This window comes from Phyllobates terribilis, unplaced genomic scaffold (assembly GCF_046119375.1).
Source record: "Phyllobates terribilis strain yellow unplaced genomic scaffold, ASM4611937v1 Scaffold_5__5_contigs__length_657084704, whole genome shotgun sequence".
Taxonomy (NCBI): Eukaryota; Metazoa; Chordata; class Amphibia; order Anura; family Dendrobatidae; genus Phyllobates; species Phyllobates terribilis.
The window spans coordinates 294,253,172-294,325,260 of NW_027362765.1; the positions used below are offsets into that span (position 1 = coordinate 294,253,172).

The 72,089-nt window shown below is 44.0% G+C and overlaps 1 protein-coding gene across 1 annotated transcript; it reads right to left on the bottom strand.

The window, feature by feature from the left end:
- Window positions 1-15,403: 15,403 nt before the first annotated feature.
- RPS6KB2 (ribosomal protein S6 kinase B2) lies at window positions 15,404-53,723 on the bottom strand. Its single transcript, XM_073684330.1, has 15 exons — window positions 53,537-53,723; window positions 47,686-47,720; window positions 47,483-47,606; window positions 35,780-35,848; window positions 33,305-33,452; window positions 31,598-31,655; window positions 31,415-31,515; window positions 31,207-31,297; window positions 29,922-30,012; window positions 29,215-29,322; window positions 29,038-29,100; window positions 28,870-28,947; window positions 26,361-26,465; window positions 26,174-26,268; window positions 15,404-18,223 (listed from the first exon to the last, which is right to left on the bottom strand). The coding sequence occupies exons 1-15, from the start codon at window positions 53,594-53,596 to the stop codon at window positions 18,112-18,114; spliced, it is 1,338 nt and encodes a 445-aa protein (XP_073540431.1). The 5' UTR covers window positions 53,597-53,723; the 3' UTR covers window positions 15,404-18,111.
- Window positions 53,724-72,089: the final 18,366 nt, after the last annotated feature.

Here is a 72,089-nt window from a genome sequence, read left to right on the forward strand (position 1 = left end):
GACCTTTTTAGTGATTATTTTCTAGTCCTTGTGAGCGCTTTTATGGTCTTACATTTTAGTTGTTACTATTAGTGTGATTTCTATATCTAATTCACTTGAATAGGAATGAAAATCAATACCAGTCATGGTCCGTGGACACATAAAATGCTCCCTTCTGACCCCTTTACTGTCACATAGGTACCTGTGTACTAATGGGTAAGTAGCACTACTCAAATGATTAAATGACATCAATCAGGTATAAAGAGCAAAGAACGGTGTTATCATCTTATCGCTGCATTGAGTGTAGATTTTTATATGCATGTTTGGTTTGCTACACATTGTAATAATGCCAGCTTTATATTTTTAGGATAGGAAGAATCCAAGGAGGTGAACTGGCAAGACCTGGTAATGGAAAACAGAATCAGAACTTTGGTAAGAACCAGAGTCCAGTAGCAGTTACGATAATGTCTGTAAAGTACTATGGAATTAATGGTGCTATATAAGTGAGTAAAATAAATAAAAAATAAAGTACCTTCTTAATATTAATAATGCCAAGTGACCTCTTGTAAAGTAATAATTCCCTAAATACCCGTTTCTAAGTAGCACTCAGGGCATTACTACTTTTTAAGTAATAATGCCCCTTCAGTTCCCCTTAAAAAATAATAATGCCCAAGTGGTCGCATAACTAGTAATAATGCCCCCAATGTATACCAATATTGTTGAGAGTGGCACCTGAGCATATAGCCACGAACTACACGAGTGGCGCGCATGTCACAAGTGACTCACAAGCCACTGGTTGAGGACTCCTACTCTAGACTTAGTACTGTGTTAGATTGGCTTCCTCGGCTGCTTACAGAGGAAGATACAGGAACGCTTTCAGTTTAAGTCTTTCATTACTTTATTAAATAATGTGCTGCATAAACCAGTTAACGATTAAATAAACAAACTCGGCCCTTCTGGCATAACAGAAGAACAAAATATCATACAGTACAGTCTGTGTGGCTGCGGGGATCCGCCCGCTCAGGGAAAAAACACAAGCTTCAGCTCTCTTTAACATGAGCACAGGTCTGGAGGTCTCATCTCCAGAGACACCAAACAATGAATGAGTTCAAAGGCTCCGCATTTAGCTTCTGGACCACACCCTGAGGTGGAGATATGGTGGCAAGCCTCCCACCCACACTTCAGCTGTCCACAAAAACTCAGCCCTTAAAATAGCCGATTAACCCCTCTCAGCACTTAGTATGCTGGAGCATTTTTCCAGGTTCATAACACTGAGGCTAACATCCTGAGTGACACATATCTCCCCTCCAGTATTTCACCAGTGACCTTCTCACATACCCCCCCCCCCCCCCTTCCTCTGGCCAAAGCCGGGGGTTTTGGTACCTTCAGTCACGAAACAGGGAAGTCTAGACAGGGCATCTGCGTTACTGTGTAGGGAAACTAGGTCTATGCTCCACATGGAAGCTGAAGTCCTGGAGCGCTAGAAACCACCTAGTCACCCGGGCATTCTTCCCCTTCCTTTCTCTCATCCATTTCAGGGGAGCATGGCCAGTATTCTGGCGTGAAAGCTTTGAAGAGTCGCAAAATTTAGGTGCAACTCAGAGTGATGCCAAAATTTTACGACTTTTTCCATTTTCATGCCAGTTGCTCTCAGCTGACAAAATGGGCGGAGCTTGGGCAGGACTGGGGCATGGTGGAGGCAGGACGTCACAGCTCATCTAATTCAGGATTAGCTGTGGCATTCCCTAAGACAGAAATCTCACTCCAGTACCAAACTGGAGTGAGATTTCTGGCGTGGCGCTCGGAGGCACAAGACACTTGTCAGACACTCTTTGTGAATAAGGAGCGTCTGACTCCAATACACCCCCTCATAAAAAAACGGCATGAATAATGCCAGTTTTGTTGAATTAGGCTCTATGACTCTTGAAAGAAGAGGAGGAAAAATGAAAGCGCAAAAGAAAAGATTGGCTGTGGTGGGACAGTGTTATTACATTCCATTATTTTATTTGCCTTAGCAGCAAGGCAAATAGTGCTAGCAAGTGCTAGTTGTCTAGCACTGGTCAGTAAAGTGGAGTTTGCTGTACCCTATTATATCCAAGTCTTTTCCAGTGAAAATTCTACCCAGTGTTTTACGATTTAGTACATAATTTTACATTTTGCTTCATTGATCCAAGTGCATGACGTTACATTTTTAAACTTCACTTGCCATTTTTCTGCCCAAACCTCCATCTCAGAGTACGCTCACACTGGCGTATAAATCGGAGGAGTGCAATCTGATAAAAATCATGGAGCAAGTCAGGGACTTTGGTGCAGGCACAGAAGCAGAGCCTACCCCACAGAGAGCAGATGCCGGCTATATTATATAGCTGACATCTGACTCTAACAGCAGCGATTGGCTTGCCTGTCGATCACTACTGTTAACCTCTTAAATGCCGCTGTCAACCACTGAGAGCTGCATTTAACTGTGCGCTATTGTGCCCGGACGTTATTTTGGTTGCCCATCAGCCTCCCTGCAATGCGATCGATGGGTTGCTATGAAAGGCTGAGCTCAGCTGAATGCCTGTGTGCCTGTCATGTGATCGCTTGGGGCTGGGCATCATAGAATACTACAGTATTGCGGTTTATAATATAGAAAATCGTTTCAAGTCCCCTATGGGGACTAACTAATAAAGTAAAAAATGTAAAAATTAATATAAATGTAAACCGCACATGTGGTATTGCTGCGTCCAGAAAGGTCCAATCTATCAAAATATAAAATTAAGTAACTAAGCTGACTGGTAAAAACCATAACAAGAAGAAAATCAAAAATACCATTACGATTATTTGGTCCCCGCAATAACGCTAAAAAACACACAATAAGAAGCGATCAAAGCACAGTATGTACCTCAAAATAGTATAAATGAAAACACCAGCTCACCTCCATTGATGGTAATACAAAAAAAGTTACAAGTATCAGAAAATGGCAACACACAATTTTTTTTAAACAAAATTCAGTTTGTTATCTCTGTAATCTTACTGACCTGGAGAATCAGGTTTCCTTCTAGGTAATTTTTAATGTACAATGAGCGCAGTAAAATATAACTCAAAAAACCATGGCAGAATTGTGTGTGCATGTGTCACCATTTCACTGCACTTGAATTTTGTTTTCCAATTCTCCCTTATTCTATATTGTAAAATGAATGGGAGAGGAAAACATGAAAACATGAAAATTGGGAAGAAGTTAAAGCAGTTGTGCCACAGTCAAAGTTCATTTTAATCAATAGATCTTGGAGTAATAATAAGTTCTACAATTGGATGTGTTTAAATAAAATGTTTCTGTGCTGAGATAATCTTATAAATGTGATCCTGCTGTGTACTGTGTAATGTCTGTGTCTGACCGTACTGGAAAATGGTCTGATCATACCACAGCTCCTGGGCAGGGGAGGACACAAAAGAGTATTCAGACATTACAACAGGGGATCACAGCTGATTCTTTCTGTGAGGTAAAACATTTCTTAAAAATAATCGTCAGGGAAATGTTTTACTTCACAAAAAGAATCATCTGTGATCCCCTGCTGTAATATCTGTATACTCTTTTTCTTCCTCCCCTGCCCAGGAGCTGTGGTATGATCAGACCATGTTCCTGCACGGTCAGACACGGCCATTACACAGTACACAGCAGGGGCACATTTATAAGATTATCTCAGCACAGGAACATTTTTTTTTAAACACATCCAATTGTGGAACTTATTATTCCAAGATGTGTTGATTAAAATCCCTTTCTGACGTGAGATGTATCTATATGTCCCTGTGGCCTGGGCCTTAATTACCAGGTACTTATAGATACGTCCCCCTGCTGTCCTGTCTGTATACGCTTTTGTTTCCTCCCCTGCCCAGGAGCTGTGGTATGATCAGACCATTTTCCAGCACGGTCAGACACAGCCATTACACAGTACACAGCAGGGGCACATTTATAAGATTATCTCAGCACAGGGTCATATTTTTTTTAAACACATCAAATTATGGAACTTATTATTATTCCAAGATGTGTTGATTAAAATCCCTTTCTGACGTGAGATGTATCTATATGTCCCTGTGGCCTGGGCCTTAATTACCAGGTACATATAGATACGTCTCGGCGATCGCGCAGAGGTGCCCCTACCTCTCCTAGCACTTTAACCCCCTAAATGCTGCGATTGCAGCATTGAGTAAGCGAGCAGATGGACAGAAGCCCCTCTGCACTTGGATTGGAGACCCCCCCCGACGTCATTTCAGGGTCCCGATCGTTGCCATGGTAACCCGATGTCGTCATGACCAGGCACGAGCAAGGTAGTTAGATCATGCGCAGTGCATGATCTATCTAACTATCTTGTATCTGCAGGAATTACAGCTATAAGGCATAGCAGTGATCCTGCACTGCTATGTCTTATAGTAGTGATCAGACTGCAGAAAGTGAAAGTCCCATAGTGAAAAAGTAAAAAAAAGTGAAAAACAAAAAGTTGTAAAAATATATTTTTTTAAAAAAAAATCACTAAATAATAAAAAAAAATAAAAAATGTATTGTACCCATAAATAAATATTATGAAAAAAAAACCAAAGCAATAAAAGTACACATTTGGTATCGCCGTGTCCGGAACGACCTGACCTATAAAACTGTCCCGCTAGTTAACCCCTTTAGTGAACACGATAAAAAAAAAAAAAAACTAAGCAAAAAACCATGCTTTATCATCATACTGCCCAAACAAAAAATGGAATAACACGCGATCAAAAAGATGAATGTAAATAAAAATGGTACCGTTGAAAACGTCATCTTGTCCCGCAAAAAACAAGCCGCATACAGCTCCATCAGCCGATAAATAAAAAAGTTATAGCTCTCACACTCTCACAATAAAGCGATGGAGATTATTTTTTCAAGAAAATTGTTTTTATTGTGTAAAAGCGCCAAAACATTAAAAACTATATAAATGTGGTATCACTGTAAGCGTACTGACCTAAAGAATAATGCTGCCTTATCAATTTTACCCCACGAGGAAAGGCATAAAAAAAACCCCAAAAAACAATTCCTGAATTGTTGGTTTTTGTTTATTCTGCCTCCAAAAAATCGGAATAGAAAGCGATCAAAAAATGTCACAAGCCCAAAAATGGTACCAATAAAAACGTCAACTCGTCCCGCAAAAAACAAGTCATCACATGACTCTGTCGGCCGAAATATGGAAAAATTATAGCTCTCAAAATATGGCGATGCAAAAACTAGTCTTTGCAACAAAAAAAGCATCTTTTAGAGTGTGACAGCTGTCAATCATAAAAACCCGATATGAATCTGGTATCTCTGTAATCGCACCGACCCGAAGAATAAAGTAATCTCATCACTTATACCACACGAGGAACGGCGTAAAAAATAAATAAAACCAATTCTTCACCTGCTACTGATTTGTTTATTATGTCTCCCAAAGATCGCAGTAAGGCTCTGCCCACATTTATCCTGCGCTCTGCGCTGAGCACTTACACCTGAGTTTCCGTGTAAATCTCTAAAATACGTGATTTCCTATAATGAGGCAGATGGAGGTACTGTGGACGCCGTCTGGCCTGTGATCCCACAGTGTCCGTCTTTTTATTATGTGTGCATAAAAGTGCCGCCGGCTACAATTTTGTGAACCTCTGAAAAAAAGGACACCGCTGAACAGAGGCCAGACGGAGTCCAGAGAAACTCTGCTGCCGCATTATAGTGAATGGATCCCTCGGGGGTTTCATCTGAATTATGTCACTCAGAGATTTAAATGAAAACCCCGATATCCGTGCTCAGCGTAGAGCACAGGATAAATGGGAACATTTTACATAACATTTTGGATAACAATAAAAGCTTTGACTTAATCCACAAAAAAGCACTCAGGTCCGTCATCTGTTAGCGGAAAGGGGCTTCCATGTTACTAGTAGCACAAAGGCTCTGGAAAAGCTAAATGGACCTTTCCCCCCAAAAGAAATTCAGCAACTTCTGTGCTCCCAAATCCAAATTCCCCTCCTCCCTTCTGAGGCCCTAAACTGCAGTTAGTGTCCACATGTTTGACATTTCTGTAGCGATGAGAGCACGTCTAATTTACAGGTGCATGTCTCCAGAAGCCAAGCTGGGCACAACGTACTGGTCACTACAATAGCAGTTTGCAATTTTCACTCAGCAACATCCACTGCTGCTTGTTTCTGGAAAAGTCCAAAATTGTCACTACACCTGTAGATAAATTCCCAAAGGGGCATAATTTCCAAAATGGGGTCATTAAGGGGCGATTCTGCTATCCTAGCACTTAGGGGCTCTGTATATGGAGTCCGCATACTATTCTAGAAAAATCTGCGCTCCAGGAGGCAAATAGCTCTCCGTCCCTCCCGAGTCTCGACGTATGGCTAAGTAGTACTGTACAGCCACATATGGGGTATTTCTACACTCAGCAGAAATTGTGGGACAAATTTTGGTGTCATTTTTACCATTTCCCAGTGCGCATATGTAAAACCTGGGGCTAAAACAAAATTTTGGTGGTAAAAATGTAATTATTCTTTCTTCACTGCCCAATAGTATAAAATTCAGTGATCCTCCTGTGGTGTCAATATGCTCACTGCACCCCTAGATTAATTCATTGAGGGGTCTAGTTTCCAAAATGGTGTCACTTGTGGGGGTTTCCCTTGTTTAGGAACATCGGGGGCTCTCCAAATGTGACATGGCATCTGCTAATTATCAAGCAAATTTTACATTCAAAAAGTCAAATGGCGGTCCTTCCCTTCCGAGCCCGGCCGTGCGCCAAAACAGTGTTTTCCCCCCACATATGGGGTATTGGCGTGCTCAGGAGAAATTGCATATCAAATTTTGGGGTCCATTTTTTCCTGTTACCCTTGCAAAAATTAAAAAAAATTGGGTCTAAAATAAAATTTTTAACTAACAAATAGAGTAGCATTCTGCAACACTAAGTATGCGAACATGAAATATATGAAATCTGAATAACATTACTGCTCTAGAAACTAGAAATAGATGAGAAATCTTAGCGCATAAATTGGCCAATTCATGTGTACCTGGTAGCCATGATAAGGCGTTTCTCGTTATACCAGGAACCTGCCCATGTGAACTCCTCTCTAAGAGACAAAAGTCTGCTTGTGTGTGGGATAGCATAATGTATTCAAGTTTTATATATTTCATGTTCGCATACTTAAGTGTTGCAGAGTGCTACTCTATTTGTTAGTTGTATATGGAGGTAGCTGCTCCTACTAAGCACCTGTACACACCTATTTCTTGTTTTGGAAGTGCCGGCCAGTTTTTTTCTGTTTAAAATAAAATTTTTGTGAAAAAAAGTTAAATGTTCATTGTTTTCTTCCACATTCCAAAAATTCCCGTGAAACACCTGAAGGGTTAATAAAGTTCTTGAATGTGGTTTTGAGCACCTTGAGGGGTGCAGTTTTTAGAATGGTGTCACTTTTGGGTATTTTCTGTCATAAAGACCCCTCAATGTCACTTCACATGTGATGTGGTCCCTAAAAAAAAATGGTGTTGGGAATTTTGTTGGAAAAATGAGAAATCGCTGGTCAACTTTTAACCCTTATAGCTCCCTAACTAAAAAAAAAAAAAAAAAAATTGGTTCCAAAATTGTGCTGATGTAAAGTAGACATGTGGGAAATGTTATTTAGTAACTATTTTATGTGACATATCTCTCTGATTTAAAGGCATGAAACTTCAAAGTTTGAAAATTTTGGCCAAATTTCAGATTTTTTCACAAATAAACACCAGCCACATCAAGTACATTTTACCACTATCATGAAGTACAATATGTCACAAAAAATGTATCTCAGAATCAGTGGGATCCATTGAAGCGTTCCAGAGTTATTACCTTATAAAGTGACACTGGTCAGAATTGTAAAAATTGGCCTAGTCATTAACGTGCAAACAGCCTTCGGGGGTAAAGGGGTTAATAACTACCCTCTGTTTCCTATGACCACTGGTTAAACCAACAGATCATATTTTCACCAAATACCTAACATTTTATGTTTATTCCTTTTACTTATGTAGCGCTTTACCCTTTAAAATGAACCTGTGCAGCCAGTCAACCGACGGGTCATGGGATTAAAAGGGTTGAAATTGTTAAATTATGGTCCGGCTAATAGTAATCTAGATACAATATAGTAATGTCATTTTTCTCTACTAGGGGACTGTCTTGGTAGGATCATGGCTCAGTTTGCTGCCAGTTACACAAGCGTCACACTCGGACAGTTCCAGTGACAGAACGCTGACTGTTGTCTTCCTGCTACTACTGCTCATCCTGCTCTGTGTGGCTCTCATCCTGGCATGGAAAAAACTGATTCACACTGAAGGGGGAGAAGACTACCATCCACAAGAGCTGTGGGGAAGAACACGGGAGTTCATGCAAAATGCTAAGACTAGATGGACTCAAGAAGAGCAAGAAGAAGACAGCACGGTAGAAGACAACCAGGATGAAGATAATGTAGAGCTAAAGGATGAAGAGCCAGATATTACAGCTTTATAATATGAATCTCAACTTGGTACACAGTGAGAATGTGGGGCTCCAATTATTAAATTTGTCCAAATATTTTTAATGATTCCCAGAAAAACATACACGGCTATGATGAATGTCCCCTACCAATTTATACTCCTCAACGCTGAAATTACAACACCAAGAAGGAAAAGTCGTGGAATTATGGTTATCGTAAGATGCATAGACCTGTTAATGATCTCCAAATGATGAAAAAATGGAAACAAAAGTTTTCAAAACATCCCGATTTATTCAGTTTGGAGTATGAGTGCCACGTGCAGAAATCCCAGCACTTACACAGCTCGGCCGCTATCAGTGAGGTTATTAATGGCTGTCTGAGGAATTTTCTGCTGCGCTGAATGCACTGGAGCAAATCATCAAGATCCACTGCTGGCAGCTACCTTAGCAATTGCCGACCAATGATAATCCCAAATGTGTGCAATGGGAGACAAGTCTGGAGACGCTGTAGGCTATAGTAGCATGTTGGCTACACAGGCTGCTCACAGTAGCACAAGCAACATGCAGCCTGGCTTGTTGTATTGAAAAATGGCTCCTTAGGAGAAATTCCACAACATTTCCTTCTTGTTGTTAAAGAGTGTGTATATTATATTGGATTTTTTTTACCATATTGGGCCATTTAAAGGGGTTGTCCCCTGTTAGAAAATCTTGCGCATTGGGCACAAATTGGCATAAAAAAAAAAAAGCAAACCAACCGTGCTTTACTCACCGTCACTGGCTTCAGCGCTGAGTCTCTGGCGCTGCCACCGGAGTCTGGTATTGGCTGTGGCGCTGACATTACTTCAACAGTCAGTGAGATCAGAGGCTCTAAAGGGGGTGTTCCATCCACACAAAAAGAGCCACTGAGCTCAGTTTGGCTGCCGCACTGTCAATGTGTCGTCAGCACCGCAGCCAGTACCCAGGAGCAGCGATGGAGCCTCAGCGCTGGAGCCGGAGAGGTTGAATAAAGCATTTTTTTTTCTTTAGCTAAACTGTGCCTGGGGAGCAAAATTTTCTGAAAGGGGATAACCCTTTTAATCGTTGGGGAACTGCATACCGTGGTAGAATCACTGAAAGGTATTGTGTCTATGGGCAACATGGCATAACAGGCTACTCTCACCATGCAATTATCGGTTATAGGGGACCGGGGCATTCTTTTAACCCCATACCTGATGTCCTGGACAAATCCAAACCTTTCTTTCAGGAATGCTGTCTTGCTGTAGTATTTCGATAATATATTACAGTTTCTAGTGTAACTTACAGTGCTTATAGTATACCCACCCTGCGGAATATGCCAAAGGCAAAAATTCAATGACAAGAGCATCCAATACCGACAGTAATTTGTACAGCCCTTTCTGGTCTTGCACAGATCTAATAAGGATACTCCAAACTACCAAAGCCCGTTACTCCTAAGTCATTTGGTGAGTTGCACTGTTCCCCCCTCACCCCCCAATTAACCATACAGACTGATCCATCCTTCTCTCCTCTGCTCTATTAAAGTAGTGCTTGTGGTATAACGCGTGTAAATGCTGCAAATATGCCGAGTCTTTACACTTCTAGGCTTGTATTATATATGTACAAGAAATAAAAAAAAATCATCATGGAGAAATTGGAGATTTGTCACTTTTTCAAAAAGTACTAAGATATCCAGGAAATTAAGAAAATGTATCTAAAAACTCTCCAGTTCCTTGTAGAAGTACAGCTTCTAATCAAGTAGGGGTGATTTCTCTGAGCCCTCCGAAAAATAGGCAAGGTTCATAGCAACCAGGTGAGGAAAATCCAGGATGAGACGTCTCCATAAAATCCTTTATTTAAAAAATATCTAAAATGTGAATGTATGATCAATCACATGAATAGTCACAACCCCATTGGGGGGAGGTATAGATGACAGACACGTTTCAGACGCACAGGTCCTTAATAGTGATAAGCGAGTATGTTCTGTTAACCCTTTCGGCAAGCATGCTCGGGTGCTCGCCAAGTATCTTCAGCGTGCTGGGGTGTTATGTTTTCGTCACTCAGTGCTCATGATTTGCGACTGTTTGACAGCTTTAACCGGTTCAGGACCGCCCTCTGTACATAAACGTCAGCGCTGCCTGGGCTCTGTGCAGCGCCGACGTTTAAAAACGGTGGGTGGTCCCACAGCGCTCAGGACCCCCGGGGTCCTGCAAGCGCTGCGGTTCCGGTGCAGAGCGATAGCTCTGACATGTGACATCATGGGGACCTGATAGGAACAGGTTAACATCATGGGGACCTGATCCAATCTTCTAGATGCCGCGATCCATAGCGATCGCGGCATTTAAAAGATAGTGACAGCCGGTGGTCGGTGATCGGGACCCCACATACCTTAGCAGCGAGGGGATCCCGGTGCTGTGACCTCTGACCTCATCGAGACCTGATTGGCTCAGGTCTCGATGATGTCAGCGTCACACCAGCCAATCAGAGAGATCACCAGGGAAGTTTGTTTTAGCAACAAACTTTCCCAGGTGATCTGCCTGATAAATACACTGTTTCTCCTCAGATCTCAGTGAGAGAGCAGAAGAGAAACACTGTGACAAGAGCTGTGTCAGCCTTGCCACTGTGAAAGTAAAAAAACAAAACAAAAAATAAAGTGTTAGGTTAGGGTTAGGGTTAGTCAGTCCTGTCAGGTCAGGTCAGTCCCATCCGGACGGGACTGACCAGACTGGACCGGACTGGACTGACTGGACAGTCCAGTCAGTCCGGTCCAGTCTGGTCAGTCCCGTCAGGTCAGTCCCGTCCGGACTGGACTGACCGGTCAGTCCGGTCCAGTCCTGTCAGTCCAGTCAAAAAATATAAAAACAAATAAAATGGCCCGTCAGACTTATACCGCAGAGGAGGTGTATGCCTTGCTATATTCTGACACTGATGGCTTCGGATTCGGCTGCTCCATTCAGCCCTGATTTGAACGCCATTCCTGGTATAAATGTGGAGGTGGAAGATTTTGGACCAATTCATTTTTTTAATTTTTTTTTTTTTTTTTTTTACAGACAGCTTGCTAGAGCATATTGTCGTGCAAACAAATTTATACGCGTCCCAATTCATAAGCCAGAATCCCCGATGTTACTATGCTAGGGCAAATTTATGGACACCAACTAATGTCCCGGAAATAAAAATTTTTTTAGGACTTACATTTGCCATGGGGCTTGTTAAAAAACCAAGCATTCGATCCTACCACCCTGTTCAAGCCACCCCTATGTTTTCAGTCGTTCTTCCCGTTATGAAATGCTCATGAGGTTTTGGCATTTTAACGACAATAGTCAACGCCTGCCCAGAAATGCCCCAGAACATGACAGGTTATATAAAATTAGACCCATCATTGAAAATTTGTCAGAAAAATTCTTAAGGCTCTACACCCCAACACAAAATATTTCTATAGATGAGTCCCTTGTAAAATTCAAAGGAAGACTGCACCTCAATCAATCTATCCCATCTAAAAGGGCAAGGTTTGGAATAAAGCTCTATAAAATGTGCGAAAGTTCAACTGGATACACATCCGCTTTTCGCATATATGAGGGGAAAGATAGCCAACTAAACCCACCAGGATGCCCTGGGGACATCTGGAAAATTGTTTGGGAGCTGTTAAGTCCATTTTTTCAAAAAGGCTACAATCTGTACGTGGACAATTATTACACCAGTATACCCCTATTTAAAAGTCTGGTTGAACACAACATCGGGGCTTGTGGGACCATCCGTAAAAACCGTCAGGGGTTTCCACAACCATTGGTCAACCAAAAGTTGCAAAAGGGGCAATCAGGGGCTGTACGCAACGGAGAGCTGCTTGCCCTGAAGTATAGGGATAAGAGGGATATTTTTGTCCTCAGCTCGATCCACACAGATGCCACAAGGGCCACTGTAGAACTAGGATCCACCACTCCGAAGCAAAAACCTGTGTCAGTCATTGACTACAACAAACACATGGGGGGTGTGGACCTTGCAGACCAGGTTCTACAGCCATACCAGGTATCAAGAAAGTCCTATACCTGGTATAAAAAGTTGGTTATTTATTTGTTTCAGGTGGCCACATACAATTCTTTTGTGTTGTACAAAAAAGCAGGAAATTCAGATCCTTTTCTTGATTATCAAGAAAAGGTAATTGAAAATCTTGTCTTTCAAAGTGTTAGCCCCGCTCATCCATTAGAATCTGAGGATGTGAAAAGACTCACTGAGCGACATTTTATTGCACTTATTCCAGCAACGGAAACAAGAAGGAACCCCCAGAAAAGATGTCGTGTATGTACTAAGAGAGGAATGAGGCGTGATACCCGCTACTATTGCCCACAATGCCCATCATTGCCAGCCTTATGCGTCACTGACTGCTTTAAAATCTTCCAAACAGAACCACGTTTTTAAACTGTAAAAATGTATCCCAATTTGTCATTCAAACATTTGGTTCATTTAGTGAATGACACATTCGAGTAGAGCTCACTTAATTTCCAGGGGGGGTTCTCCAGAATCTAAACCTTCCATTGCGTGCTTGTTTCTGGAAATCATCCATTGAGTTAAAATGGTCATTAAACCCATAGATGAATTCCCAGAGGGGTGTCATTTCCAAAATGGGGTCATATCAGGGGGTATTCTTTAGTTCTGGTACTTAGCGCCTCTGAAAAGTGCCAGAACAGCAGAATCCCCCCTGAAGTGACCCCATTTTGGAAATGACACCTCTCTGGGAATTCATCTATGGGTTTAGTGACCATTTACCCATCTACTTATTTTCCCACCACTAGATTGATTTATACAGAGGAGTAGATTGTAAAATTCGGTCACTTGTTGGGGGTTTCCTCTGTTTAGGCACCTCAGGGGCTCTCCAAATGCAACATGGCATCCGCTATCGATTCCAGCCAAATTTCCATTCCAAAAGTCAAATGGCGCTCCTTACCTTCCGAGCCATGCCGTGCGCCCAAACAGTGGCTTTGCACCACATATGGGGTATCAGCGTGCGCAGGAGAAATTGCACAACACGTTTTGGGGGGTCCATTTTTTCTGGCTGCCCTTGCGAAAATTAAAAAATATTGGGTCCAAGGTAATTTTTTGTGAAAAAAAGTTAAAGGTTCATTGTTTTCTTCCACATTCCAAAAATTCTCGTGAAGCACCTGAAGGGTTAATAAACTTCTTGAATATGGTTTTGAGCACCTTGAGGGGTGCAGTTTTTAGAATGGTGTCACTTTTGGGTATTTTCTGTCATAAAGGCCCCTCAAAGTCACTTCAAATAAGATGTGGTCCCTAAAAAAATGTTTTTGTAAATTTTGTTGTAAAAATGAGAAATTGCTGGTCAACTTTTAACCCTTATAACTTCCTACCAAAAAAAAAGTTGGTTCCAAAATTGTGCTGATGTAAAGTAGACATGTGGGAAATGTTATTTATTAACTATTTTGTGTGACATATCTCTCTGATTTAAGGGCATGAAAATTCAAAGTTTGAAAATTGCAAAACTTTCGCCAAATTTCCGATTTTTTCACAAATAAACGCAAGTGATATCGAAGAAATTTTACCACTATCATGAAGTACAATATGTCACGAAAAAACAATCTCAGAATCAGCAGGATCCGTTGAAGCGTTCCAGAGTAATTACTTCATAAAGTGACAGTGGTCAGAATTTAAAAAATTGGCCCGGTCACGAAGACAAAAACAGGCTCTGGTGCGAAGTGGTTAATACATGTGAGGAATGCATAAGAAACAGGCATTCCTCACACGTATTAAAGCTGTCAAACAGTCACAAATCATGCACACGGCGCGACTCAAACATAATACCCTAGCACGTTGAAGATACGCGGTAAATACCCGAGCATGCTCGTAAATCTTGAGTAACGAGCATGCTCGCTCATCACTAGTCTATCATTGTGATTCATTATACGTTCACATTTTAAATATTTTCTAAGTAAAGGATTTTTAGATTTTATGGAGACGACTGATGCTGGATTTTCCTCACCTGGTTGCAAAGTATCCTCCGGAGCACTGCCAGTCTTCCGTGCATCTCATGTCTGAGTAAGTGAGCTGACCCTTCTTTTTTTTTCTTCTGTTTCATGGTTCATTACACAGGTCATATAGTCCAGCTAGCTGGGTCATGTAGGCTTTACCATAAGATACGGTACAGCAGACTTGCCTGGGATCGTGTACCTGCTCCTTTGTTACAGAAATTAAACTGAGATCAAAAGGCTTCACCTGTGTGATTTTCTCACATTTAAGACCTATCAGGAGATCTTTTTTAATGGATTTCCCAGGTTATACCTCACAACCCATATTTCTGAACCCTAAATATGCAGAATTCACACATCTTAACACAACTACCGGAACTTGGGAAACAAAAGCAATGGAAGGTTTATCAAGCTAAATGCACCAAAACCTGTCTTCCATGACTTGCAACATATTTTGTGTTTCAGACACTTTCGGTGGCTTGTCTGGCATGTTCAGGTAGGAAGGCATGGCTTCTCTGTATAGATGGGTTGTCTAGTGGGAAGGGGAAGTGGCTTAAAATACAGCACAAATGTTGGTATGTCAACTAATAGGTGGAGGAAATTTAGACTAGAGTCCAATAATGTGCCAAATTTATCATCTACTAGTCCGGCACCGCTCCCACCCACTTCTTCTTAGCTCTACTGCAGGTGATTGTCAAGTCTCTCCTTCATGTGTAATTAGGAGAGACCTGTCAATCACTTACAGCAGCACTGGGAAGAGCCAGCCAGTCAGACTAGTCCTGTCTCTGGACGGATCTTCAAAGTATATTTTCTACGAAACGATTCATGCCGATTTGATTTCGCCTGATAGGTTGCCTTTAAGAAGTTGATACTTGCACCCTGAAACACCCTCAACAGCGCTAAGAACTTGTTTCCTGATATCCAATATAATCAAAACTACATTTAATCAAACTTTTATTGGACCCTTAGTGCAATGGAAACATTAGAGTCAACCCACCATGCCCACCAGATTTTATTTTATTTTTAAAAGAAAAAAAGCCACAAAAATAAATTTACTGAACTGTAATGCATTTTATTTCCTCTCAGAATGCAGAACACATCATCACGCCAGCGTCAAGGCCAGAATATCACTGTTAGTAGTCCGCTTGCTACTCTTTTCCACATGCTGCTAGTGGTGAGCCTTGCAGTTTAAACTGAGGTTACACAATTAAAAGTATACTTCAGGATTACAGAAAAGGGTCTGCTTTTTTGTAAGCGTAAGGAGTGGGAAGGGGGGAAACAGTGCCACTCTTGTCCATGGGCTGCGGCTGGTAATGCAGCTTATCCTTATTTAAGGGAATAAATCTGGGCAACACCAGGCACAGCCAATGAGCCAAGAGTGGTGCCACATCTGGGGAAAAATAATAGATAACTGTATCCAATTCTGTACATTCATTTCAGAAATCGCGTTTTGCTCAGCAGATACCCATCAGTATCTAGCTTCTGTGAAGCGTTATAAATACTCTGTGTAATAGTAATACATACTGTACAATGATACAATAAATAAATCTATGTCTTCAGAAAGCAGCAGCTTGGCCACTAGAATACTGGCGTTTCCATACCCGCGCACCATGCACAAGTCAGTCTATACCTTTACAAAGATCAAACTCGAGGTCAACGTTCAAACTGCAACACATGAAAAGTTTGAGGAATGGATTTAGAAACCGCAGCGTGCACCCGAATATAATATATATTTTTATAATATCACACACCACACCTGCTCATCAGATTATGGGTGCCTAATGTCAGTGTAGAAAAAGGTAAGGGGATCCGGCACCGAAATCATAAAAAAAACAACTCCGTGTTTCATAGGATGAACATTAAAAACCACAATTAAAACAAAGCAGATGAGACACGCAAACAACGCGTTTCGGACGTGAAGTCCTTACTCGTAGGTGACCTAGGATTAAGGACTTCAAGTCGGAAATGCGTAAGGTTTGCGTGTCCCATCCGCCTTGTTTTAATTGTGGTTTTTAATGTTCATCCAATGACACAGTTTTTTTTAGGATTCTGGTGCCGGATCCCCTTACCCTTTTCTATATTGTTCGCTTGAGGATGCCGGCCTCAAGGATCCGTGCATCAAACATCTCCTGAATCCATGGACATTCCTTCATTGTAGGTGAGCTGATGACTTTTTCTTTCTTGTAATGTCAGTGTACTATATCATGGCCGATCATAGTGCTCATGAAGTACAGCTACTGTACATTGTTAGACTGCTGTACCGTGATACAAAGCTACAATTACATTCCATCTATGAGTAGCATTCAGTTTGGACCATAATACCTAAAAATCATAATACCATAAAGCCATCAAGTTGCCAAATTCACATTTCCGTCTGGGAGACCTTTATTTCCACGCCCTGGTATATGATGGAAGGAAAGTGACCCCCTGGCCATCATGTGATGGCTCCATACTGCAGATAATGTCCTTCGGGCTACAGTACATAAATGGAATCTTTCAGCAGGTTTTTGCTACCTCATCTGAGAGCAGCATGATGTAGGCAAAGAGAAGCTGAATCCAATGATGTATCGCTTACTTAACTGGGTGCAGCCGTTCTGACAATCAGAGTTTTTAGATTTGGCAATGCAGCAGAGCTGATGAAGCTAACCCCGCCTACACCAGGTTCGGTATAGACTGAGGTGCCTATCACAGGAGGGGGCGGAGTTGGACCAGGAGGCAGGCTTCTGTATCCTAGCAATGATGAGCTCCTGGTGCTAAAACAATCATTACAAGCAAACAAAACCACAGAGCTTGAAGAGAGGTATTGCTGAAATCTGTGATTTATCCCCTACATCATGCAGTCTGCAGATTACTTAGCAGAAACCTGCTGACCGATTTCCTTTAAGAGACGCTGTAGGGAAGGCAGGGTGGGCAACCAGTGTCTGTCACAGCCTCACCAGTGGGTCCCTTTTTCCACTCTTGTAAGGAAATTATGGTATTTGCATTGAACATAATGGCGGTATTTGGTGATAAAACACCATACTGTTGGATAGTGGTGCTGCCCCGTGTCCCAGTAAGTGCACCTATAACCTCTGGCACATATGACAAATGCATGGTAATGTGTAAAGTATCATGGATGTCCACAGAGTAATACAGGTCAGATTAGCCTCCTATTCACAGGCGAAGTTAATCAACGGCATAACATTTTCTGCAGGGGTTATCTTGTATATGTAAATGCTTGCATTTTCCAAAAAATAATGCTGGAGCGCTTTTATTCTTTTTCTCGCTTTCTTTAACTCTGCGTTCTGTACTGTTCCTCTATTATTCCTCCTGGAAATGTAGGAATTTTTGGCACTTAGGTGTTCACTTTAGAAATGTGGTATGTACTCACATAATCTGTCAGTACCCACAGCAGGGTGAGTAGGCAGATCTCCCTGCATACTGTATTCGTAGATTTCCATAAGGAATAACAGAAGAATAACATGTAAGATGCTCCAGGATTGTAACTTCATGAGAGATGCAAGTAATTACTAAAACAGACATGTCAGACGATGTGACAAGTCCTAATTAAGTTCTAGATTTTTTTTTTTATTAAAGGTGGTTATTTCCCTGAGTGCTCACGCAGAGCTCGGAGGCATCGCTAGCTACGATTCCGCTGTCCTCAGGAGGCGTTACGTACAAGCCGCTGGCTTATCTCAGTGTCTTGTCTTGGAGGTTAATCTGGCTCATACACCTTTTTGGCCTTTAGTTTTCCGTCCCCTTGATGAAATTGGAAGTGGTTGTGATGATTCTTGGGTCTTCACTTCATTCTGAAGAGCAGGAGGCAAACTTCCAGGGCTGGAATATTTAGAAAAATCAGAGAATGCATTATTCTTCATGATGGATTGCACACAACATATAAGCACATGATTCAGGCACCTTTTCACCCTTAAAAGGGGTATTCCCATCTCCAAGATTCTATCCCAATATGTAGTAGGTGTAATAATAATAATATTAGCAAATACCTCCAATTAGAAATATAGTATAGTTCTTCTGATTCGCTATGACGCTTACCCCAATGTGCAGGGCATTGCAGTAGCTTAGGTATCCATGGTTACCACCTCTGTCACTATATATGAGTGGTCGTAATCATGAATACCTAAGATACTGCAATGCCCTGCACATGGGGTAATCAATCTAGCTAATCAGAAGAACTATAACATTTCTAATTGAAGGTATTTGCTAATATTATTATTATACCTACTACCTAATAGGAGTAGGAGATGGGAATACCACTTCAAGGACCACATCTGCTGGATTTTGATGCGTCACTGGCACACAAGGCTCTGTTCACATTGGAGTCAGGGTCTTCAGGACTGACCCATCAATGTAAAATCCTCAAGAAAGTAACTTCCAGAGTAAATGCCCAATATACAGATCGATGTGACTTTGTATATGTGGATTTAACATGTGTAATTATATATTAGAGAATTTCAATGACAGTAGATGGAGAGAAGTAAAAGGAAGCAGCCTCAGCACAGACCCCCATACACAGATGAAAAGCGTTGGAACCCACCAATATCGTGGAGTGCTCGGCTGCCAGCCATCTCTTGTGTATAGGTAGGTTTATTCTGATGTATGCATCTCACAGTAAAATACACATACCTAAATAATAGTACATCATTAAGAACCAGCTTACTTTGGGTTTCAGGTTCCGGCATTCTTTTCAATTCCGATAATCAGAACATCATTTTTTTTGGTCAACATATTAATATGAAAGCTTTATTTATGTGGACAAGTTATATATTTTAACGCTGCCATTTTGGCGGAATTAGATCATTCATTATGATACATTTTAATTAGGGAGGGGAAAAAAAAAGCAAAACAATTCTGTTTTTGACACAAAAACGATTTGGGAATTTTTTTTTCTGACAACCATAATCCTGCACCAATGTAAATTTGTGGTGCCAGGTTAAAACTCCTGAAATCTAGCAGGGAACCTGGGGAGAAGACAGACGTAGTCTATTAATGCTTCTGTCTTCTCAGTAAGTGCTGTGCAGTGAACAGAAGCATTGGCACTGCTGATGCTTTTGTAAGACCTTGGTGATCACATGATTGCTGGGTCTCTGATGGCACAGAAAAGTTGCTTGTTTCTAGCAGACCCAAATCATCCCAGCCAGTGACGCCAGGCAAGGCAGGAAGCAGCTTTCCCCTGTAACTGGGGCTCCTATACATGCCCCATTTACACAGGGAAATAATGAACAATAAAAAAAAATATATGTTCCCCAGAAGATCTTTAATGATCTCTTTTGGGACATAGGTAAAAAAAAAAAAAAAAGTGAAAAAGACCTGCAAAATGTATTTTATAACATATCTAACAAACAACCTACATACAGTGGGTACGGAAAGTATTCAGACCCCTTTAAATTTTCACTCTTTGTTTCATTGCAGCAATTTGGTAAATTCCAAAAAAATCATTTTTTATCATTAAAGTACTCTCTGCCCCCCATCTTGACTTAAAAAAAAACAAATGTAGAAATGTTTGCAAATTTATTAAGAAAGAAAAACTGAAATGTCACATGGTCATAAGTATTCAGACCCTTTGCTCAGACACTCATATTTAAGTCACATACTGTCCATTTCCTTGTGATCCTCCTTGAGGTGGTTCTACTCCTTCATTGGAGTCCAGCTGTGTTTAATTAAACTGATAGGACTAGATTTGGAAAGGCACGCACCTGTCTATATAAGACCTCACAGCTCACAGTGCATGTCAGACCAAATGAGAATCATGAGCTCAAAGGAACTGCCCAAGGAGCTCAGAGACAGAATTGTGGCAAGGCACAGATCTGGCCAAGGTTACAAAAGAATCTCTGCATTACTCAAGGTTCCTAAGAGCACAGTGGCCTCCATAATTCTTAAATGGAAGATGTTTGGGACCACCAGAAGTCTTCCTAGACCTGGCCGTCCAGCCAAACTGAGCAATCCTGAGAGAAGAGCCTTGGTGAGAGAGGTAAAGAAGAACCCCAAGATCACTGTGGCTGAGCACCAGGGATGCAGTAGGGAGATGGGAGAAAGTTCCACAAAGTCAACTATCACTGCAGCCCTCCACCAGCCGGGCCCTTATGGCAGAGTGGCCCGACGGAAGCCTCTCCTCAGTGCAAGACATATGAAAGCCCACATAGTTTGCTCAAAAACACATGAAGAACTCCCAGACTATGAGAAATAGGATTCTCTGGTCTGATGAGATGAAGATAGAACTTTTTGGTGATAACTCTAAGCGGTATGTGTGGAGAAAACCAGGCACTGCTCATCACCTGCCAATACAATCCCAACAGTGAAACATGGTGGTGGCAGCATCATGCTATGGGGGTGTTTTTCAGCTGCAGGGACAGGACGACTGGTTGCACTTGAAGGAAATATGAATGCGGCCAAATACAGAGATATCCTGGATGAAAACCTCTTCCAGAGTGCTCTGGACCTCAGACTTGGCCGAAGGTTCACCTTCCAACAAGACAATGACCCTAAGCACACAGCTAAAATAACAAAGGAGTGGCTTCAGAACAACTCTGTGACCATTCTTAACTGGCCCAGCCAGAGCCCTGACCTAAACCTAATTGAGCATCTCTGGAAAGACCTGAAAATGGCTGTCCACCAATGTTCACCATCCAACCTGACGGAACTGCAGAGGATCTGCAAGGAAGAATGGCAGAGGATCCCCAAATCCAGGTGTGAAGAAAGGCACATCTTGTCATTGAAGATGGGCACATACAAACTGGCCAATTTGCGTGCGGAGTAGCTCAATTTTATTAGTACAGGATGAATTGTAATGGTGCTATTTTAAAGGTACATATACATAACTGTTTAATTTATATCATTTCCTCCTATCTCTCTGACCGCTCCTTCACAGTATCTTTTGCCGGCTCTTCTTCTAATCTTCCCCTTAGTATCGGGGTTCCACAAGGATCAGTCCTAGGTCCCCTCCTTGTATACTGCCCCTATTGGACAAACCATCAGCAGATTTGGTTTCCAGTATCATCTCTATGCTGATGACACCCAACTACACACCTCTTCACCTGACATCACCCTCACTCTAATACAAAATACCAGTGATTGTCTGTCCGCTGTCTCTAACATCATGTCTTCCCTCTATCTGAAACTGAATCTCTCCAAAACTGAACTCCTTGTTTTTCCTCCCTCTACTAATCTACCAATACCTGACTTTTCAATTTCCTTGTGTGGTGCCACCATAACCCCCACGCAGCAAGCTCACTGTCTTGGAGTCATATTTGACACACAACTTTCCTTTATTCCCCATAATCAATCACTCACTCGCTCTTGTCACCTGCACCTAAAAAACATCTCCAGAATCCGACCTTTTATCACCTTTGATACTGCAAAAACTCTTACTGTCACTCTCATTCACTCTCGTCTGGACTACTGCAACTCTCTTCTGATCAGTCTCCCTCTAAACAAACTCTCTCCTCTCCATTCTGAATGCAGCAGCCAGGGTCGTATTTCTATCAGGCTGCTTCACCGACGCCTCTACCCTGTGCCAGTCATTACACTGGTTACCCATTCACCACAGAATACAATACAAACTCATCTCTCTCACCCACAAAGCTCTCCACAGTTCTGCACCGCCCTATATCTCATCTCTTATTTCTGTCTATCACCCCTCCCGTGCTCTCCGTTCTACAAATGACCTAAGACGAACATCCTCCTTAATCCGAACCTCACATATCCGTCTCCAAGACTTCTCTCGTGCCGCGCCAGTTTTCTGGAATGTACTACCCCAAATGATCCAACTGATATCTAGCCCCCATGTCTTCAAACGTGCTTTAAAAACACATCTGTTTAGACAAGCCTATCACCTCAACTCACCAACCTAACTCTTCCCTGTTCCCTCCGAAATGTTAATCTTAATCTGCCCCTGCCTATTCATCTGTCTCCACATCCTCCATGCACCAAATAACACACGGTAACTGCCCTTAGACAGATACTGGCTGATGACCATGTTCTTCCTATTGTGTCCCCCCATTTCCATATAGATTGTAAGCTTGCAAGTCGGGCCCTCACTCATGTAACTGTTGAAATGTGATACATTGTATTGCTTATATTGTCTGTATAGGTCCCTACTTAATTGTAAAGTGCTGCGGCATATGTTGGCACTATATAAATAAAAAAATTATTATTATTAATTTCTCTGTGACACAGATCTAGAAAAAAGCAATTTTTGCTTAATTTTTTTTACAGTTCATATTTTACACCAAATAATCCACACACACACGTATGTCATGTAAAGATTATAAAAAATACTCTTAATATACAAAGAGTAAATATGTAAACCACATCAGACAACGGGCAGGAACACAAGCAGCGTAGCGTGCAGGAAACAACCTCCCCACTGGGACCGCACTGACTGCTGAAGACAGCGAAAGCTTTTACACTGGGGAGAGAAGTGGAAACTTATTCATTTCTAAGACAAATAGTGACATACTGAAGACCTGGCCTAAGCTGGACACACGGACAAAAATAAAAAAGAAGGAAACGGCAATGGTGCAATACATGACACTACATTTAAAAAATTCTAATAATCCATTTCACTTACAGTACAGACCAAAAGTTTGGACACACCTTCTCGTTTAAAGATTTTTCTGTATTTTCATGACTATGAAAATTGTACATTCACACTGAAGGCATCAAAACTATGAATTAACACATGTGGAATTATATACTTAACAAAAAAGGGTGAAACAACTGAAAATATGTCTTATATTCTAGGTTCTTCAAAGTAGCCACCTTTTGCTTTGATGACTGCTTTGCACACTCTTGGCATTCTCTTGATGAGCTTCAAGAGGTAGTCACCGGAAATGGTTTTCACTTCACAGGCGTGCCCTGTCAGGTTTAATAAGTGGGATTTCTTGCCTTATAAATGGGGTTGGGACCATCAGTTGTGTTGTGCAGAAGTCTGGTGCATACACAGCTGATAGTCCTACTGAATAGATTGTTAGAATTTGTATTATGGCAAGAAAAAAGCAGCTAAGTAAAGAAAAACGAGTGGCCATCATTACTATAAGAAATGAAGGTCAGTCAGTCTGAAAAATTGGGCAAACTTTGAAAGTGTCCTAAAGTGCAGTTGCAAAAACCATCAAGTGCTACAAAGAAACTGGCTCACATTAGGACCGCCCCAGGAAAGGAAGACCAAGAGTCACCTCTGCTTCTGAGGATAAGTTTATCCGAGTCATCAGCCTCAGAAATCGCAGGTTAACAGCAGCTCAGATCAGAGACCAGGTAAGTGCCACACAGAGTTCTAGCAGCAGACACATCTCAACAACAACTGTTAAGAGGAGACTTTGTGCAGCAGGCCTTCATGGTAACATAGCTGCTAGGAAACCACTGCTAAGGACAGGCAACAAGCAGAAGAGACTTGTTTGGGCTAAAGAACACAAGAAATGGACATTAGACCAGTGGAAATCTGTGCTTTGGTCTGAGGAGTCCAAATTTGAGATCTTTGGTTCCAACCACCGTGTCTTTGTGCGACGCAGAAAAGGTGAACGGATGGACTCTACATGCCTGGTTCCCACCGTGAAGCATGGAGGAGAAGGTGTGATGGTGTGGGGGTGCTTTGCTGGTGACACTGTTGGGTATTTATTCAAAATTGAAGGCATACTGAACCAGCATGGCTACCACAGCATCTTGCAGCGGCATGCTATTCCATCCGGTTTGCGTTTAGTTGGACCATCATTTATTTTTCAACAGGACAATGACCTCAAACATACCTCCAGGCTGTGTAACATAGTAACATAGTTTGTAAAGCCGAATAAAGACTTGCGTCCATCAAGTTCGACCTGTTAGTTCTGTAATTGCTAAAGTTGATCCAGAGGAGGGCAAAAACCCCAAATGATTTGGCCAATCTTCACCTGAGGAAAAATTCCCTCCCGACTCTGAAACCAGCAGTCAGAATAAATCCCTGTATCAACCTACTATTTTATTTTATTTTTAAGTATATGCTGAAATCTGCCTGGTATCTAGAAATGCATCCAGTCCCCGCTTGAACTGGTGTAGTGAATCCGACATTACCGTCTCCTCACTCAGCGAATTCCATATTCTCACTGCTCTTACCGTAAAGAACCCCTTCCTATGCTGGTGCTGAAACCTTTTCTCTTCCAGTCTTAGTGAGTGCCCTCTTGTTACCGTAATATCCCTCCTTTTGAACAAATCCCGGGCAAGATCTCTATACTGTCCCCTAACATATTTGTACACATTTATTATGTCCCCCCTCAACCTTCTCTTTTCCAGGCTGAATAGTCCTAGTTTTGCCAACCTCTCTGGGTATTGCAGTCCCTCCATTCCTTTTATTAATTTTGTTGCCCTCCTTTGTACCTTTTCAAGCTCATTTATATCCTTTCTATATATTGGGGCCCATAACTGAGCACAGTATTCCAAGTGTGGTCTGACCAGTGCTTTGTACAGTGGAAGAACAATGTTCTCATCCTTTGCAGCTATACCTCTTCTGATACATCCCATTACCCTGTTTGCCCTTACAGCAGCGGCCTGACTTTGGGCACTCCAATTTAGTTTGCTATCAATCAAGATGCCCAAGTCCTTCTCCATCTCTGAATTCCCCAATGATTTCCCATTCAGTGAGTACTGGTGACTTCCATTTTTCCTTCCCATATGTATGACCTTACATTTCTCCTCGTTAAACCTCATTTGCCATTTAATGCTCCACCTACCCAGCTTATCCAAATCCCTCTGTAGGTCTGCACTGTCCTCTTTTGTATTAATTGTTTTACATAACTTTGTGTCATCTGCAAATATTGATATTTTACTATTTATCCCGTTGACTATGTCGTTAATAAAGATATTAAATAACATTGGGCCTAGTACAGACCCCTGTGGTACCCCACTAGTGACGCTTACCCAATCTGAGTATATTCCATACTCCAAGGGCTATTTGACCAAGAAGGAGAGTGATGGGGTGCTACGCCAGATGACCTGGCCTCCACAGTCACCAGACCTGAACCCAATCGAGATGGTTTGAGGTGAGCTGGACCGCAGAATGAAGGCAAAAGGCCCAACAAGTGCTAAGCATCTCTGGGAACTCCTTCAAGATTGTTGTAAGACCATTTCCGGTGACTACCTCTTGAAGCTCATCAAGAGAATGCCAAGAGTGTGCAAAGCAGTCATCAAAGCAAAAGGTGGCTACTTTGAAGAACCTAGAATATAAGACATATTTTCAGTTGTTTCACACTTTTTTGCATTGACTGACCTTCATTTCTTAAAGTACTGATGGCCACTCGTTTTTCTTTACTTAGAATTTGTATTATGGCAAGAAAAAAGCAGCTAACAGTCTATTCAGTAGGACTATCAGCTGTGTATCCACCAGACTTCTGTACAACACAACTGATGGTCCCAACCCCATTTATAAGGCAAGAAATCCCACTTATTAAATCTGACAGGGCACACCTGTGAAGTGAAAACCATTTCCGGTGACTACCTCTTGAAGCTCATCAAGAGAATGCCAAGAGTGTGCAAAGCAGTCATCAAAGCAAAAGGTGGCTACTTTGAAGAACCTAGAATAGAAGACATATTTTCAGTTGTTTCACACTTTTTTGTTAAGTATATAATTCCACATGTGTTAATTCATAGTTTTGATGCCTTCAGTGTGAATGTATAATTTTCATAGTGATGAAAATACAGAAAAATCTTTAAATGAGAAGGTGTGTCCAAACTTTTGGTCTGTACATCACTCACATTAAATATGCCTGACCAAATCACCAAAATAAGAAAGAAACATGTACTTGCCTCTGAGGCTGAGGGCGGGGTGACTGATGCCACGACTGGAAGCTAAAGACCTCTCGAAGACTGTCCAAAACAGATGGGGCTATGTAGGTGAAACCCTAAACAATGAAAAATGGACAGTATAAAAAACCCAGTAAGAATAGATTTACAGAACAACCACTCCTCCACTTCCAAGTAAGCCACCACTTACCAAGAAGGCCTGGTTTGCGCTCTCACTGATGATTGCATCAGGACTATCTACAGGCGTTTGTCTGGTGAAGTGAGAACCGAAGTGACTTGCGTCATCCTCAGAAAGCTGCAAGAGAGCAGGACGATAATTAGCTTTTGTGTCCTGCAAAAATTAGAATACCTCCTTGCCTTTTGAGATTAGTATAAAGCTAAATGGAGGACATGTCCCCTTAATTACACATTGCTCGCCATCTCATACACCAGAAGACATTATAGGGTTAATGTCATTAAATTACGAAAGCATCCAAAAAGTCTCATACAGTAGAAGTGACTGATGTGGCCTGTGCAGAATTCACTGACATTCCATCATCGATTGAAGGTGTTGTCTGGTCATCAGATACGGATTACCTATCCATGGGCATCAATATTAAATTGGTGGCAGTCCGACACCCACACCAATCAGCCATTATCAGCTTTGGCAGCAGCTAAATGCAAAAAACTGACAGCACTACACTATTAGTAGGTGCACGGATAGGGTCCCAACCCTTTACAGTAACTAAAAAAACTGGTAATCCATCACTCAATTAAATGCAATTTATTCACTTCAAGATCTGTGTATAAATAGATTTTTTGACGTTTCGGTCTCACTGACCTTCATCAGATTTACACATTTCAGTATGCAAATGTAGGAACCAGTTAATGGATAAGCGGTAAGCAGCTAAATCACAACGTCCGACAGGGAGACCGAAATGTCAAAAAAATCTGTTTATACACAGTTCTAGCAGCCAAATGGAAACACATTTAACAGAGCTGCACTGTGCAGCGCCATTCAATATGTAGTGGCCACTGCTGGGTATTGCAGAACAGATCTCATTGAAAAAACAGGAGATGTTCTGCAGTACTAGGCCATGGCCAGTAGTGTCAGTGCAGCACGGTTCAATGAGTTTACATAAGACCACCATAGAGCTTGTGAAAGCTGATCACTGGGGGGGGGGGGGGGGGTCAGGAAACCAACTGAAATTGATGACCTATCCTAAAAATAGTTCATCAATAACTGTTGACCACTTTAAAAGAGGTTGTCCACTACTTTAATCACTGATGGTTATCAATGTCCAACACCCAGCACCGTGGGCGATCAGCTGCTCTCTGTAACCGCAGCCAAGAATCCTCAATTGAGGAACTGCTCCATCGGCTCATAGTGGCCGCGGCCGAGTACTGCATATCCGCCTCCTATAGATTTGAATAGGAGGCGCATGTGCAGTACCTGGCTAAGGCCACTTTTAGAAGATGGAGCTGTTCTGCAATTGAGCATTTCTGGCTGGCGGCAAGAACAGCTGATCGGCGGGGGTGCCGGGTGTCTGACCCTGACCGATCAGACACGGATGACCTGTCCTACAGGGACGTCATCAATGAATAAATAGTGGACAACCTCTTTCAGTCTAAGGTTACAGAACATTTCCACTGCAGTTGTCATATCTAAACATATCCTGCAGTTACTGTTACCCATATGTCCTTTGATAGAGCATGGAGCTCACAGAATGGTGTCCATTGTCCTTTTTTTGTTTTAGAGGTATTCTTCTCTGGTAGACTCGAGCCCTCCATGTATTCCAAGCACAACTATTCATCTGAATGCGAGTTTATTACAAATACGTTGGGTTCAAGCTGTAGTTTTAGTTCTCTCTCCCCAACATGTTAAGGACTACGGACAAACTATTGGATTTTCATGTTAAACTCAAAAGACACAGTAACAGAAATACTTTGTAGGCTATGATAATGATGCCCCTCAATCCTACCACCAGACTGCTCATTTATTTACAGTAGATAGGACACAATTTGCTGTGAATGCGTCATGAGCTCAACTTGCAAAACCAAATTCTGGGTGACATATGTCAGATAATCAAACGGGCAGGAAAATCTCTTCTATTCACTATCGAGATAAAGTGGGACTTGCAGACCTCCATTTGGTGTCCATCTGCGCCTTTTAAGTATAACTGGTATAGAGTAATGGAGTTGGAAGGTCGCAGGGAATTTGTAAATTGGCAATAGTTGAATTGATGGAAAAACAATAGTAGGTGGAAAGGGAAGAAAGAATAAGCTTCTTTAAATGTAATTGGGGGAGGTGAGGGGCTTGTTTCTCCTGCCTACATGAAAATGCAAGTCAACCCCGTAAAAACCTTGCCAAGTTGTCATGTGTGTTTTAAGGCAAGGTGGCATTTATGGCCCGTGGTGAGTAGACCACAGGCTTGCAGTAATGTATATGGTCATGTTTTTAGTCAGATGGCCCTGGACACCCATGAAGATTGGCAGGGAATAAACAATGACTTCCCATGCGGAGCTCCAATGACCACCACTGGCTCTCAGTGGGCAGTTGGGCTCAGCTGCAAGGACAATAGATGGCACAGTTATTCAAGACATCCAAGTGTACAGTTGAGTGTGGCTTGTGTATAAGGCATACTTAATGAGCGCCATCTATGAGTAGGTACCACCCTACTTCCAGACCTATCTGCTCCACTTTTGCTCAGTACACTTACCAGGTTTGGCTTGTACGGTGGTTCTATTTTACACTGTAGAAGATCGTCCCAGTGAATTTGTCTGAAGAACTGGTGTTTCTGCATAATAAAGGAAAAACAAAAAACAATGGTGTAATATATATAACCTCAAACACCAGAGGACACAATTGAAAAGTTACATAATGGCACCTGTATGTCAGCCACATCAGCTTGTCCAGAACCAAGCCTTTGAGCTGGACTTTTCTTCAGCAGCTGAAAAAAAATAAATTACTGAATGAACAGACTGATTTTGTTTCATTCGTCAAGAATAAAAAGGACAATAGAAAAATATAACAATCCACAATAAAGGGAAAATGAATACATTACCTTCTTCAAGAGATCACAAGCATCTGGTGTAAGGTAAGGGGGGAAAGTTGGCTTTCCTTTAAGAATCTTGTCAATGATCTTCTTCCTGTTGTTTCCAGTAAAGGGGGGCTTGAATCACACATGAAAAAAAGAAATAGGGAGACAAAAAACAAACAAACATGTGAGTGTAAGGAAACCGTATCACACACCAAACATATGGCAACTGGATTTTATCGACATTGCAAAATTGAGCGGCATGTCAAGGCTGCCCGAAAAAGCCAAGTGCTGCGTTTGGCAGTTCCACTGAAAATTATTGAAGTTGATCTCAAGCATTTGCCCTAGCGCTCAATTCTAAATCTTATGTCGGACTGCCACCTGTCAACAAGTTATCACCTATGCGAAAGATGAAAAACCCCTTTAAAAGAAAATACCAAATCAATTTGGGCACCAATTTTTTTTCTTTCGCATCAAACTCTCAATATTGTATCCTTTTTCCAAGCATTGCCTTTTTTCTAAGAATTACAAAGTTACTGTTTCTTTTTCATTTCCTAGCGCCCCGCTGTCGTTGCAGTGGTTTACTGTAGTCACAGCTATCGGATCTGAGCTGTTCTGGTGAAGTATTTCTAAGGTAACCCTATGAATCTTGGCATTACCATGCAGTTTCATAGAAAACTTGAACCAAAAAGTAATAAAATGAAATGGTAACTGAGACAAAAGTGAACACTCACTGAACCGGTCAGCATGTCGTACAAAAGAATCCCGAGGCTCCACCAGTCCACTACCCGGTTGTGTCCTTTGCGAGCCAAGATTTCAGGAGCCCTGGAAGAAGATGGAAGAGGCAAGAATTTGATAAATGACAATGACGAAAATTGGTCATCCTGCACTATAACGTATTGCCCGTAGACAGACATGTTCAACAGGTTTGCACCAAATCCTTATGTGTAGCCTTTCTGTTAAATGTTCAGCTGATCTTGCGGTGTCAGATTAAAGTTAAAAAAAAATTGTTGAAGATAAAAAAAAAAAAATTCCAAAAAAAATTCCCAACAGGAGGCAATGTGATAAAATAATAATAAAAAAAAATAATCTTCATCTGTTAAATCATTCTCCTCCTCTGCTGCAATAGTCATTGTTTACTCTGCTGGAGAATTCATATCTTGTACATCCATGTGACCACTGCAGTCAATCACTGACCTCTGCAGTCTTATATTGTACGTGAAAGCATAACCCCTTAGGACAGTGATTGGCTGCAATGGTTAATTGGAACTACTGCATATAATTGATGCAACCGGGAGAGTAGATGCTGTAGCATGTATTTTCTCAAACTCCTTGCTAGTAGAAAAACATTTCAAAAACTTGGACAGCCCCTTTAATTGACTTGGAAGCTCATGCCCCATGCAGTTGACATGTAAAGTTCAATTTAATGGCAGATTGCGATCCCCAGCATTTTGGCATTAAGGAGATGGGTATGGTATGGTGCACTTTAGGTCTTCCTAAAGTAACAGGGAGCTAAAGAGATCACAGAAATTATCAAAGTGACCCGAATTCCATGGAAAAGTTGTGACATTGCAAGGATGTCAGGAGCCTCCAACTATCACATTGGGAAATGGAGCATGCTAAGAGGACCGCTATCCTAATTATGGCTAATAATGATGCAATGTCCTGCAGGATGCAACTATATGCCCTTACATGTACAGATTTTGTTTTGTTGAAGGGTGCTGTGTGCCTTATATACCACACATCACCTAAAGGCGCACAAATAAATAACAAAATAAAAATAATGGGGATCTGTGTTCTCTGTAATAAGAGTGATGATGTAGATTGGGAAGAGCACACATATTTGGGATTTTCATACACAGGAAATTTCAGGCATATGAAAAAGTTAGATTTGCAATTTTGTTCATGCTGGCACCATTTTAAAAGCAGGTCAGTGCCAAAAAAAAAAAAGAAACTTTCAGTTTATTTCCTGCCAAATAAGACCGTAAGATCTTTTACCATTGCAAAATCAGAACCTACATATACTCCACTGTTCCACAGAAGGTGTGTGTCACGCTGTCTCCGTGGATTGACTCCTTGCACATTCCAAAGTCAGTGAGCTTGATGTGACCTGATGAGGATGACAAAGAGTTAGCAAACCACAATGGCTCTGTGGGACAAGTGTATCCTTCACAAACACATACAGATTGGTAAAGACGACGCAGATGTCTAACTGTCACTAACTCACCCTGGGCACTAAGCATGACATTTTCTGGTTTCAGATCCCTGTATATGATCCCCAGAGAATGCAGGTGCCCAAGTGCGAGGGTAATCTCTGCCAAGTAGAAGCTATGTGAGAAAAGAAGTACACGGTCACAGATGGAAATAAAGCCATGAAACTACAGTACAGATTCACTGCAGGATGACATACCAGGCCGTGTCCTCCATAAAGATTCCCTCCCGCTCCAAGTGCAGGAACAGCTCCCCACCTGTAGGAGAAAGGAAATTCATGGAAGTTACTACTGAAGCTTGGGCCAAATGTGACCTATTATGGGACTGGAATCCAGTCATTAATTGGTACATCTGATTGTACAGGTATAGCCATATGTTCCCATAGGCATGGCTGCTGTGCCTGTGGGAGCCAACGTGTGGTTATCAGCACTCCCCGAGCTACAGCTGGAACTGGAGAATGCTTTAGTACAGCATGTTGTACCTCTTATGATCACTAATGGAGAATACAACTCTAGTTAAAATCTTTGGGACTAATTGCTCTGTATGACATCCTGAAGCCCATTAAAGCCCCATCACGGCTTACCCATAGGGGTATGTGCACAAGATGCCTTTTAGACATCGGTTTACCTGCTTAGTCCAGGGCGTTTAAAAAAAGTATAATATGACTGAACATGTGCACAGTAAACTGACTTGACATTGCAGCGCATAGGCTAATTTCTGTGTGTTTATTAAGCAGGTGGAATCCAACAATCAAAAGTAGTGAGAGCGCAGCTGCCTAATAGCAGCCTACGATTGGCTGCAGGGCTCACATGACAATGTCACACAAGCCCGGCATCGCTGGAACAGTGGCAGTATGGGAGATGAGTATATGTTGTTTTTATTTTATAAAGGGGACTACTTCATTTAAAATGGGGTTGTCCAAGTAGTAGACAACCCCTTTCCGCCTGCCGCCAGTTTTCGTGTTCCTGCTTTTTAAAATTTGACAACTAACACTTCTTTGGTAATAACCGAAAACCATTCAGCAAAACTTGAGCACCAAGTTGTACTCCTTCACTTCTGTGCTGTGTCCCCAAATAGTAGTGTACAACCATATAGAGGTTATTTCTTACATTACTTCTTTTGAAAATGAAACATTTGGGGCTACAAGTACATTTTAATGCAAAAAAAAAAAAAAAGTTGTTTTTTTTCATTCCTCTTTATTAACCCTTTAGGTGCTTCACAAGATCTAAAGCAAAATAATAAACACTATTTTTGAATGTGCATGTGAACATAGCCCAACTGTACAACTTTGGCTTTTCAGTCCGAAAAAAAAACCCCACATAAAAAGCGCTACAAGTCCTCAATGTTGCAGGCAGCGCTCCTTTTTATGATAAACTTAAAGTGCTGGGGTGACGGGTTGTGAAAAGCCACGCAGCGTGAGAGATCCTAAAACTCAATAGTTTGGACCCTAATTCTTCTAGAGAGTAGGATCCTTTATAGGCAACAATACAGTCCTTTCAATGTTTGTTTTTTTTATAAGTCTACATATGGATTATTAAAATATAAATTATTTTAATGACAGCTACACTTTAAAGGGGTTATCTCATGAACAACATTTATCACCTATACACAGGATGGATGACAGCAAGGAGTCTGGCTGTCAAGACCCCCTCTGATCCTGGAAATGGGGAGTATAGCTGTAGTGAGCATGTGAGACCGCCACTCGCATAAACAGTAAAATGAACAATGACCATAAATGTAGCATCTATCCTGTGGATAAGCGATATATAGTTTATGAACAATCCCTTGAACAGACCATTGCTTAGAATCTTCTTCTAGGTTTTCAGAAATCTCTTCGCTGATTCGGAGCGGTCCAAGATAATAAACGTAGATATTTTTAAAACATTTTGCGATTTAATGAACTCACCACTCAGACATTCCAGGATCAGGTACAATTTCCCATGGGTTTGAAAAGCATACACCAAGTCTACAATGAAGGGATGTCGGACGGCTTCTAGGACGCTACGCTCTGCTGTTGCGTGCTCAGTGTCTTTAGCATGACAAATTAGCCGTGCCTAAAGGGAGAAGAAGTTACGTTACATTCAGAGGCAGGCGATACTCAATACAAGATGAATAATCAAGTCCACCAAGCTTTAAAAATGACCCATCACCAGAGGAAACGTGCACAGTTTTGCTCCTATTTTATACACGACACTCCGCAGAGTATGCATTGCTTTTTATATAAATCCGACTCATGGTTCCAGAAATATGGGCCTTTTTAGTTAGTGCTGCTTCCGATGGTCTTCACCAAGGTGGCGTGGCTCACAAGGCAATAATGCAGAGCAGTCGAAAGACAACCCCAGAGAATTCCGTGAACAACTCCCCTTATGTAAAGACCATAAAAATTGGGACCACATAAAAATGCCCAAATCTTTGGAACAGTACGGCCAATTTCCATTTTTGCTTTTTTTTTCCTCCCCTTATTCTAAGAACCATAGGGCTTGTTATTTGCGGGATGAATGGCACTTTTGAACAACTCCATTCAATCTACCACAGTGTACTGGAACATGGGAAAAAAAATTCCAAGAGTGGCAAAATTGTGAAATAAAAAGCAATTCTGCCATTGTTTTTGAGAATTGTTTTTACTGTGTACATTGTGTAGTAAAAATGATCTAGCAATACGATTCTCCCCGTCAGTACGATTACGACGATACCAAACTTGTCCAGTTTTTTTTATTTATTATTTAAGTAGTGAAAAAAAATATTCAGAAATTAGTAAAGATTTTTTTTTTTATTGTGTCGCTATTTTTCAAGACCCGTAATGTTATTTTTTGGTCAATACAGCTGTGTGAGGGTGAGAAGACATTTTTATCAATACCATTTTATAATAGATATGGCATCTTGATCGCAGTGTTGTGTGGACAAAACCCCCCCACAAATTTGGAATTTTGAGTTTTTAGGTTTAGTGTTTACTGTTAATTACTTTTAAGATTTTGATAGATTTGACTTTCCTGGACACAGATATACCACTTTTTTTATAGCTTTACTTTTAATGGGGTAAAGGAGGGACAATTCAAACATTTGTTGTTTTTTTTTTCAAACCTTCAACCTGCGATCGTCTGATAGCTTGTGCTATATACTGCAATACCACAGTATTGTTATATATAGCAAAAATAACACTCTCCTTTAAATCCCAGCTCCGTGAGGACAGGCACGGAGGTCTTCAACAGACCCCTGGCTATCGTAGCAACCCACTGGCTCCCCATAATTGCTTCATAGCCAACAGGCGCATAGTATGTCGCACCCCCATGGCAGCGCACAGTTAATGTAGCTGTCACCCATTGAAAAATCCTTTGTGCTCAGTCCGCCTGGGAGAAGATTTATTTCTTGTGAGGTCATTGTTGTTCTCTTCAGTGCACAGAGGCAAGTATGCTTACGATACACCTCCTTTGTCAGTTGAGACAAGTCTCAGGAGCAGTTTCTTCAGACTGCAGCCCATCTTGACACACGGGACTAGGACGGGCTGTCATCTGAATTACGAGATGGGAGTCATTTAATTACGTCTTTGGAGAACCCCTTTAGTCACATAATGACCAAGACCCGTAAATTTAAGCCGTTTCGTTCTGGGCTTTAATCCAAGGCTATTGTGAATTTACATCACAGGGATTAAGGCAGTTGGGGAACCTGGGAAGAAAACAAGAGGTTTATTACTGCTTCTGTCTTCTATTTCACCGGCTACAGTGTGCTCCATGAGAGCTAAGTAGTGTACAGAAGCATCGGCACTGCTGAGGATTCTACAGGACCTGGAATTCACATGATCGGCGATCCAATGCTGGCAAAGCCAAGCTGCTGGGCCCCAGAAGACCCAGATCCGCTCTGCCAGTGACTCATGTGGTCTGTTTCCTCTGCAACTGGGACTCTTAGAAATACCCCACAAAAAGTGGGGGAAAAAATATCAATGAAGTTAAAAGAAAAAATAAAAATAATGATCTCTTAGGGGATAAATCCACTTTAATTGGCTTGTATTTTCTGTTATGATTGTATACACAGAAACCACCATCAATGAGGTCTAATATGGTATTTTTGAATCACCCCTTAAATAATAGACTCTAGAGCAGTGTTTCCCAAACCCCATCCTCACGGCCCCCCACAGGTCATGTTTTCAGGATCTCCTTAGTATTGCACAGGTGAGAGAATTCCTGAGGCCTTGATGATACTTCAATCACCTGTGCAATACTAAGGAGATCCTGGAAACATGAACTGTGGGGGGCCGTGAGGCTGGGGTTTGTGAAACACTGCTCTAGAGGAAAGTAATGGGTTCTAAGGTCCCCTTCGAGGGCCAGTCCAAACCCTGTCAGCAACATTTTCTAGAATATCTTAATTTTTCATCCAGAAAACTCACCTTTTGCAAAACCTTCATTGCAAAAATTCTTCCCGAATTTGAGCCAGTCACCTTCTTCACCTGAAAAACCTGAAGAAAATAAAAGCTCTTCATAAAAGAGGTCAGATAAAGGACTTCACATTTTCAGAAAAACTGGTAGTGGAGTTCAGCAGTAATATTTAGTGCAGGGAAGCATCCCAGCGCATGCTGGGATAGTCAAACAAGTAGTCATCAGGAGGCAGAGACTGCGGCCTCTGCCCCCATCCTGAAACGAAGAGTGATCAGTGACGTCTGTTTAAGGGGGTGTGCTAATCCCTGCTCTGCCGAGCAAGTGTCAGTTGTCAATTCTGACGTATGCTCAGTGAGATCTTATCACTCTGTATTATTCTTCTCAGTGCACAGTGACAGTGCGCTCCCTCGTCGGCTCTGATGAGAACTGATGAGCCGGCAAGAAAACGCTGTCTGCGCATTGTAAGGAAAAAATGGGCAAGCAGAGACCACTTGCAGGGCTGGTCTTTGCTCGCTGGGTTTTCTTCTTACAATGCGCACCGAGAGTGCGCTCTGTTGCGGTCTCATCACTGGCTCTGATGAGTAGTGACGTAGCGCACTGTCACTACGCACAGAGAAGAATATTGCAGTGACAAGGGAGCTTGCACATAGTAAACGTCAGAATTGATAAGAGATGCATGCTCCGTAGAGGAGGGACTAACCCAGCCCCTGAAACGGACGTCACTGATGACGCTTCGTTTCAGGGCAGAGGTTGTGGTAGTGACCGCAGCCTCTGCCCCCTGACAACTCGTTTGACTATCCCAGCATGCACTGGGATTCTCAAATGAAGAGGCATCACACAGGAAGTTGTAAAAAAATAAATAAAAGCAGTTAGATAGCATAGTGAGGGGAACAACTGGAAGTTTTTAATTAAGGTATATTAGAAAAAAAGATTAGATTATGACATTAAATGGACAGACATTTAGGATGAAAATACATTTTAGTTTTGGACCACCCCATTAAGATATGCAGCAGTTAGAGTAGTGAGGGTAAAGTGCATTAGTAAAGAGATTAGATCATGATATTAAATAGATGAGATTTAGGAATAAAATACATTTTACTTTGGGACCAGCCCATTAAACAAGCAGGTTTTGTCAGTTTACACTACAGATATCATGTACTTTGCTGGCACTGTAAAAAGCAGCAGATTTTCCATAAGCGAATACACAGTGGAAAATATGTTGTGTTTTTGCACCGTAGAAACTTTGCCTTAATATTGCTGATTTCTAAAGTGAATGAATACATTAACATGTTACCATTCTGTCTGCTAAGTGTCAGCACTGACTGGGCAGTCTTACCCTTGAAGAAGGTGCTGTGAGCACCGAAACGTGCGTAGGGGCACTGCACTAAGCGGTGCAAACACACAGGACAGGTGATGATTACACTGACATGTTTACATTATGATTTGCCACTATTGCATCTATAAAATTATGTATATGTATTAAGGTCAGAACTGAGACCAGGGTACATGTTTTCTGAGTCATGTGGTTAATCATTTTTAGTATGACAACTTTTGCCTTACAAATATAGGCCGATTATAGCAATACATGTGCATGATTTATATTTTTCATGCACACCTGTGACTCATGACATGTGGCAGGTATATAGGGATCTGTGATCCACTTCTGCTTACATGTGGTTTGCACTGCATTGATTGTGAGTAGTGTTGAGCCACCCCCGTAGTGTTCGAGTTCGGTTCGGTTCGTCGAACACCCGTGTGTTCGCCGAACTGTTCGTCGAACACCTTCGAACACCGTTAAAACCAATGGCAGGCAAACAAAAACACATAGAAACACATAGAAAACACCTTCAAAGGTGTCCAAAAGCTGACAAACTGCTCAGAAGACATAACTAACACATGGAAAAGTGACAAGTACATATAGTCATGCGAAAATAAAAGAGGTGGAGGAGTAAAAGGAGGGGGGAGACACAGATATAGGCATGTCATGCCCTTCTAAAACCAAAAAAGTGCGAAGCCGACACGGCCAGTCCGCTCCTGCCCGTGCCACCTCCGTGTCGCCGGGTTTGTGCCAGAGCCGCGGTGAACCCTGACGGCCAGCCCCCCTCTCCCAATACTGGTGCCTGTCCGCTGGTGGGTCGAGCGAGCCCCCCTGTGGTGGAGGCAGCTCTAAGCTTTTTAATTTAAATTGTCTCTCTAATTTGAATGAATACACTTTAAATCCATTTACAAGGATCTATTGGAGGGCAAGTCTCATGCCAGCAGCCGCGGTAATTCCAGCTCCAGTAGCGTCCACTAAAGCTGCTGCAGTTAAAAAGCTTTTATAAGGATCGAGCTCGGCTGTCCACCGCAAGGCATCCTACTGCCAGTCCCAGCCCCTATGCCTTGGGGTGCCTCCTGATGCTCTTCACTAAGTATCCCATGGTCCCGAAGCATTTCCTTTGAAAAAATTAAGTGTCTAAACTACAGGTGGTGTAGCTTGCTTAACAGCCGGGATAATCCGCTGACTAGCAGACACTGCTACTAGGCACAAAGTATTTCCTGGGCTAGATGCAGTTAAAAATTTGTAATTAGATACTCTCGTTGGATGCTGAGAAAGCATTCCATAGAGTCTCCTCGCACGCCATATATGATTCTCTTAAAAAGCTTGGGGTAGGGGTCTAGGGGACCCTTTTATAGCCAAAATCACGGCCCTGTATCGCAATACGTCACCTAGGCTGAAGATAAATGGAACTGTAGCACCCTGAGGGCTCGGTTGCTACAGACGTATTGCACCTCACCCAGAGGTGTGATATCTCACTCTCAGGTAAGGATGGAGTGTGGATCAGGACCCGACACCTGCATGCATTACACCACATTGCCGTGGGGCAGGGCGACCAATATGCCCCTGAGATGGGCACGACAGTCCCTGTCCCTGGCTGGAGTGGGGGGAGGGAACACTGAGGAAGGGGAACCCTGTAGTGCAGGAGCAGGGAGGAAGCAGTTCCTGGGTGCATTGAGAAGGGAGTATAAAAGGTGGGCACCATCTTAGTTCAGTGCAGAAAAGTCTGAGCAGAAGTGGCAGGGAGCAGGGGCTCTGCATGAGCTCTGCTCCGGAGGCGGGCCTAGTAACAGAGGCCCAGGCCTGGAAGAGGGAGAAGGAAGGAAGAGGAGCGGAGAAGGCTCCAGGAACGAGGAATGAAGGGATCCCAGGGGTGCGGACGGCCGAGTCGCCACCGCACGCCCGAATCCACCTGCGTGGAGGGGTCAGGCCAAAGGGGGAGACAAGTCCCCGAACTAGTGGAGGCAGGAAACGACCCTCAGCTAGAAACCGGAGGCTCTGACATTTTATGTGGCGCAGCCCCTCGCTACACCCGCTAGGAAGGCACCACATAGGGTCAGGGAAACTGGCGCCAAGTTTACCAAGAGGAGGCCCGAGGCAGCCGGACAGAAGTGTTGGTAAGAAAGGCCAGACAAAGGACACACAAAGGGGGTCCTGTGAAGTGCTCCAAAGTTATCTGGGAGTTGTCTGAGCCCCTCACCTGGTGAGCACAGTACGACGTGGGCAGCCGTTACCTGCAGACGTGGTCTGGATAATAAGAACTGTGAGTAAAGGCCCTGGACTGCATCACTGACTCCGTGTCGTTACTGCTGCTGCCCTGCACCATCACCCCCATCCTCCGCATACACTGCCCTGAGGCTATACTCCTCCCGTGGGGAGTTATGCTACGCTCTGCTGCACCCACAACACCAGCCTCAGCGGTCTGCCCTGTAGCGGCAGTTCACTCTGACCGCAATCCACGGGTGGCGTAGTCGGACATTTAAACATCAAAACCACATAAATAGTTCCGCCACTGGTTTGACCGCCCTGAGCCACGGAACCGGGTCGCCGCCACGAAGACTACAACCACCAGCATCCACCAAAAAGGGTCCGGCTCCGGGTGTCCCAAGGCCCAGGGGGTGCGTCAGAACATTTTCATCACCTTTCACAATCACCAATGGGACAAGGCAGGGATGTCCTCTGTCCCCTCTCTTATACATCCTAGTGACGGAGCACCTGCTCTCATCAATTCGCCATAACCCCAATATTAGGTGGATTGAGGTGGGAGGCACCGAGTACAAGTGCTCTCTATTTGCTGATGATGTCCTAGTATATATCACTCAATCACATATATCCATCCATGCTGTTATGGCTGAAATAGATCACTTTGTTACATGGTAAAATTTTAAAATCAATACAGCGAAGTCTGAGGCCCTCGATGTCTCCCTCCCCAAATCCATATAGGATTCCATCCAGTCCAACTTTCCCTTTGCCTGGCCCTCACAGGGTATCAAATACTTAGGAATTCCTATTCATAGAGACCTCTCCCATCTATGTTATCTTAATTTTGGGCCCTTTATTGAACAATTCCATACAGACCACGATTGGCAAGTTAGAACTGTAAGATTCACTACGTGAACCACTGGTGTTTTGTGGAAAAGCACATGTACACTGCGTTCCAAATTAATATGGAAAAAGTGTTTAGGAGTGATAAGGGAAGAATTTGTTTGTTTGTCAGTTAAACTCATTGATGGTGATGTGTGTCAGGGCTCTTTATATCACTGTAAGCAATTGCAGACACCTGTGCTAATTAGTTTGGCAGGTGTGTCCAATGAAAGGCAAGACTACTTAAGAAGGCTCTCTCACATTATTAAGCATCCTACATTTTCTGCCAAAATGGGAAAGAAAAAGGATGTGTCGCCTGCTGAGAAGCAACAAATTGTGGAGTGTTTAGGTCAAGGCATGACTACAATCAACATTGTGCGATGATCAGGATGAAGTGTCTTGGCAATCAAGAAGTATGTAGCTGATTCACAGTACACACGTGTGCGTGCTGATAAGGGCAAATTGATGACTCTTTCCTACAGGCAATTACGTCAGGTTGAAAGAGCAGCGGCAAAAAAGCCTTGTCATAGCAGCAGACAAGTTTTTGAAGTTGCTTGTGCCTCCAACGTCCCCCGAACAACAAGATGCAGGGTCCTTCAGAGGTTTGCAGCTGTGCATACGCCATCCTGTCGACCTCCTCTATCCACTTCACACAAGCAGAAACGGCTCCAGTGGGCCAAACATTACATGAAGACTGATTTCAAAACTGTTTTGTTCACGGATGAGTGCCGTGCAGCGCTCGATGGTCCAGATGGATGGAGTGGAGGATGGCTGGTTGATGGACACCCCACGCAAACACGGCTACAGCGCCAACAAGGAGGAGGTGGAGTAATGTTTTGGGCTGGAATCATGGGGAGAGAGATTGTCGGCCCCTTTAGGATCCCTGAAGGCGCTAAAGATGAACTTCATAATGTATGTGGATTTTCTCAAACAGCACTTCCTGCCATGGTTCAAGAAGAAGAACCGTGTATTTCACAGCAAGATCATTTTTCTGCATGATAATGCACCATCTCATGCTGCACATAAAACATCTGCATCTCTGGCTGATATGGGCATAAAAGGGGACAAACTTATGGTGTGACCCCCATGCTCCCCTGACCTCTACCCCATTCAGAACCTTTGGAGCATCATTAAAAGGAGTGTCTATGATGGCGGGAGGCAGTTCACATCTAAGCAACAGCTCTGGGAGGGTATTCTGTCCTCATGCAAAACAATTGAAGCAGAAACCATCCAAAACCTGACAAATTCAATGGACGAGAGAGTTCAGAAGCTCCTTTCGAACAAGGGGTCCTATGTGAAAATGTAACATCACCTAGAATAAAGTTTTGAGTTGAAAACTGTTTGATTTCAGTTTCTAACAACCTGCTAATGCTTATAATTTCAAAAATGACCATTTTTTTGGTCTTTATTAAAATGAAAAGGTTGATCGAAAAGTTTGGGGGATCTAAGAGTGTGGCAACCCAGTAGTCATGATTACTTCGAATTCTGACAATATGAGGGTCATGTTACAGGTAGTGCAGCAAGAAGGCACTTATGTGTCTTGCGCATCTCGGAGCCCCAAAATTATTTTCCGGGCTAGATGCAGCTAAAAATTATTTTTAATTTTAAATCTGGTGGAGCTTATTATAGATGGCCTAATAGGATCAGTGCTGCACACTGCTACAAAGCCCAAATTATTTTCCAGTCAAGATACAGATAAACATGATTAGTAATTTGAAAGCTTAAAACGGTTGGTAGGGTGATTTTAACCAATCATCAAGCTTTTACTCTCCCCAGGATGACACGGGTAGAAAAGTCGTTTCGGATCCATGATTTGTTCATCTTTATGAACGTGAGTCTGTCTACATTATCAGTGGAGAGCCGCGTGCGCTTATCTGTCAGCACACCACCAGCAGCGCTGAACACACGTTCAGACAGAACGCTGGCTGCGGGGCATGACAAGATCTCCAAGGCGTAAGTGGCTAGCTCCGGCCATTTATCCAGATTGGAAGCCCAAAAAGAGCAAGGGTCCAGTGACACAGTCGTGGCTTCAATGTTTACTTGGAGATACTCCTGTACCATCGTCTCTAGGCGTTGACTATGTGTCAGACTTCTTGTCTCCTGTGGCCTTGCAAAGGATAGGCTAAAAAAGTGGTGAAATGATTCCGCAAAATTGATGTTACCAGCAGATACTGTGGTTCTGTTACGGTTTGAGTGCTGAACACATGACGGTCCCACGGTTGGCAAGTTGGAACTGTGAGATTCACTACGTGCACCACTGGTGTTTTGTGGAAAAGCACATGTAAGATTCTGCAACAGTCTCTGCTGATACTCCTGCATGCGTGCATCCCTTTCTATGGCAGGAATAATTTCGGCAAATTTACTTTTGTACCGGGGATCTAACAGTGTGGCAACCCAGTAGTCAGGATTATTTCTAATTCTCACAATTCGAGGGTCATGTTGCAGGTAGTGCAGCAAGAAGGCACTCATGTGTGTTGCGCATCCAGGAGCACCAAGTCCCTGTTGTGTTGGTGGCGAGGTAACAATCATGCTTCCTTCCTCTGTCCTCTCCCCCCAACCTCGCACAACAGAAATGTGATCAAGGTCTCCCTCATCTGATGAGTCTTCCATCAGTTCGTCCTCCACTTCTTCCTGGGCTCCTGCACCTTCCTCACTAGTTTGGCTGCTACCATGCGCCCTGGTAAAACCATCTCCCCCACCCTCACATGCCTGCCGCCTTGGTGCTGCCGACCGTCTGGACCTTGCAGATGTTAGCCCTTCCGCATACAACTCCTCCTCCTCTACTTCCTCCACCTCCTCTTGTGCCACCACCTGACTCCGAATTCTGTTTAACATGTGCTCCAGCATGTAACTCACCGGAATAGTCATGCTGATAATGGCATCATTAGCACTAAACATCTTCGTCGCCATTTCAAAACTGTGCAGAAGGGTGCATAGGTCCCTGATCTGAGACCACTCCTCCAGCGTGATTTGCCCCACCTCTGGATCTCGTTGGCCCAGGTTATACGTCAGAACGTATTGCACCAGGGCTTGTCGGTGCTGCCACAGTCGCTGCAACATGTGCAGAGTTGAATTCCACCGGGTAGGCACATCGCATTTTAGCCGGTGAAGTGGCAGGCCCAACGACTTCTGTAGAGATGTAAGTCGCTGAGCTGCGGGATGCGAACGGCGGAAGTGAGCACACAGCGACCGTGCCCTCTGCAGAAGGCCATCTAGTCTGGGATAGTGGGCTAAAAATTGCTGGACAACCAGGTTCAACACGTGAGCCATACAAGGCACGTGTGTGACATTGCCCCGGCGAAGGGCCGCACCCAGGTTTGCAGCATTGTCGCACACGGCCTTCCCTGGTTTCAGGTCCAGTGGAGACAGCCATTCATGAAATTGGTTCTCCAGAGCTGACCACAACTCCTCAGCTGTGTGACTCACATTTCCCAGACATTTCAAAGTAAAAACCGCCTGATGACGTTGAGCCCTACTGCCAGCATAGTAAGGAGGTGTGCAGGATCCCTTCTGCGCAGTTAGAAAGCTTGTGGCATGACCAGACAGGCTTTGGGTGCAGGTGGAAGACCGAGAGGAGGTTGAGGAGGCAGAAGCAGTGGAGGAACTTTGACATAAAGAGGATTGACGCACAACTCGTGGGGACGGCAAGACTTGGACAGCAGCCCCTTGTCCTGCTGTCACCATAGTTACCCAGTGCCCAGTCAGCGACATGTAACGCCCCTGTCCATGCCTACTCGTCCAAGTGTCTGTGGTGAAATGCACCCTGTCACACACAGAGTTTCTCAAAGAAGCGGTGATGTTGTGTGCGACATGCTGGTGGAGCGCAGGCACACCTTTCTTTGAGAAGTAGTGCCGACTGGGCATCTGGTACTGGGGCACTGCGACGGACATAAGGTCTCGAAAATCCTCTGTGTCCACCAGGCAGAAAGGCAGCATTTCTGTAGCCAAGAGCTTGCAGATGGTGAAATTCAACCTCTTAGCTTTCTCATGGCTAGGAGGAAATGGTCTTTTACTTGTCCACATCTGAGGGACCGAGGGCTGGCTATTGTGCTTAGACGGGGTTGATAAGGGTGTCCCCGGCAAACTGCCGGTCTGTGAGGAAGATGCAGGCGGACATGTTAGGTTGCCTTGATCCAAAGGTGGTGCTATCGATGTCGGACAGCGCTCAACACCAGCTGGTGTTACCACCTCCAAAGAAAATGATGACCTGCCAATCACGCTGGCTGTTGCGGGTAAAGAGGTGGCAGGTCTGCGCCCCAAAACAGGTGTGACTGCTGTCCCCCCAGTCACAGAGGATGAAGAGGCCGCGGATGCACAAGATATGGCAGACGGTGGTTGGCCCGGCCGGCTAGGCCGCATTGTAGCACACTGAGCTTCCCACTGCAACTTATGCTTCATGTCCATGTGCCGGTTCATGCATGAAGTACTCAAACTATGTATTTTTTGGCCTCTACTTAGCTTTTGCTGACAAATGTTACAGATAACACGAGTTGGGTCATCTTTATCGATCTGAAAAAATGCCCAGGCTATGCAAGGCTTAGCACCCATGCGACCTGAAGAGCCACCACGACTTGTGGTGAGAGGCAGAGTTGTGTTTGAGGATGCAGTTGTTGACGTGCTTCCAGTACTACGTCTCTGTCCAGGAAGGCGCAACCTGACCTCGTCGTCACTAGCATCTTCCTCCACCTCCTCTGCTGACCTCATCTCTTGGCTGACTGTGGGTTGACAGTAAGTGGGATCTCCACCCTCATCATCATCACCCTGTGTGTTATCACACCCGTCGTCCTCAGAGCCAACCTGTTCCTGCCCTGACAAAAAACTAAAGTTGTCGCTCCAATCAGGTATTTGAGTCTTATCATCGTCTTCCTCATTGTCTCCACCAACAGGAGTTACAGTTTGGGAATGAGGGTCTACATTATGGTCAGAACCTTCTGCGTCTGGTCCTGGATCCGACTCATAAAGATTCTGGGCATCAGTGCAGATCATTTCCTCGTCTGGATTCACAGAAGCGCTGGAGTCGACCTCTGATTCCCAGGCTATAGTATGAGTAAACAGCTCTGCAGACTCAACCATCTGTTCTACCTCATACTCAGACGGGCAGCTGGAGATTTGGGAGCTGTGAGGAAGCAAGTGCGATTTGGGTGACACCTTTGAGGACTGGAGTATTTGTGATGTTGAAGTTGATGTGGAGGAGAGCCCACTTAAAGGAGCACTTGATATCCGTTGAAGCACCTGCTGTTTTTGTGCCTCATCTGGAATTTGTAGCGATTGGCGTGGCCGTAAGAAAGGGATCTTATCACATTGTCCGCTAAAAGAAGTAGACATTTTAGTTTGGCTGGAAGATGGTCTTTCTTCTTCAGATGTTACTGTTGCTTTAACACCTACCCCACGGACACAACCTTTTTTCCCCTTCCCAACACGCCTATTCCCCTTTCCACCAGCAGCAGGCCTTTTTCCACTCATTTTGGTGGTTAACTAATTCACAACTCTGGAGTTGTTTGCACAAAAAAACAATGGATGGTAACCGAGCAGAGCTGAGTGGCCAAACTGTGGTATTAGGCCAAAACTATTGGCTGGGTTAGATGCAGAAAAAAATTATATTCAATTTGCAACCTGATGGAGGTCTGTATAGATGGATTAATAGAACAAGTCCCACACACAGCTAGAAGCCCAAATATTTTTTCAGAGCTAGATGCATACAAAAAATTAATTTTGAATTTGCAACCTGATGGAGGTCAGTATAGGTGGACTAATAGAACAAGTCCCACACACTGCTAGAAGGCCAAATATTTTTTCAGAGCTAGATGCAGAAAAAAATTATATTCAGTTTGCAACCTGATGGAGGTCTGTATAGATGGATTAATAGAACAAGACCCACACACAGCTAGAAGCCCAATATTTTTTCAGAGGTAGATGCAGAAATAAATATATTCAGTTTGCAACCTGATGGAGGTCAGTATAGATGGACTAATACAACAAGTCCCACACACAGCTAGAAGCCCAATATTTTTTCAGAGGTAGATGCAGAAAAAAATATATTCAGTTTGCAACCTGATGGAGGTCAGTATAGATGGACTAATAGAATGATGCTATGCCCAAAAGATTTTACTTCACTAGGTGCAGTAAAAAAATTGGTATTCTATACACAGGTGGTATATCTTGCAACACAGATAGGCTACTCCACTGACTAACACTCTGCAATAGGCCAAAAAGGATTAGCTTTGCTAGATTCAGCCAAATGCTGTGAAAAAAACTTGCACAGCACTGGCACAGACCTGCCTGGCAAAAACTGATAGGAACTGATGTAACCTAGTCCTGAAAAGGACTCCAATTACAATTAGTCTTTACTCCCACAACCTATCTATTTAAGAGCACAGACCTGCCTGATAAAAGTCGTAGGAAATGCTGTAACCTAGTCCTTAAAAGGACTGCAATCACAACTATTCCCTACTCCCATGCTATCTGTATATTTGTGCGAAAATTGGCTTGAAATTAACAAGGTATAGCGCACACAGCAACAGCGGTGCCGTCTAACACGCAGCTGCAGCAGTGAGAAAATGGTGGCGACGGGGAAAATGGCTTGGTCTTATAGGGCAAGGACGTGACATACACTGCCAATGACACATGCCCTTGCTTGTGTGAAAAAAGCACTTCGCTCCGTGTGTGCGCTGCTGATAGGCTGACAGATTGCACCTCCCCACTGCAAATGCGGGAAAGAGAAAAAAAAATGGAGATCTTCATTGTTCCTGCAGAGATCCATCCCCTGCCCCTCCCCCCACCCCGCTGTACACTCAAACTGCGTATTAACATTAATTTTCATCATTACTGAGAAAAAATCCAGTTATGATTTTGGTGCACGAACAGTTATCGAACATAACCTCGAACAGCCGAATTTTTATCAAATTGTTCGTGTTCGCCGAACGGCTCGAACACCGCCCAAAACAGCTCGAATTTGAGATTGGCGAACAGTTCGAGTAGAACAACGCTCATCTCTAATTGTGAGCCTATATCTGGACCTCGCCCTAACTCTATGAGGAATTTTTCTCTTGTTCTGTTGTTCAAATGAACAGTCTTTTTTTTATCATGTTTGTATGATGAATGTTTAATAAAATCATGGTTATTTCTAATATTGCAATTGTTTTGATCTTTTTAGGACTCTAAATCTGTGCTTTGTAGGTATTATATCATATGAGTCTCGATCTATAATAAAATTTGCTGCCCTGATCTTTTTTTGGTTCTAGTCTTACTTAAGTATAGCAAAATCTAGTTGTCAATGTATTCATTTATATATTATCAGGATAAGCGGAGTTACCTTTCCATAACTGCCTCGTCCCAGTACCCGCAGTATGTGAAAGCACTGTGGGGAGAGGGTCTCCTGCCCCGGGCACATTCTGCTGTCTGCAAGATCATACTCCGTAGTACATGAGAGGTCGGACCTGCGGCACAATCCTACAGTTAGGACTAGGATGTCAGTAGCATTACACAACTAATGACATAGGGATTTACAGAACTCACGCTTCACAAGATCCCGTAATCTCAGAGTCGTCATCCTGGAAGAAATGAAAACACAATCCACTAAGTTCACAAGACAAATCTCTGAATGTACAGTCCTTGGCACCTGCTCTCCAACCCCCCGGTCAAAGGTGCACACTATAGTCCCAGCCCTGTCTGGTGCCATGGGACGGCGACTAGGGGGAAAAGGCTGCTTATCTGCAGAGCTTGTGAAAGGGGTCATTGTGGCCAGCAGCCTGTTAGCCCCTATACATCTGTGCCTGGAGATATAGAATGTACAGGAAAGTTTAAAGCATTACAAATGGCGTGAACAACGCACAGTAACTCCCCGAGTACACAAACTGATGGACTCTGGCATCACTCTGTGGGCTGCGGACACTACTGCTGATCAGCGTGGGGAGTGTAGTGATAAGCCCATCTCCTAGGCAGGGGAGACCCCAGTACCCCACATGGCTGGTTCTCCTTTATCCCTGATTACATACTGATGTTTAGTACAGATAATACTGGAATGAGTTATTTTCCTGCAATCATAGAAAAACGTCACCAACAAGACAAGCGTACCCCTAACCTTCTTATGAAGCGCCTCTTCGTTCTGTCTGTAGAGTAGGACCCCCTCCATCTAATACAGCCTATAGATGAGACAACCACTAGGACCTACACTGGCAATATGCCACGTCGCTGAATTCATGGGGCGAGCACTGGCACCACCTCTTTACCTTACTATATACAGGGAATTCTGTCACTAAAACCCAGGAGGAGGCGCTAAAAACAGAGGGTACACTATGACCTATAAAAAGGAGGAGGCGCTCACAACAGAGGGTACACTATGACCTATAAAAAGGAGGCGGCGCTCACAAGAGGGTACACTATGACCTATAAAAAGGAAGAGGCGCTCACAACAGGGGGTTCACTATGACCTATAAAAAGGAGGCGGCGCTCACAACAGAGGGTACACTATGACCTATAAAAAGGAGGCGGCGCTCACAACAGAGGGTACACTGACCTATAAAAAGGAGGCGGCGCTCACAACAGGGGGTACACTATGAACTATAAAAAGGAGGAGGCTCTCACAACAGAGGGTACACTATGACCTATAAAAAGGAGGCGGCGCTCACAACAGAGGGTACACCATGACCTATAAAAAGGAGGCGGCGCTCACAACAGAGGGTACACCATGACCTATAAAAAGGAGGCGGCGCTCACAACAAAGGGCACAGTATGACCTATAAAAAGGAGGCGGCGCTCACAATAGAGGGCACAGTATGACCTATAAAAAGGAGGCGGTGAACACAACAGAGGGCACATTATGACCTATAAAAAGGAGGTGCACAACAGGGGGTACACTACAACTTATTATATGGAGGAGGAACACTACAGGGGGTACACCACGACCTATTATATGGAGGAGGAACACTACAGGGGGTACACCACGACCTACTATAGGGAGGAGGAACACTACAGGGGGTACACCACGACCTACTATAGGGAGGAGGAACACTACAGGGGGTACACCACGACCTATTATAGGGAGGAGGAACACTACAGGGGGTACACAACAACCTATTATAGGGAGGAGGCGCACAACAGGGGGTACACCACGACTTATTATAGGGAGGAGGAACACTACAGGGGGTACACCACGACTTATTATAGGGAGGAGGAACACTACAGGGGGTACACCACGACCTATTATACGGAGGAACACTACAGGGGGTACACCACGACCTATTATAGGGAGGAGGAACACTACAGGGAGTACACCACGACCTATTATACGGAGGAACACTACAGGGGGTACACCACGACCTATTATGGGGAGGAGGCACACTACAGGGAGCACACCATGACTTATGGGGAGGAGGCACAATACAGGGGGTACACCACGACCTATTATAGGGAGGAGGAACACTACAGGGGGTACACCACGACCTATTATAGGGAGGAGGAACACTACAGGGAGTACACCACGACCTATTATACGGAGGAACACTACAGGGGGTACACCACGAACTATTATGGGGAGGAGGCACACTACAGGGGGCACACCATGACTTATTATGGGGAGGAGGCACACTACAGGGGGTACACCACGACCTATTATAGGGAGGAGGCACACTACAGGGGGTACACCACGACCTATTATAGGGAGGAGGAACACTACAGGGGGTACACCACGACCTATTATAGGGAGGAGGAACACTACAGGGGGTACACCACGACCTATTATAGGGAGGAGGAACACTACAGGGGGTACACCACGACCTATTATAGGGAGGAGGAACACTACAGGGGGTACACCACGACCTATTATAGGGAGGAGGAACACTACAGGGGGTACACCACGACCTATTATAGGGAGGAGGAACACTACAGGGGGTACACCACGACCTATTATAGGGAGCAGGCACACTACAGGGGGTACACCACGACCTATTATAGGGAGGAGGCACACTACAGGGGGCACACCATGACTTATTATGGGGAGGAGGCACACTACAGGGGGTACACCACGACTTATTATGGGGAGGAGGCACACTACAGGGGGTACACCACGACCTATTATAGGGAGGAGGAACACCACGACCTATTATAGGGAGGAGGAACACCACGACCTATTATAGGGAGGAGGAACACCACGACCTATTATAGGGAGGAGGAACACCACGACCTATTATAGGGAGGAGGAACACCACGACCTATTATAGGGAAGAGGAACACCACGACCTATTATAGGGAGGAGGAACACTACAGGGGGTACACCACGACCTATTATAGGGAGGAGGAACACTACAGGGGGTACACCACGACCTATCATGGGGAGGAGGCACACTACAGGGGGTAGACCACGACCTATCATGGGGAGGAGGCACACTACAGGGGGTACACCACGACCTATTATAGGGAGGAGGAACACTACGACCTATCATAGGGAGGAGGAACACTACAGGGGGTACGCCATGACCTATTATAGGGAGGAGGAACACTACAGGGGGTACACCACGACCTATTATAGGGAGGAGGCACACTACGACCTATTATAGGGAGGAGGAACATTACAGGGGGTACACCATGACCTATTATAGGGAGGAGGAACACTACAGGGGGTACACCACGACTTATTATAGGGAGGAGGAACACTACAGGGGGTACACCACGACCTACTATAGGGGGGAGGAACACTACAGTGTGTACACCACGACCTACTATAGGGAGGAGGCACACTACGACCTATTATAGGGAGGAGGCACACTACAGGGGGCACACCACGACCTATTATAGGGAGGAGGAACACTACAGGGGGTACACCACAACCTATTATAGGGAGGAGGAACACTACAGGGGGTACACCACAACCTATTATAGGGAGGAGGAACACTACAGGGGGTACACCACAACCTATTATAGGGAGGAGGAACACTACAGGGGGTACACCACGACTTATTATAGAGAGGAGGAACACTACAGGGGGTACACCACGACTTATTATAGGGAGGAGGAACACTACAGGGGGTACACCACGACTTATTATAGCGAGGAGGAACACTACAGGGGGTACACCACGACTTATTATAGGGAGGAGGAACACTACAGGGGGTACACCACGACCTATCATGGGGAGGAGGCACACTACAGGGGGTACACCACGACCTATCATGGGGAGGAGGCACACTACAGGGGGTACGCCACGACCTATTATAGGGAGGAGGCACACTACAGGGGGTACGCCATGACCTATTATAGGGAGGAGGAACACTACAGGGGGTACACCACGACCTATTATAGGGAGGAGGCACACTACGACCTATTATAGGGAGGAGGCACACTACAGGGGGCACACCACGAACTATTATAGGGAGGAGGAACACTACAGGGGGTACACCACAACCTATTATAGGGAGGAGGAACACTACAGGGGGTACACCACAACCTATTATAGGGAGGAGGAACACTACAGGGGGTACACCACAACCTATTATAGGGAGGAGGAACACTACAGGGGGTACACCACAACCTATTATAGGGAGGAGGAACACTACAGGGGGTACACCACGACTTATTATAGAAAGGAGGAACACTACAGGGGGTACACCACGACTTATTATAGGGAGGAGGAACACTACAGGGGGTACACCACGACCTATTATAGGGAGGAGGAACACTACAGGGGGTACACCACAACTTATTATAGGGAGGCGGAACACTACAGGGGGTACACCACGACCTATCATGGGGAGGAGGCACACTACAGGGGGTACACCACGACCTATCATGGGGAGGAGGCACACTACAGGGGGTACGCCACGACCTATTATAGGGAGGAGGCACACTACAGGGGGTACGCCATGACCTATTATAGGGAGGAGGAACACTACAGGGGGTACACCACGACCTATTATAGGGAGGAGGAACACTACAGGGGGTACACCATGACCTATTATAGGGAGGAGGCACACTACAGGGGGTACACCACGACTTATTATAGGGAGGAAGAACACTACAGGGGGTACACCACGACCTATTATAGGGAGGAGGAACACTACAGGGGGTACACCACGACCTATTATAGGGAGGAGGCACACTACAGGGGGTACACCATGACCTATTATAGGGAGGAGGCACACTACAGGGGGTAGACCACGACTTATTATAGGGAGGAAGAACACTACAGGGGGTACACCACGACCTATTATAGGGAGGAGGAACACTACAGGGGGTACACCACGACCTATTATAGGGAGGAGGAACACTACAGGGGGTACACCATGACCTATTATAGGGAGGAGGAACACTACAGGGGGTACACCATGACCTATTATAGGGAGGAGGCACACTACAGGGGGTAGACCACGACTTATTATAGGGAGGAAGAACACTACAGGGGGTACACCACGACCTATTATAGGGAGGAGGAACACTACAGGGGGTACACCACGACCTATTATAGGGAGGAGGAACACTACAGGGGGTACACCATGACCTATTATAGGGAGGAGGAACACTACAGGGGGTACACCACGACCTATTATAGGGAGGAGGAACACTACAGGGGGTACACCACGACCTATTATAGGGAGGAGGAACACTACAGGGGGTACACCACGACCTATTATAGGGAGGAGGAACACTACAGGGGGTACACCATGACCTATTATAGGGAGGAGGAACACTACAGGGGGTACACCATGACCTATTATAGGGAGGAGGCACACTACAGGGGGTAGACCACGACCTATTATAGGGAGGAGGAACACTACAGGGGGTACACCACGACCTATTATAGGGAGGAGGAACACTACAGGGGGTACACCACGACCTATTATAGGGAGGAGGAACACTACAGGGGGTACACCATGACCTATTATAGGGAGGAGGAACACTACAGGGGGTACACCACGACCTATTATAGGGAGGAGGAACACTACAGGGGGTACACCACGACCTATTATAGGGAGGAGGAACACTACAGGGGGTACACCACGACTTATTATAGGGAGGAAGAACACTACAGGGGGTACACCAAGACCTATTATAGGGAGGAGGAACACTACAAGGGGGTACACCACGACTTATTATATGGAGGAGACACTCACACGTCTCTGATACACAACTTATTTTTGTCCTGACTGTATGTAAACACGTCCATTATTACAATAGGAGCCGTTGGACTATGTAGTCAAGGGACTGGAGAGGGATGTAGACTACCATGTAGCGTTATCAGTCTTTTCAATCCCCTTCATACACATACACCGTCCATGTAAACAAGTGACAGTCTGCGGTCTACACAGCCTGAGCCCACCAATGACCACTGCACAGCTTAGATCCTCCCTCCGAAGCCCACGACCACCCTCCTTACCGGCTCGTTCTCCTCACTGTTCTCCTCCGATTCCAGGTCCAGGTCAAAAACAGCTGCCATTGCAGCGGTGCCCGGACAAAAAGAAAGAGCAACTTCCGGGAACCGGTAAATATCCGGAACGCACCTGAGCGGCTAAGTTCCCTTCCTGTCCCAGTGCAGTCGCGCAGTCCTGCCTCTGGGCTACAGTAAAATGGCGGCCGCTCACTGCGGACATCCTGTCTGGTTGTGTTTTCTTTATTTTGGTGAGGACAGCACCATGGTCCTCCACAGCCTCAGGAGGAGTGGTACATGGACTTGTCTGTCCTGCGCATACCCGGGGCGCAGTGATCGCACCACTTCCTTCAGGGGGCGATTCTGTAAGGGATGATCTTTGCAGAGAAAATGACCCCTCTGTACCTGCTCTGGCAGATTGTCCTGTGACTCACACTCAGTAATAAAGTTTATTCATAGTTGTCCAAAACTCTGCTGTTGCCTGATCATGGGCACATGCCCTTAGTCTATGTGCCCACAATCAGGCTATAACAGCGCTTTGGATGCAGCGAAAGCACAGCGTCCAATCATGCAGGTAAATCTGCATGTGTTCATGTGAACACATGGCGTTACCGCATCCAATACATTCTATTGGGGGAATTTCTGAAGTGACATGCTGCTGCTCGTAAAGCTGCGCCACAGGTGAGTCTATGCGGCGTCAACCAGAAGCACAGTGGGCTTTTATAGAAATCCCATCCACTGTGCTTCTAACGTGTCCACGATACATAATAGCAGCGTTTTGGATGGCTCACCTTCGCTGCGTCCAAACCGCTGTGTTCCACATTAGAAGCACAGTGGATGGGATTTATAGAAATCCCACGCCCTTACTGTTTCCGCAGTCCTAAACATGTTTTCATGTGTACAGGGACAACTTACCTAGCCATAATAATAATAATAATCTTTATTTATATAGCGCCAACATATTCCGCAGCGCTTAACAATTCACAGGTTCATGTACAACAGTCATAAGTAACATAGCTAAAGATAATACAATAATTACAGCAAAAATAATGACGACCCTGCTCCTAAGAGCTTACAATCTACAATGAGGTGGGGGTGACACAAAGTACAATGGCTTATTTACAAGGATGGTCCAGCCATCTTGAGGGGATGAGGGATAGATGAAGGCTGCATGAGCTCATCACCTGCCAGTATTTGTGGTGCTTTTTGGTTGGGTGGAGACTTATGTTTGGAGAAATAAGGAATGGGCTATGAGAATATAAAAGGACTTTGATTAGTGAGCTTCCTGCCTACAGCCATGGCAATGAAGATGGCATCGTTACCACGAGTCATCCAGTCACCCAGATCACAGCACGGCAGGAGTTAATAATGAAACATTTCGCTGAATGAATGTTACACAAGGCAATGCGGTATGGGCTCCTCCCCAAGAATATCACAGGCAGTTTGGTAGATTGTGAATAAATGGAGTGGATCACACTGGCATACCTCCACCTGTACTAACAAGAAAGGGACATGTGAAGACCCAGGTTCTTCCGTTGGCGTTACGCTACTCAAACAACACAGGGTGAGGGAAAAACAGCGTAGCAATACTTTATTGAACCACAAAGTGGACAATAAACACGCAGAACAGTCCCAGCAAATACCCAAGATGGTACAACATTACACAGTCTCACCTTTCCTTCTCCGCTCACCTGGGATAGAACAGCTGCAACTTTGGAGACTTCCATGGATGACTACCTCAACCAGTGGCCCCCCTCTTCTGGCGGGCCCCAACAAAGAGAAGGTAGAGGCAAGCTTAGGAAGCTAGTAGTCCATCAAGGTACAATGCCAGGTGACCCGAGGATCCCAACCTGGCCTCTCCGAGAGTTTCCATGGGGCCAGATGACCGGTGGGTCCCAATCTGGCTTCTCCGAATGTCTCCATGAGTTTCAGGCGACCTATGGGTCCCACCTGGCAACCCTAAACAACATATCCATGGGGCCAGGTGACTTCATCCCAAACTGGTCTCTCCAAAATGTATCCATGGTCTCTCTGATGGTTAATGGAGAAGATCCGTATCTTTCCAGTGAGGGTCAAATGCCCTTAGGCTAGAATCCTATAGAATCCAAATCTGTGTCTCTTTGGATGCCATGTTATCCATCTACTTTCCTGAAAGATGTCTCTCATTCTCCTTGTAAAGTCTTTCTGATTCTCCTTGATTCTGCTTGCAGAACTACAGACCTCCCTGTTTATATTTACATCTGTGTAAGGTCATCAGTCACAGATAAGAGGTAAAGGTGCATGGCTCACCGGGTCTCATTGTTTGAGCTAATCAATTTACATAGTTGGTATCACAGGGGCTCTTGTAAAAAAAAAGATCTAACTGACTTTTAGTACAATTTGTCATTAACATAGTAAATATGATTGTTTCCAAATGAACAGAATTCAACATTCAGTGTTATACAAATGCTGGTCTGTGTTAATCAACTAAAGAAGAACACAGGTTAAAATGTCAAAATAAAAATAAAGATATACTGCTCTTGCCATCAGAAAGTATGTCTGGCATAATTAAGATTTTTCGCTGCATCGTCACAGGACACAAACAGCGGTGCGCGGAGCATGCCATAACAACTGTCATACTATATTAATACACACAGCTCAGCTACATCAGTACATACACAGCTGTAGTGTGCCTCCTCCCCAAAATCGTGTCAGTCCCACTGGATCAGAGACGGTTGGGTGGTATCAATGGACAAAATGCTTAAAGGGGTTTTCCAGGCTTGTGACAACAGTCTATAGTCGCTCTATGTGGCCACAGACTGCTGATTTGTGACACCGAGTGTGCGGACACATGACCACATGTATGTGATTTGCATACTTGCAGTCATGTACTGATTAGACTCGTTGGGCTTCACTCCTTGGAAGTGAATTGATACAAGCCAGACAATGTAACGATTCAGCAGTTTGCAGTCACATAAAGTGACTGCAGACTTTTGTCCCAAGCTTGGAAAACCCCTTTAACTGCTGCATAAGCAATACATCTCACATTAGCATCATGGCTCCTTGGTTGGCTGTGAGGGCTCCCCTCTATCTTAATTCCTTATCTCCTTCTCTGGTCTTTCTTATTTTGCTTGTTGTAGTCAATGTTACTTGTGTCCATTTAAAGAATCAGGTGCCCACAGGCACAGGCTCTCTGTCCCTTTAAGCCGTTGTTTTAGGTCATACTTGTCAACTCTCCAAGAACGTCTTGGAGGCTCCAAGAAAAGGGGAGACCTCCTGGAAGACTTGGAAAATTTCCTGGGCAGTTTACTGAACAGATTTTGAGGGTGTTTTGACACCCAAACACACATTTCGGGGTATGAAAGGTATGTGAAAGACTCCACATAAAAAGTGTGGAGGGATTGGTTATACAGGAAATATTTCCATGTTAGGCACATTAGGCAAACTTCAAATGCCTTACGCTCAGACAGATATGATGAAAACCCTACTACATGGAGTTTCTCTTCTAGAAGCTACATTCATTGCCATCTGTTCAGCCCTTCCTGCAGTTTTCACTCTAACCGTGTTGCAATGGCAGGGATTTCCCTCTACCATAAACAGGTGCTTGATGCCAACTGCATTACTTTTATTCCCCACTCTACTAGAATAACAGCACAGCATCTAACAGTACCAAAATTACAAGCTTATAGCATACATAACAGAAGCAAGCTTACTGTATATATACAGTAACAGAACCAAGCTCACTGTATAGATATAGTACCAGAACCAAGCTTACTGTATAGATATAGTACAAAAACCAAGCTCATTGTATAGATATAGTACCAGAAGCAAGCTTACTGTATAGATATAGTAACAGAATCAAGTTCAATGTATAGATATAGTACCAGAAGCAAGCTTACTGTATAGATATAGTAACAGAATCAAGTTCAATGTATAGATATAGTACCAGAACCAAGCTTACTGTATAGATATAGTAACAGAAGCAAGCTTACTGTATAGATATAGTAACAGAAGCAAGCTTACTGTATAGATATAGTAACAGAATCAAGCTCAATGTATATAGTACCAGAACCAAGCTCATTGTATATAGTAACAGAAGCAAGCTTACTGTATAGATACAGTAACAGAACCAAGCTCAATGTATAGATATAGTACCAGAAGCAAGCTCATTGTATAGATATAGTACCAGAACAAAGCTTACTGTATAAATATAGTAACACAACTAAGCACACTGTATAGATATAGTAACATTACCAAGCTCATTGTATAGATATAGTACAAGAACCAAGCACACTGTATAGATATAGTAACATTACCAAGCTTACTGTATAGATATAGTAACAGATCCCAGCTTACTGTATAGCTACACTGTGTGCAGAATTATTAGGCATGTTGTATTTTAGAGGATTATTTTTATTATTGATCAACAACTATGTTCTCAATCAACCCAAAAGACTCATAAATATCCAAGCTTAATACAGTTATATGAAAAAGTTTGGGCACCCCTATTAATCTTAAGCTTAATGTTTTATAAAAATTGGTGTTTTTGCTACAGCTATTTCAGTTTGATATATGTAATAACTGTTGGACACAGTAATGTTTCTGCCTTGAAATGAGGTTTATTGTACTAACAGAAAATGTGCAATCTGCATTCAAACAAAATTTGACAGGTGCATAAGTATGGGCACCCTTATCATTTTCTTGTTTTAAATACTCCTACCTACTTTTTACTGACTTACTAAAGCACTTTTTTTGGTTTTGTAACCTCATTGAACTTTGAACTTCATAGCCAGTTCAAACAGGTGCCAGTACTACAGGTAATGAGTGGAGGACAGAGGAGCCTCTTAAAGAAGAAGTTACAGGTCTGTGAGAGACAGAAATCTTGCTTGTTTGTACTTGACCAAATACTTATTTTCCACCAAAATTTGAAAAAAAATTCTTTCCAAATCAGACAATGTGATTTTCAGGATTTGTTTTCTCATTTTGTCTCTCATAGTTGAGGTCTGCCTATGATATCAATTACAGGCCGACCTCATCTTTTTAAGTGGGAGAACTCGCACAATTGGTGGCTGACTAAATACTTTTTTTCCCACTGTAGTTGTACATAGCTTTGTAAGCTATTCTGGAGATCTGTACAACTATACATTATATTATTGTGCTGTATGTGAATATACTATATAGCATATAGTGTGGAGTCCAGTTGTGCTGAACTATACATTATTATGGTGCTGTGTATATACAGTTCCCTTGGATTCAAGTAGTAGTATGTGCATAGCACCACACTGTTACATAGCTCCCCTAGAGCTGGTGCTGTGTATGTACTACATAGTGTGGAGTCCAATTCAGATATCTATAACAATATGTTATGGTGCTGTGTATATACTATATACAGGTGCTTCTCACAAAATTAGAAGATAATCAAAAATTTAATTTATTTCAGTTAATTCAATACAAAAAGTGAAACTCATATATTATATAGAGTCATTACAAACAGAGTGATCTATTTCAAGTGCTTATTTCTGTTAATGTTGATGATTATGGCTTACAGCCAATGAAAACACAAAAGTCATTATCTCAGTAAATTAGAATAATTAACAAAAACACCGGCAAAGGCTTCCTACGCGTTTAAAAAGGTCCCTTAGTTTGTTTCAGTAGGCTCCACAATCATGGGGAAGACTGCTGACTTGACTGATGTCCAGAAGGTAGTTATTGACACACTCCACAAGGAGGGTAAGCCACAAAAGGTCATTGCTAAAGAAGCTGGCTGTTCACAGAGTGCTGTATCCAAGCATATTAATGGAAAGTTGAGTGGAAGGAAAAACTGTGGTGGAAAAAGGTGCACAAGCAACCGGGATAACCGCAGCCACTATGGTGAAGATCAAAGAGCTGTCGAAGGACACCAGAAACAAAATTGTAGCCCTGCACCAGGCAGGGAAGACTGAATCTGCAATAGGCAAGCAGCTTGGTGTGAAGAAATCAACTGTGGAAGCAATAATTAGAAAATGGAAAACATACAAGACCACTGATAATCTCCCTCGATCTGGGGCTCCACACAAGATCTCACCCCTTGGAGTCAAAATGTTCTCAAGAACGGTGAGCAAAAATCACAGAACCACACGGGGGGACCTAGTGAATGACCTGCAGAGAGCTGAGACCAACATTACACAGGCTACCATCAGTAACACACTACGCCGCCAGGGACTTAGATCCTGCAGTGCCAGACGTGTCCCCCTGCTTAAGCCATTACATGTCTGGGCCCTTCTGAAGTTTGCTAGACAGCATTTGGCAGATCCAGAAGTGTATTGGGAGAATGTCATATGGTCAGATGAAACCAAAGTTGAACTGTTTGGTAGAAACACAACTCGTCGTGTTTGGAGGAGAAAGAATGCTGAGTTGCATCCAAAGAACACCATACCTACTGTGAAGCATGGGGGTGGCAACATCATGCTTTGGGGCTGTTTCTCTGCCAAGGGACCAGAACAACTGATCCATGTACATGAAAGAATGAATGGGGTCATGTATCGTGAGATTTTGAGTGCAAACTCCTTCCATCAGCAAGGGCATTGAAGATGAAATGTGGCTGGGGCTTTCAGCATGACAATGATCCCAAGCACACTGCAAGGGCAATGAAGAAGTGGCTCTGTAAGAAGCATTTCAAGGTCCTGGAGTGGCCTAGCCAGTCTCCAGATCTAAACCCTATAGAAAACTTTTGGTGGGAGTTGAAAGTCTGTGTTGCCCAGCGACAGCCCCGAAACATCACTGCTCTAGAGGAGATCTGCATGGAGGAATGGGCCAACATACCAGCAACAGTGTGTGCCAACCTTGTGAAGACTTACAGAAAACGTTTGACCTCTGTCATTGCCAACAAAGGATATATAACAAAGTATTGAGATGAACTTTTGTAATTGACCAATTACTTATTTTCCACCAAAATTTGAAAAAAATGTCTTTCCAAATCAGACAATGTGATTTTCAGGATTTGTTTTCTCATTTTGTCTCTCACAGTTGAGGTCTACCTATGATGTAAATTACAGGCCTTTCTCATCTTTTTAAGTGGGAGAACTTGCACAATTGGTGGATGACTAAATATTTTTTTCCCCACTGTATGTTATGGTGCTGTCTGTGTATATACTATACAGGATATAGTGTGGAGTCCAGTTGAGCTGTATAGAACTATATATTATGGTGCTGTCTGTGTATATACTATACAGGATATAGTGTGGAGTCCAGTTGAGCTGTGTAGAACTATATATTATCGTACTGTCTATGTATGTATTATGTGTGGCGTCCATACTACATGGTACAGATACAGCACACCACACTGTATTAGTTATACTTTTGACAGTCCGGAAGCTGTGGCCAAGCGGTGGCCTCCATAATCCAGTGTGTTGTGTTTATAACTCACTCAACTGTCTTCTTCTATGCTTTCTTACCTAAGCCTTACTAGAACTAGTGGCAGTAGGAAGAGTCAGTCGCAGGACAACAACAGTCACTGAAGTATTGTGGAGGAGAGGCAGAGTAGTAGCCGCTGTAAGCAGGAATGGAGTTTTTGTGACGAGTCGAAGACAAAGGAAGGTGAGACAGTAAGTGACCCAGACCCACCGATTGATGAAAGTAGCAGAAGTGCTCAATAGAGCCATCAGCTAAACCCCATTACTTACTCCAGCTACAAGGAGAACTAAACAGAGGCAAGAAGAAAATGCTGCCAGCTCACACCATTCATAGGATGAAAGCTCAGAATCACAATCCAACCAAACGTGTGGTAAGTACATCAAAAATAGAAAAAACTTCCAGCTCCTTGGTTAAACTTTAGAATTCTTTATTAATATGATTTAAATCCATTCCAAAAAAAGTGCAAGGTATTGAAGAGAGAAGGAAAAACGACGCGTTTCGGACACTAACTGGTTTTCTTATTCAAAGCCTGATGGGAAAATTTTCCCAGCCACCATAAATGTCTCCATAATCCAATCATAACAAGGCTGATATGATTCTGCCTGTCAGTGTGTCTGCAAGCAGTGAGTGACAGTTTAGTTGTCCAATCTAGAACAGGGGCGTGCTGAGCTGTCAGTATGGTGATGGACAGCTCAGCCGTCCAATCAGAGACTGAGGTGTGCTGAGCTGTCAGTGTGCTGAGCTGTCAGTGTGTTGCTTGACAGTTTATTCATCCAATCAGGGCCCGGGGCATGCCAGGGCTTCCACCATGTGTCTGCTATTCAAGTGATTACCTGGCTATTTAGCTGTCTCTCTGCCTCCAATTAGTGCCTGTTGTAGCTTAGCTCAAATGGTGCACGCTTGCAGAGTTCCTGTATTTGATCTTTGTTGTCCCACCTTGGACCTTGCCTTTGAACATCCGTTTACTCTTTTGTCTTGATCTGCTACCTTCCTGTAATTCTGACCTCGGACTGTGACATGACTACTCCTTTGCCTTACCCCTTTGTTTATGATCTTGTTATCTCACCCCGGACCTCTTGACTATCCAGCCTCACAGCTTGTCCATGAGAACTAACTAGCATCACAAAATTAGTAGTGTTGAGCGAGCACTAAAATGCTCGGGTGCTCGAAGCTCGGGCCGAGCTCACTGTGATACTCGAGTGCTCGACCCGTGCAACGAGCCCAATGTTAGTCTATGGGAGACCCGAACATTTTTGCGGCGGCTCCCCCGGCAGTCTGTAGACAGCCTAAAAAGTGCCCAAAACGATAGTGACAGTGCTCAAATGACATGGGGACAGCATGGGGATCGCCCCTGGAAGCATTTCTGACCCCCAGGTCACTGCTGTCAACAACGTGGTCAGAGGTATTAAGCCCCTCTTACAGGCTCACAATAAAACGTTTAAAAACGAAAGTGAAAGTGCTTTCCTGTGAAATATGTTAACCCCTTAACGACCATGGGTCTTTCTGTTTTTGTGTTTTCCTTTTTTGCTCCCCTTCTTTCCAGAGCCAGAACTTTTTTAATTTTCGTTCAATATGGCCATGTGAGGGCTTATTTTTTGCGGGACGAGTTGTACTTTTAAACACGATCACTGGTTTTACCATATCGTGTGCTGGAAAATGGGAAAAAAATTCCAAGTGCAGTGAAACTGCAAAAAAAATGCAATTCCACAGTTGTTTTTTGGGTCCTTTTTTTACCACGTTCACAGATTGCTAAAACTGACCTGCCATCATTATTTTCCAGGTCGTTACGAGTTCATAGACACCAAACATGTATAGGTTCTTTTTTATTTAAGTGGTGAAAAAAAAATCCAAAGCTTGCTAAAAAAACAAAAAAAAATGACGCCATTTTCCGAGACCCTTAGCTTCTCCATTTTTCGGGATCTGGGGCCAGGTGAGGGCTTATTTTTTGCGTGCCGGCCTGATGTTTTTATTGAACCATTTTGGGGTAGATCCGATGTTTTTATCGCCCGTTATTGCATTTTATTGCAAAGTTGTAGCGACCAAAAAAACTTAATTCTGGTGTTTAAAATTTTTTTCTCGTTACGCCGTTTACTGATTGTATTAATTCTTCTTTTATATTGATAGATCGGGCGATTCTGAACGCGGCGATACCAAATATGTGTATGTGTTTTTTTTTTATATATATATATATATATATTTTATTTTGAATGGGGCGAAAGGGGGGTGACTTAAACTTTTATATATTTTTTGTTTTTTTTATTTTTTTAAAAACTTTTTTTTACACTTTCTGCTTGCTTCTATAGTCTCCAGAGGAGACTAGAAGCAGCAGTTGTCTGATTGCTTCTACTGCATACAAGCGATGAGCAGATCGCTTGTATGCAGGAGAAATGCTCACTTGCTATGAGCGCTGACCACTAGGTGGCGCTCATAGCAATTGAGACATGACAACCACAGGCGTCTGCTGCAGACCCTGAGTTGTCATGCCCACCCATTGGTGACCCGCGATCACGTGACGGGGTCACTGATGGGCGGGGCTTAGGACTCCCGGAAGCGCGAGTTAAATGCCACTGTCAGAGATTTAACATATTAACAGCCGCGGGTGGATTGCGATTCCAATAATCAGCTGACATGTGCTCGCTTCAGTGCGGCCTCACCGCCGGAGCCCCCGCTGAACCGGCCTTCCCGACCTGGTGCGTAATATTACTGACCAGGTCGGAAAGGGGTTAAGGAACATCCTTTCCAGGGTAAAGACTTGTGTATAAGGTAAAATAAATAACCAAAAACAAAAATACTCCTCCACACCTTGGGCTATGTTCACAAGTAGCATTTTTTATGTGTTTTTTCACATTTGTATTGCTTTCAACCGTGACAAATGCATTCACCGGGAAATGTCAGTTTAACATTTTACAACCTTATCTGGCCATGTGCTGTGTGACACATGCATACAGTGCTAAAAAGACATGGGAACAGCATGGGGAAGACCCCTGGAAGCATCTCTGACACCCAGGTCACTGCCTAAAAGTGTGCCCATCAGAAGTGATCCTTGCCGCATCAGAAGATGCAGACTTGCAACTATCCCCGTGCAAGTCCTTGTCCCAGGGCAGTGTTCAATTGTACCTCCCCCATAACTTGCAATACAAGCGCAAGTATGCAGCCTGCCACCCACCCACCCCCCAGGCTGCAATACCATACTGCTAGCTTGCTTGCACTTGAAATTGGGCCTTTTAGGCATGTGGAGGTGGAATCTGGCCACCATGTCATGGCTGCATCGGTAGCCTGGTATTCATACTCAGTCCCCAGCCGCCCGGCGGCCGGGTGTCCACGCTTGGTCCCCAGCCGCCAGGGGGCGGCCGGGTGTCCATAAACGGTCCCCAGCCGCCCCTATTTGTCCCGGTGCGCCTTATACACAAGCGCGCATACCAAAACATTACCTGTGCCCTCCCCAGTGCATTTAGTGGGAAGGACAGCCTATCCACAAACACGTGGACAAGTGAATGTGGCCAGGAATGGTCCATCTCACTGACGCCTTCACACTGGGTTAATATTGTGGAAGCCGGGACACAGTTGGACACTGGGATGCAACACGTCCTCCAGACATAGAGGATTGCGGGTCCTGGGTCAATCAGGCTTCAACACAAAGCTCAGAAGGTAGACAGCAGCAGTGGTCGGCCTCCTACACAACGAGTAAATTATTCATGATCATGAGGCCATCCACCTCCTTAGCTTTCTGTTCCTTGGAATGCAAGCGCATGTATGTAGTAGCAGCTAGGCCTGAGGTGATCAGCGTTTTGGCGCATATTCTACCTCCTTCGAGGATTGCTGGATGTTTTCCTGCTACTATCCCAGTTCTATGACTCCCGTTAAAACAAAGCTTCAGGTGATGAATGATGGATGAGGTGGTGGCAAAGGAGAAAGAGCTGGAGGAACAGTGACCATTCACATCAATATCAGGCCAGCCAACCACACATGTCTTGTAGGATATGTTTCCGTACCAAAAGGAGCGGTTCAGCTACACAGTTATAAGGCATACAGTGAAGGCAATGCCTACCAAAAATTTCGAGGCACTCCAATGCCCCTTGGAAGTGACATGGAGGTCAGAGGGCCTTAACTAAACCGTTTTTTCCATTTATAGCAACTGGGTCTCCTGTACACTGTTGGCCTAAGCAGGGAATGGAAGGCTTTCCAAAAATTATTAGGCACTGCAATGCCCCTTGAAACAGACGTGGATTACAGCGTATTAAAAACCTTCTACCCATTATTGGGGCGTGGGTCTCCCTTAGTGTTCGCCTATGCATTGAAAAGCAAAAGCTGACAAAAATTAGGAGGAAATGCAATGCCCGTTGCAAGAGTCGTGGAGGTTAGAGGTAATTAAAAACAACATGTCAATGCCCCTTGGAAGAGCTGTGGAGTTCAGAGTGGTTTAACAAGACGGTTTTAATGCCCCTTAGAAGAGACGTGGAGTTCAGAGTGGTTTAACAAGACAGTTTTAATGCCCCTTGGAAGAGATGTGGAGGTCACAGTAGCTTAACAAGATGGTTTTAATGCCCCTTGGAAGAGACGTGGAGTTCAGAGTGGTTTAACAAGACAGTTTTAATGCCCCTTGGAAGAGTGGTGGAGGTTACAGTGGAATAAAAAGACAATATCAATGCCCCGTGGAAGAGACGTGGAGGTCACAGTAGCTTAACAAGATGGTTTTAATGCCCCTTGGAAGAGTGGTGGAGGTCGCAGTGGAATAAAAAGACAATATCAATGCCCCTTGGAAGAGTGGTGGAGGTTACAGTGGAATAAAAAGACAATATCAACGCCCTGTGGAAGAGACGTGGAGGTCACAGCAGCTTAACAAGACGCTTTTAATGCCCCTTGGAAGAGTGGTGGAGGTCGCAGTGGATTAAAAAGACAATATTAACGACCCTTGGAAGAGACGTGGGGTCACAGTAGCTTAACAAGACGATTTTAATGCCCCTTACAAGAGCCATGCAGTACAGCATATTAAAAACATTATTCCCATTATTGGAGAGTGGGTCTCCCATAGTCTTTGCCTATGCCTTCCAAGCAAAAGCTGCCAAAAATTAGGAAGGGGGAACTTGCAATGTCCCTTACAGGAGCCATGCAGTACAGCATATTAAAAACATTATTCCCATTATTGGGGAGTGGGTCTCCCATAGTCTTTGCCTATGCCTTCCAAGCAAAAGCTGCCAAAAATTAGGACAGAGGAACTTGCAATGCTGGCAACATGGACCACGGTCACCCTGGTGGTATAGTGGTCATGGAGGCTGAGGATAAGGAGAAGAGCAAAAAACAGCCGAAATGAGGAAGCGTATACCCATGTGTGGGTGTGAAGCGATGCATGGGAATACACCTCCCGAAATAACACAGTGGATTTGACTTTATGTTACTCTGCTGTCATTTGGTGGTGATGAGAAATCTGGCCCAATCCAGCCCTTGTTCATTTTGATAAGGGTCAGCTTGTCAGCATTGTCAGTTGACAGGCGAGTGCGCTTATCAGTTATAATTCCCCCAGCGGCACTAAAAACACGCTCCGATAACACGCTAGCGGCAGGGCAGGCCAGGACCTCCAAGGCATACAGAGTGAGTTCATTCCAAGTGTCTAGCTTGGATACCCAATAATTAAAAGGCACAGAGGAATCACGGAGGACGCTGGTACTCCCTCACCATCTTTTGAAACTTTCCACTCCTTGTGAGAGTACCCTGCGCCTCAGGGCCTGTAAGCTGGGCAGGTCTCAGAAAACTGTCCTACAACATTGACAGTGTTCCCCTGCCTCTGCTGGATTGGAGTTGCGTCTCTCTCGCCTGTATGCCTTAGTTGGGCAGCGAACTGTGACCTCTGCCGCTAGCGTGTTCAGATGGGAATTTTTTTAAGAGTTCTGCAGCAAGGGCCTTCTGGTATTGCCCCATTTTTGTAGACCTCTCCACCTCAGGAATAAGAGAGTGAAAGTTCTCCTTGTAGCGGGGGTCTACAAGTGTCACCAACCAGTAATGACTGTCACCCAACATTTTGACAACGCGAGGGTCACGGTTAAGGCAGCGTAACATAAAGTCAGCCATGCGTGCCAGACCGGTAACGGGCAAGATTTCCGTGTCCTCACCAAGATGACGACTGACCATGCTCTCCTCCTCCTCTTCCTCCTCCCCCCTGTCCTCAGGCCACCCACGCTGAACCAACGGTATGACACTTGTACAGGTACTACCGTCTACAACGCATGATAGCAGCTACTGTGCTTCCTCCTCCTCCTCCTCCTCTCCCTCATTGTCCCCCAATGCACGTTGGGATGAGATGAGGCTGGGCTGTGTGTAATCGCCCGCTACGGCTTCTTGATCCATCTCATCATACTCTGGCTGCAATGCCTCCTCTTTAATTCTCTGCAGAGAGCGTTGCAAAAGACAGACAAGTGGGATGCTGACACTAATGATGACGTCATCGCCACTCACCATCTTGGTGGCCTCCTCAAAGTTTGTCAGGATGGTACATATGTCAGACATCCAGGTCCACTCCTGAGGTCTTATGTGTGGAGTCTGACCTGAATATCGACGGCCTTGTTGCAGCTGGTACTCCACAACTGCTCTCTTCTGCTCACAAATCCTTTGCAATATGTGGAGGGTAGAGTTCCAACGTGTGGGGACATCACACACCAGTCGGTGTGCCGGAAGCTGCAAACGCTGCTGCAACACAGCAAGGGCGGCGGAAGCTGTAGCCGTCTTGCGAAAATGAGCTGACAGGCGGCGTACTTTCACGAGCAGATCTGGCAACTCGGGGTACGATTTAAGAAACCGCTGAACCACAAGGTTAAGCACATGAGCCAGGAATGGTACGTGTGTGATCTCACCTCGCCTCAGAGCCGCCACCAGGTTACGGCCATTGTCACACACGACCATGCCGGGATGTAGGTTCAGCGGTCTCAGCCACAGATCTGCCTGCTCTTTCACAGCTGTCCACAACTCACAAGCAGTGTGAGGTTTATCACCTAAGCTTATGAGTTTCAGCACAGCCTGTTGCCGCTTGGCGGAGGCAGTACTGCAATGCTTCCAGCTTGTAACTGATGTGGTGATATCTGAGATGGAGGCTGAACATGAGGAGGAGGAGGATGCGCAGGAGCTGTACACTGTGGGGGCAACTCTGACTGACATAGGGCCCGCAATCCTCGGTGTGGGGAGGATGTGTTCCGTCCCAAGGTCCGACTGGGTCCCGGCTTCCACTATGTTTACCCAGTGTGCCGTCAGAGAGATGTACCGTCCCTGGCCACAAGCACTTGTCCACGTGTCCGTTGTCAGGTGGACTCTCCCAGTAACTGTGTTGTTGAGGGCACGGCAGATGCTTTGGGACACGTGCTTGTGTAGTGCGGGGATGGCACACCGGGCAAAATAGTGTCGGCTGGGGACCGAGTACCGAGGGACGGCCACCGCCATAAGATTGCGGAAGGATTCCGTCTCCACCAGCCTAAAAGGCAGCATTTCCAATGCAAGCAGTCGTGAAATGTGCGAATTTAGGACTGTGGCCTGTGGGGCGTTAGCTGCGAATTTCCGCTTTCGTTCAAAGGTCTGGGATATGGACAATTGAACGCTGCGGTGGGACGTGGACGTTGATGCTGTTTCTTGAGAAACTGCCATAACAAGTGAAGACTGAGAGGAGGGGGCATGTTTACATGCAGTATGGACAGGGGATTGCCTTGCACACACAACAGGGGGTTCTATTGCACGCACAACAGTGGAAGAAGCAGTGGTGACACCCGCTGACACTGGTCGTGCACCCTGGGTTTCGCCCCACAAAGTCGGGTGCTTTGCTGCCATGTGCCTGATCATGCTGGTGGTGGTCAGGCTGGTAGTTTTGTCACCCCTGCTGATGCTGGCATGGCAGGTGGAACATATGGCCTTTTTGGGGTTATCAGCAGAGTCTTTAAAAAAATTCCAGACTCTGGAAGACCTACCGCTTGTACTGGCAACGTCCCTCGTGTTGGTGTTACGGGGAGCGGTTGCCTGCCTTCTGTCTGCGGCCACCACACTGCTTCTTCCTGCCTGTTGGGGTACTCTGCCTCCCTCCCCCTGTGTGCTGCTGGCCTCACTCTGCATGTCCTCCTTCCACGTTGGGTCAGTTACTAGATCATCCACCACCTCCTCCTCTTCCACTTGCGCACCACGATCCTCCTCCTCACTTCCTGGCAATTGTGTCTCGTCATCGTCCACCACTTGTGACAGATTGCCAACGTCGAATTCCTGTGGCCGTGGCTGTTCAAATATTTGGGCATCGCAACATGGGATCTCCTCTTCCACCACTTCAAGCGTATCAGGCAAGGGGCCCAAATATGGAAATGGACCAGTGAACAGCTCTTCAGAGTGTCCAAGTGTGGGATCACTTGCTGCCTGACGACACTCGGCATGGTGGGAGGAAGGAGCATCAGGGTGAGGAGGAGTATGCGGTCGAGACTCACGGCTACTAAGAGTTGACCGTGTGGAAGACAGACCGGAGGTGGTGGTGCCCAGGTAACTGGAAGTATTGTCTGCTATCCAATTAATAACCTGTTCACACTGATCAGTTCTCAATACTGGTGTTGTTCTGTGCTTTCCTAGTAATTCGTTCAAGAAGTGGGAGCGAGAAGATGTGGCTGTTGGTTGTTGCACATTTTCACCTTGGCCACGGCCCGTCCTCTGCACGAACCATCACCAGAACGTCCACTTCCACGTCCCTTGCCACGTGCCTTGCCCATTGTAAATGAAGTAAAATAGCTTACACTTGCACTATCAATGGAAAAAAGGTAATAAAGAGTAGATTAGAACCGTGGAAGAGGAAAACCACAGTTATTGTTTACTGGGGTATACCACACTTTTTTAAATAGAGATATTTGCGGCTGAACAGTGAGCGACACACTCAAACTGCTTTTTTTTAAGATACCAAAGGCCCAAAACTGGATAGTACAGCGATTTGACCCGTGGAACTGCGAAACCACACTGGGATGTCGGGCCTACACAAGACTATTTTCAACAGATATATTTTTGTGTCACAACAGTCAGGAGACACTACTGTTTTTCTTTACGGAAAAAACTACCAAAACCTGAATAATAGAGATTTTTTACCGTGGAACAGCAAAACCACAGTTATAATTTACTGGTGTATACCAGGCTTTTTAAAATATATATATATTTGCGGCTGAACAGTAAGCGACACACTCAAACTGTTTTTTTTAGATACAAATGGCCCAAAAGTGGATAATACAGAGGTTTGTACCGTGGAACTGCAAAACCACACTTGTATTTCTCGGGCCTACACCAGACTATTTTCAACAGATATATTTGTGTCTGAAAAATCAGGGAGACACTATTTTTTTCTTTTTTACAGCAAAAAATGCAAAAAGCAGGATAATAGAGATTTTTTACCGTGGAACAGCAAAAGCACACTTCTGTCTCTCTGGCCTACACCAGACTATTTTCAACAGATATATTTGTGTCTGAAAAATCAGGGAGACACTATTATTATTTTTATACAGCAAAAAATGCCTAAAACGGGATAATAGAGATGTTTTACCGTGGAACATCAAAACCGCAGTAATAATTTACTGGTGTATACCAGGCTTTTTAAAATATATATATATTTGCGGCTGAACAGTGAGCGACACGCTTAAACAGTTTTTTTTAGATACAAATGGCCCAAAAGTGGATAATACAGAGGTTTGTACCGTGGAACTGCAAAACCACACTTGTATTTCTCGGGCCTACACCAGACTATTTTCAACAGATATATTTGTGTCTGAAAAATCAGGGACACACTATTTTTTTTTTTTTTTACAGCAAAAAATGCAAAAAGCAGGATAATAGAGATTTTTTACCGTGGAACAGCAAAAGCACACTTCTGTCTCTCTGGCCTACACCAGACTATTTTCAACAGATATATTTGTGTCTGAAAAATCAGGGAGACACTATTATTATTTTTATACAGCAAAAAATGCCAAAAACAGGATAATAGAGATGTTTTACCGTGGAACATCAAAACCACAGTAATAATTTACTGGTGTATACCAGGCTTTTTAAAATATATATATATTTGCGGCTGAACAGTGAGCGACACACTCAAACTGTTTTTTTTTAGATAGAAATGGCCAAAAAGTGGATAATACAGAGGTTTGTACCGTGGAACTGCAAAACCACACTTGTATTTCTCGGGCCTACACCAGACTATTTTCAACAGATATATTTGTGTCTGAAAAATCAGGGAGACACTATTTTTTTTTTTTTTTACAGCAAAAAATGCAAAAAGCAGGATAATAGAGATTTTTTACCGTGGAACAGCAAAAGCACACTTCTGTCTCTCTGGCCTACACCAGACTATTTCCAACAGATATATTTGTGTCTGAAAAATCAGGTAGACACTATTTTTTTTTTTTTTTACAGCAAAAAATGCAAAAAGCAGGATAATAGAGATTTTTTACCGTGGAACAGCAAAAGCACACTTCTGTCTCTCTGGCCTACACCAGACTATTTTCAACAGATATATTTGTGTCTGAAAAATCAGGGAGACACTATTATTATTTTTATACAGCAAAAAATGCCAAAAACAGGATAATAGAGATGTTTTACCGTGGAACATCAAAACCACATTAATAATTTACTGGTGTATACCAGGCTTTTTAAAATATATATATATTTGCGGCTGAACAGTGAGCGACACACTCAAACTGTTTTTTTTAGATACAAATGGCCCATGGAACTGCAAAACCACACTTCTATTTCTCTGGCCTAAACCAGACTATTTTCAACAGATATATTTGTGTCTGAAAAATCAGAGGCACACTTTTTTTTTTGGGGGGGGGCACCAAAACGTTAATAAGATGGGTATTTGTACATTGTGAAGGAGGAAAAAAAAAAGAGGATTTAGATAAAAAAAAAGGATTTTTCCTGGCCCCCGGGACCTGGAGCTAAGTCCAGCAATTTCAGCAACAGGAGCAGCACACAGGACTGTAATGCAGCGTTTGCTGGTATAACCACTGCGTCTCCTATACAGCCTGCCTGCCTGCCTGCCTGATATACCTGGGATGGATATTAGTCCTGAGAAGGACTGTTTGTTTGATCTGGCAGCCTTTACAGACCCTACACTAACTATTTTGCAGGATATATCTCTCCCTAAATCAGCAGCGCTGTCCCTACACTGTCTGATCCGGAGCGACTGTGTCCAAGATGGCGGCGC

Bases quoted from the DNA above. Each gene is read 5' to 3' on its own strand.
- RPS6KB2 (XM_073684330.1), bottom strand. From the start codon at position 53,596: ATGGCAGCTGTTTTTGACCTGGACCTGGAATCGGAGGAGAACAGTGAG. The intron at 28,948-29,037 runs GTGCCATTATGT...TTTATTATGCAG, and splicing joins CTGATGTGGCTGACATACAG to AAACACCAGTTCTTCAGACA. The intron at 18,224-26,173 runs GCAAGTACATGT...TAAATATTCCAG, and splicing joins CCCCGCCCTCAGCCTCAGAG to CCCTGGAAGTTTGCCTCCTG.